The 72,089-nt window shown below is 37.3% G+C and overlaps 2 protein-coding genes across 2 annotated transcripts; both read right to left on the bottom strand.

Annotated features, from left to right (window-relative positions):
- Positions 1-41,896: 41,896 nt before the first annotated feature.
- On the bottom strand, positions 41,897-42,966 carry LOC127087750 (protein PPLZ02). The gene is made up of 2 exons (XM_051028689.1): positions 42,749-42,966; positions 41,897-42,590 (listed from the first exon to the last, which is right to left on the bottom strand). The coding sequence occupies exons 1-2, from the start codon at positions 42,829-42,831 to the stop codon at positions 42,089-42,091; spliced, it is 585 nt and encodes a 194-aa protein (XP_050884646.1). The 5' UTR covers positions 42,832-42,966; the 3' UTR covers positions 41,897-42,088.
- Positions 42,967-58,033: 15,067 nt separating this feature from the next.
- Positions 58,034-58,504, bottom strand: LOC127078894 (uncharacterized). Its single transcript, XM_051019308.1, has one exon. The coding sequence runs from the start codon at positions 58,502-58,504 to the stop codon at positions 58,034-58,036; it is 471 nt and encodes a 156-aa protein (XP_050875265.1).
- Between the last annotated feature and the right edge of the window lie 13,585 nt (positions 58,505-72,089).

The raw sequence follows: 72,089 nt of genomic DNA, 5'->3' as shown, positions 1-72,089 counted from the left end.
GAATGGGAGAAAATAGGATTTACAACTACCGGGTAGTAGGTAGAAGCCAACAACTCCCGCTGAGGATAAGATGAATGAGTGCCGGTTAGTGAGCAACTATTCATTTATACCACAGGGAGGCACAAGAGACGGCCAATAGGAAGCCAATTTAGGATCGATCCAAAAAGGCAAACTGAATCAAGACTCATCCTAATGAGGAAAGAACTCAATAGGGAAAACCCATCCCATTATGTGTGTAGGGAGGGAACGGAAACAACCGTCATCCACGAGGATATAACTCAGTGGGGAGTGCAGAAGGAAATGGTAGACACTTTCTGCTTAAGGGGCTGACTCTATATGGAGAGATCAGACACACCAACATCTGCTTGGGGAGATCTACTAGGGAGATCTGTACCACCAATTAGCAGGAGGCAACAATCAACAGATATATGGCAAAAGATGCAACATGAATATCTGAATGTTATGATTATGCGTATATGCATTATGCATGATGAATGCTGACAAACAGACATGTCTAACACACATAGGTCCAGGGATCAACCACCCGGTACTACCCTTCCAGAGGGAAAGCCAAAAGATCACCCGAGAGCAAAAGAGATCTGCCAGAGAATGGGATATCAGGGGACAACACCATCCTGCAAGGGAGGAAGGCCGCCCGGAGGGGTCATCAGTCACAACCGGAGAAAAAAGTTCATAGCACAGGCAGACACTGTCACAACAGCAACTCATGCTGGGGGTCAAAGATACCAAGAAGTAACCAGATCTCTGGTGGGGATAGATAGGCATTGATAAAGGTCATCATGCCAACAACTCCGCTGAGGATATATCTGAGGAAATGATGGAGTACTGGGATGTCAATCCACCAAATACCGAATCTTCAAAGAAAAGCACCCATGCTGGGGAGAGGAGAAGACTACTCTGCTGGAGAGAAGAAAGTTGAAGTCTTCAACAAATACTCTGCTTGGGAACTGGTCCACAAAAGTGTTCAAACAGTAACCTACTGGGGATATACCATAATAGGGCTAATAGGGTTTGGAAGAAGAATGCTGCACTGCCGGGGAAATGAAGATTAACAACTTCGAACAACACTGCACTGAGCACCCTCGCTGAGGAGAAACCATGAAAGGTTCTACAGGAAAAAGATACAATTGTCAGAGATATGAACAAAAGTCTTACCCTGTTGGGAATCATACCACCTTTGGGAGAGCACTGCAGATCTCCTAAGTATCCTTCCATCATCGTGAATGTTCACTTTGTTTAAGAACAATTTTGTGAAAGATTTGTTTATTTTGAAAACAATGATATTTTATCAATTAAGACATGCAAAACATTTGTTGAGGTGAAACAAATAAGAGTGCAAATAATTGGATAAAAGCTCAAATTGATTTGATGGAATGATAGTCTGCCAATGGCAAGACTCCATAGATCTGTACAAGTTTGAAATTGGTGATATATATTGGAAAGGGCTACATTGAACATAATGACCATTTCTCCACCAATTCCGAATTTCGATGTATTCGAAGCTTCAGTCGACGACGAATCAAGAATTTTCTGGCGGATGACAGATGTAGAACACAGTCTTGTCAGGATGCAGTTACTTGCCAAATCCCTAATTTTTGCCTAGATTGCCCCAATGTGAGGTACTCAATCTAGCGGGATGCAAACTCTTTTTTCAATGTCTCTAACTTTTGCCTGGATCGCCCTTTCGGGTTTTCAATCCACCGAGACGCTCCTTTTTGCCTAAGTCGCCCTTTCGAGGGTTCAACTTAGCGAGCTATTCTGCTTTTTAGGCGAAGTATTTCTTGACTGCATCTGAATTCACAGGACGAGTGAAATCCTCCCCGTCCATTGTTGTAAGTGTCAGAGCACCGCCTGAAAAGGCTCTCTTGACAACATATGGACCTTAATAGTTTGGAGTCCACTTGCCTCTGGAATCGGACGCGAAAGACAAGACTTTCTTAAGCACGAGGTCACATTCTCAGAATACACAAGGTTTGACCTTCTTATCGAATGCTTTCTTCATTCTCTGCTGATATAACTGACCATGACACATGGCAGTTAATCTCTTCTTTTCGATCAGATTCACTTGGTCGTAACGACTCTGAATCCATTCAGCATCAGTCAACTTGGGATTTGAGGATGCTATTATTCTTTTGTTTCTTTCTTTCTTTTTATTTTCTTTTGATTTTGATTTTGATGTTGATTTTGATTTTGATTTTGATTTTGATTTTTTTTCACCCTCCTCTTTCTTTTTTTTCTTTTTTTTTATTACATGTGTAATGCCCCAGTTGGACTGTTTTGCTGATTCTCGAGATGCAGCTGAGTGATCTTCTTTTTTTGCTCAAGAAGTCGGGAAATCTCGTCAAGAAACCCTTCAACATCATCTTCCTCTGCTTCGAATACAGGGAATTCAAAATTGGGAGATGGCGTTGGATCATTATGTTCAATGGGTTTAAGAATCAACCTGCATAATGATTTTGAATATAAAAGCTTTTTGGAAATCAAACAAGGCAATCATTATGCAGATGAAAAGATTGCTTTTATTCTTGTTTTTAGGGTTTTTTGTGATCACCAATTTCATGCAAAAAGCGAAAAGGGAAAACAAATGTTTTAACACGAATTTATTTGAATGAAAATATCATTGCACAAATGTTGCCAACAATGTCATCACTTCTCCTTTTGACCTGGGAGAAGGGTTTTTTAACAAAGTGATTATTACTCTGACTTATGAATGACTGTAGGAACATCCACAGTGACCCAAATGTTGCAGATCCCGCCAGGGATGACAAATGTCAGTATCTTCTGCATCTTCTTCCAGAATAGCAGCAGCTTCTTCACGCTGATCGGAGTGGATAAAACCTCCACTTCTGAACAACCCTTTTCGTTGAAGACCCCAAAAGAAAAGCCAACGCCGGCCCGGGACTTGCTATCTTCAAGCTCGATTAACATTGGGACCTACGTCCTCAAAGTTCAGAATACCTGATCTCATAAGGTCTTGAACCTTATTCTTCAACTGAAAGCAGCTGTCCACATCATGGCCAGGAGCACCTGAATGATACACACAATGCTGATCAGGCTTATACCACCACCGAGGGTTCACGGGTATAGTCGGCGGATCTTTGGGAGTAATCAAGTTCCGCTCTATCAAAGAGGGATACAGTTCTACGTAGGACATAGGAATCAGATCAAAAGTGATCTTCTTCCTCTCATTACTCATACTAGCTTGATTACCATTGCGAGGTTGGTTAGCCTGCTGTTGAGGACGATGTTGTTGATGTTGAGTTGCTGGAATAGTCACAGCAGCGGCTTGACGATATTGTCTTCTGTTCACATTCCTCCGATGGTGTACAACATTTGTTCCACCCTCTCCCCTTCCGGGTGCCCCAGAAAATGGCTTCTTAGAACTGGAAGAGCTTGAAGAGCCCGGATCTCGGATCTTTCCTGCTTTGATAAGACTCTCCGTTCTTTCTCCACAGATTACAACATCTGAAAAGCTACCAAACGGGCAACTTCCCATACGGTCCATGAACACACCCTGCAGGGTTCCAATGAACATGTCAGTCAGCTCTCTCTCCAACATCGGAGGTTGCACTCTTGCAGCTAATTCACGCCACCTCTGGGCGTACTCCTTGAAGCTTTCACCAGATTTCTGACACAAACTCTGCAGCTGAGTTCTGCTCGGAGCCATATCCATGTTGTGCTTATACTACCTCAAGAAGGCTTCACCCAAATCCCTCCAGCTTCTAACAGACTCTCTCTTCAGGTCCATGTACCAGTCCAAGGACGCTCCAGACAAGTTGTCTTGGAAAAAGTATATCCACATCTTCTCGTCGTCAGTGTACGCGGAGATCTTTCTGTAGTAAGCCTGCACATGGGTGCGAGGACAAGAAGTTCCATTATATTTGTCAAAGGATGGCGCTTTGAATTTGTAAGGGATCCTCAGCCCATCAACCAGACCCATATCGGTAACATCAAAGCCCAAAGAGTTCTGACACTCCATGGCACGAATTTTCTCAGCAAGGGCATCAACTTTCCTATCCCTCTCTTCAGTCCTTCCCACTTCCTCATCATCACTAAGGAGAGTGAACATGTCCTCTTGTCTGTCCATCAACGGAGCAGGATGACGAACTGGAGCACGGGTTGCTCTAACATTAGCAGTCTCTGCAGCAATAGGTTATCCGTTGATTCTGATACCCCTCAATTCATCACCCATAACATAGTTATTGACGGGGATGGTGGCAGCAACATTGTCATTAACAGGGACTCCCTCTGGTGAAGCACGGTTGACCGGTGGAATCACAGCTTCCTGTCTCTGGGCCAAGGCTCGCAGCTCCTCTTGCCCTTGAACGACCCCTTGCATCATGCTCATAAATTGGGCCATGTTAGCCCTCATCTCTGCCAACTCATCCTGAACTTGGTCCATACTTCTCTGCTGATTCAGTCTTGTAGCGTAGCGGTGCGGACGACGATCAGTAATCCTCCCTAAAATAGGAACCAGGATGAGAAGTCTTGTTCAAGAACACCTGTTATGCAAGAATGATATGTGTATGATGCGTATGATGCGTATGCTGTTTATCATGAATGATCCTAAAAAAGGATATGCGTATGCAGGTTAACTTTTTTCCTTTTTTATGCATTATTTTTTTCGAAAATAAACATGCTATGATGCAAATGATGCAACTATGACTGGTTGGCTGTGCATCCCAAGGCACAGGTTCAGAGCTTCGGCATGAATACGGAACCGGAAACCACAGATCAAAGTCATCTGGAACCCAAGGTCATCTGGAACCCATACTTCAGAACCAAGTCACCAACACGAACCCAGAGTCACCAACAGGATAAAGTCACCAACAGATCAAGTCACCAACAGTACCTGTAAATGATTCATTCCCTCCCCACTCACGGGTGTCATCTAGGCCAGGGTAAGGTCGAGAGAAACACAGGATAAACAACCCTTTCAAGAATATCATCATATACACACCAGATGTATGTAACGATAATACCCCATCAGAATCTGAATTGCTCGTGATACCATGTTCCGCTATGTGGCGCTATACCACCCGCTTCCCATGAATCACTCTATTCCTAGGTGCCCTAAAGTTCACTCATAGCCTGGGTATTGGGCCTTTTACCTCTGGTAACTCCCACCCAACAGAGAAACAGATACACAGCCAGCTCAATGACAATATGCATGCAAACATATATGCAAATATACAATTACAACATGATAATCATAAATGCAATAAATAAAGCAGTAAAAGCAACCACAACTATCCTAAAGAGCGCTAGGATTGACTCGCTTAGGGAAGATGGACCAACAAGAGGTCAACTTCTCTCTTATCCCCAGCAGAGTCTCCAGCTGTCGCATTACGTGAAAAATCGGCGGGAAAAAGACACAGAGGCGCCACCATGCATTATTTATCCCAAAGGCGGGAAAGGAAACGCTCGAAGTAAACCTGGAAAGGAATGGTCTCACGACCAGAGATCGATAGGATCGGGAGTCGGTTATGCGAAGGGAAGGTATTAGCACCCCTACGCATCCGTCGTACTCGACGGGATCCATGCTCAGAAAGAATAGAAGAAAGGTTGCTAGATAACTGCTCAAAACTGCACAAACACTGGAATGAAACACAGATGAAAGAAGATGGAAAAAGCGGACTCGGGGAACGTGCTCGCTAGGATATCGCATCCTATGCATACGTATCTTCTCTAACCAGAGAAGAATCAGAGCACTCGTAGCTCGACTAACGCACGCCGAAACAAAACGCTGAAAGAAGACGCTGAGACGTCAGAGCAAACACACAAACACGAACTGGAAACGGAATGCCAATCGCTGGGCTTACATCCAACTCCACGAAAGAAACGCAAACAGGAAACCGAATGCCAATCGCTGGGCTTACATCAGACTCCAAACAAACAAACACAACACAGGAAACCGACTGCCAATCGCTGGGCTTACGTCAGACTCCGAACAAACAAATACAACACAGGAAACCAACTGCCAATCGCTGGACTTACGTCAAACTCCAAGCACACACACAAGAAGAAGGAGGGTCTCGATTGCAACTAGGGCAAGAGAAAGGGAAAGTCTCAATCACAACGGGAGCGAGAGAAAAGGATCACAGTTAGTTGTTAGTCAAACTCGACAAGACATCGCATCTCGTGCCTACGTATCTCATCTGGACATGAGAATCAGAGTTGTCGTAGTTCGGCTAAACTATTTCTGTTTGTTTTTGTGTTTTTTAAGTGGACGACGTCACTACGCGATCTACCGGATGCTCGACCTTTGGAGACTTACTCACCTGTAGTAGAAGGAGTTAATGTGTCCTTAAGAGGGGATAAAGTTGGTTTGTGCTTTAGGAAAGCTCACGCAAGAAAGGAAGTCCTAGACGAAGGAACCGTGCTACCTTAATTGACATGCAAACGAGACTACGCGGAGTCTAGCAAACCTAGGGGATACAATCACACCACACAAACATATACAGCATTAAGTAAACACACCAACAAGGGGCTCAAACATCAAGGTTGGGCTTTAGTCAAGGGGTCATATCAACCTCGACATACAAGCCAACTGGAAAGGTATCTGAGGGCTCTTAACCACTGACATTGACCGTCAGGGTGAGCAGATGAAAGGTAATGAGGACTGGTCCTCATAGCTCTTAACCCGGGCCTGGGTGAGCTTGACTCAATGAAAGTGTGGGGATCCAGAATGAGGGACCCTACTCCACATGACTGACTCTAGACAATGATCTTGGGTGTTTATTCAAAATGCATCAGCACGTAGTGCGAGCAAGATGAATGACTCAAATGAATAGCAGGGGATGGATTGTACATCCCTTCTATCTGCCAATTGCCTCTTCACTTAGGAGGACTTGAAGTGAAAGGCACAAAGATAAACAAGCACAAACATTGCCTCTTAAGGAGGGCTTCAGACAGGTGCCTGCCAAAGATAGCAGGTCTTCCAGACTACATGAAGTCAGAGACGTTACCTAGGTGGTATGCCAACCACAAGTAAAGCCAAGCAACTCAAGCAATGAGTTAGAGCTACTAAAGTACCTGTGTAAACAACCAAACAATCAGTATAGTATTCAGACAAATCAAACAGAAAGTCCAACAGTGAGACAACCAATCATCAGACAACATCAATGCAAGGCATAAGATGCAAGCAAACTAAATTGATTCATCATCCACAAGACCTACAAAACAGCAAGGTTAGTCAACCAAAATAACTTGTATCTCAAGTGATGAAATCATATCAACCAATGTGGCTAATTGCTTGAAACCTGAAACACAAAGTCCAAAGGATGAGAACAAAACACTAGCTCAAACGCTAGGGTCAAAGGTGAGGTAAAAAGTCAAAACAGAAGCTAAAACTCAACATGAATCACATTTAATCAAGTAAGAACAAGTCCTAAAAAGGACCAAATCAAAATCATCAAGCAAAGTCATATGGTGAACAAAATATGGCAAAGACACACAACATGATCATCAATTGGACATACAAGTGAGAAAATGCACATTAAATCAGAAACACATCCAGTGATCATGAAATTTTATACACAAGCTCAACATATTGAATACAAGCATCATGCCAAAAATTAGAAACAGATGAGCTCATTTGTCAAGGCAATAAAAATGAATAAGATCAACATCCAAATGTGTGACACACATTGTCACACCTTAAGTCCATGTGTCCCAAACAGAGAAGGAAATTGCAAAAAAAATCCAAATAAAATCTCACAAATCATGTATCATGTTGTGAATCATCAAGTAAAATTTCATGGCATTTGGACAAGTATTGAGCATTTCACATCAATTTGAATGGGGCATGGTACAATTGTGTACATGTTCAAATAATTCCACACAATCAAAAATCCAAAAGAGATAAAATCATGCAATCACTCCACAAAAATACTAGACATCCACATGATCATTTAGCAAAAAGAATGGATTTAATTGGATCAAATTTCAATTTTATATGATTTTTCAAAGTTTGGAAAAAAATATTTGAATTAATGTGGCATGGCATATGATATTTGGAGGGAAAGGCAAAAAGAGAAATTAATTTGAAAAAACATGGCATAGGCAGGAATCGAAGTGAGTAAGCGCTGGAAACAAATAATGTCCAAAACAAATACCTCTGGGAATCGAACTGTTGGCGTATCAAAGCGCTGCAGTTTCACTTATCCTACGTTGGCATCCAGTCACCAAGTCAAGCATATGTGGCGCTAGTCAAAAGAAACTAGGCCAATCAAATCGCCACGAAGCATGCACACATGGCAAGAACCCTAACCACCTTATCCAGAACCAGACGGCGGCGCCTATGGAGGAAACAACCGTCTTCTTCGTGAAGACGGTGAGTGAACAGTGCTCGCTCAAATTTTTTTTTGCAGAAACAGGTAAAATTCATATCATTCGAAAGGTCATGGCAAGTACAATCCAAATCCAGGCTTAATTCAACATAATTCCTCCTAATCAATGCGAATCGAAGAAAAAACATTTGGATCTAACAAACTTCTATCAAGCATAACTCATGCAAAACTTAACCAAATTTCATGAAATTTATACCAGATTAATCAACAAGCAAGGATCTACAAGACTATGGCCATAAAATGGAGAAAAATGAAAGTCGAAACTCACCTTGTTTGAAGAGCAGTTGGCTAAAACAGTGTATCCAAGGCTTGGCAATGTCCAGTTCCACTTGCTTTGAGCTCCAAGGAAGTTTGATGCAAGAAATGGCTTGTGAAATGACTTGAATCCAGCTCAATTTAGAGTTTCCATTAACACCTTCAAGCTTGTGGTATGCACGAATTTGAGATAAAATCCACCAAACACACGTTGAATCATGCTCAGTAACACTCCATGTTCATGATTATGCAAGAAAATTAGGGTGTTGTGTGTGGAATTTTGGAAAATCAATGAAGAGAAAATTGAGAGTGAAGAGGGATTTCTAGATCTGAAACTTTGTGTAATGACCAAGACAGTTGCAATTAGGCTTTTATATGCTCTCCTAATCACTCTAAAATTATCATTAGGCCAAGGTTAATGGAGATTAGGAAGATACAAGGTGTATGCACAAATTACCATTTCACCTCATGCATGGAAATCCTACGTGAACAGTAACAAAAGAGGGCCCAAATTCACACAAAATCAGCCCATGCACACATTGGAATTGGAATTATATTCATGTGATCAACCAATTTTGAATTTGGCAATTTCCCTTCAAAATTAGCATGCATGAGCAAATGGTTGTATGAGATAATTTCATGCAATGTCATGATGTATCTGGAAAATATGAGTCATACGGAGAACAATGCAAAAAGAGGCACTCAAATTGGAGTCTTGGTTCAAAAGATATGGCACTTTGAAGTTTCAAGCACACTTGGCAATGATTTGATCATAACTCCTTAACCATTCATCATAAATTCATGATCTTGGACTTTTTGGAAATGGGAGAGGAAGATATTCAACTTTCATGTTGAACAAAATTTCATTTGAAGCTTCTTTGATGTTGGAAAGTTGAGTTGAAGTTGGTCCAAAAACTTGCCATTTTTGGAAACTTGAAATTACAGGTCATTTTCCATTTTTGGAAACTTTTGATCTGGCTTCAAATCCTTCAAGATAAGTGTTTGACATGATGAATAAACCTATTTTGGACATGAATGAAGTGTCTCAAATCATTTCTCCACCTCCTAGCCCTCAGTTGACTTTCAGTTGACTTTTATGGGCCTCTGATGACTTGGACATGTACTGATGACCTTGAGCCTCCAACACTTGGTCAAGTTACTCCAAAATGAACCTTGGTTCATATAAGATCTCTAGCATACTCATATGGCTTCTTTTCAAAGAAGAACCTTGCTCTTGCACAGATGAATCCTCTTGATGCCAGTCTTGACTGATGAGATGCAATGTACTATGCAATGTTAATGTAATGTCAATGTAATGTTAATGTAATGTTAATGACCTAAAAATGAAATGAATGCATGAATGGGAGGTGCAAATTTGAGGTGTTAGACTCGTTAGAAGGGTCAAGTGAAGAAGTAGAATTTGCTAATTTTCAGAAGAATAACCCGTATTCCAACACATATAATTCCGGTTAGAAAGATCACCCAAATTTCCTTTGGAGAAATAATCAAAATGAAAGTGCTAACCAACGTATACAACAAGTCTAACAAGCTCTGTTTCAAAGGAAATTGTCGCAGTTGGAAGAAAACTTGCAGAATTTCATTAAGGTCACTTAAATTAGCCTTGATCAGGTAAATAAGAACCATGAAATAAAGAGTAGAAACCATGATGTGTTAATCAAGAATTTGGAGTTACATATTGGTTAATTATCTAGACAAATAACTACTTTTCCAAGCTCAAGTGGAAGATTTACAGATAACACTGTAGATAATCCTAAGAATGAATAATGCAAGGCTATGGACATATGTTTTAGGGAAATTTATGAAAATGGTGAAGATGAGATACTTAAAGAATATGTGATTGAAAAATAGGAGAGCAACGATCAAGGTGACCAAGAGGAAATAGGGGTCACCGTTGATCAAATCATTGATAAAAAAACTTGCATTGGAGAAGAACAAAGAAGTATATCTTGACTAAACCAGATCCTCCTTTACCAGATTACATAAAACCACCAAACCCGATAATTAAAAAGAATTCGGTTCAAGACGATGAGGCATGGATGTTCACAAAGTTCAAGAAAATGCTAGCTACTCCCCATATAAGTATTTCGTTCCATGAAATTTTAGAACTAATGCCTAAAGTTGCTAAATTTATGAAGGCATTAATAAAGGGCATGAAAGAAAAAGTGGTCAAGGAACATATAAACATGACCGAAAAGGATAATATGGTAATACCTTAATCCTTTCCACCAAAGTTAAAAGACCCAGGTAAGTTTGTTATTTATTATAATATTGGTGGAGTGAATATTTTGCATGCTCTATGTGATCTTGAATCTAACATAAATGTCATGCCACTGAAAATGGTTAAAGAATTGAAAGTGGGTGAGGTCACACCGAGTAACATGACTTTCACTCCAGCTGACTCATTCGTTACTTAACCGCTTGGTATTTTACGTGACGTGTTGGTACATGTAGATGAATTAATGTGTCATGTAGATTTTGTAGTGCTTGATACAAAAGGAGATTCAGGAGGATCTATTATTCTCGGGCGCCCATTCTTGGCAACCAGGAAGGCAAAAATAGATGTGGGAACAAGTGAGCTTGTTTTGAATTTCAATAAGGAAAAGGTGGTGTTTAATTCATATAAGTGGACACCATATTTTGAGGATCTAGAGACAAGATACCAATTGGAATAAAAAGTGTAGAAAAGTTCAAAAAGGAATGACAAAGGGAGTTTTCACCGGTGTGAGGGTATCCCTTGAGCCTGATGTGTTTTAAGCTTGGGTCGTCAAGCTAATGACGGAAAAGAAGCGCTGAATGGGAGGAAAGCTATCGATTATAACCAGTTTTTGTTTTGCAGAATTTACTTTATTTTTGTTCAAGATTGTCAAAAAGAGGAATTAGATACTTAAGCATCACCCTTACATGACGATCTTTGCTTTATTTAATAAACGAGTTTGTAGCTATTTTTTTCTTAGATTTGCAAGTTTGGCACTTTAGCATTGAACAGGTGATCCAAAAGATACTTGATCATCATAATAACAACTAGTAACTTGAAGGAGAAGGATGTGAAAAGAATCAACAGACTTGTACTCAACCTACAGATACCTCATCTAGTAAGTTTTGAGCCAAATAAATTCAATTGTTCAATTTTATTTCTTTATGAATGTACCCATGCATTATATTTTTATCTGGTTTGATCTATTTCCAATTAAGTTCATATGGTTTGACTGATACACACTGAGGCAGTTATTTCTATATAACTTTGAGTCTTTTTAAACCACCATGTAGTAATACGTATATCCATTGCTAACCGCTTTGAGCTTTAGCATTTCTTTTGATGATGTAGCCTAAAATTCTTAATCATATGACTTGAAAGATCTTTTCTTTCCACCCTTTATTTGGAGTTAGGTAGAAGTACAGTTCCTAAAGTGTATAAAAAATATTAAGTTTGGGGTTGCTCTTGGAAGTGAGCAAAGTTTTAAGTTTGAGGTTTCTCTTGGAAGTGAGCAAAGTTTTAAGTTTGGGGTTGGGGTGCTAGAGAATATTGGCCAAATTTTCAAAAAATTTGAGAAAAAGAAGTGGAAAAAGACACTTTTTCAACAACAAAAAAAAGAAAAACAAAAGAATGAAAGAATAAAAAGGACTAAAAATCTCTAGTATCATCAAAAAGGAACAAAGAGGTATGATGATAGAAGGAGAACTAGGCACCTAACTCTAAAGGTTTAAACCTACTCTCCTAAAAATATCTTATCCAAACATAAGCCAAGTTACAACCTTAAAAGTCCTTTAATGTGTCTTTTATGATTTTTATGATGAACTATATTAGAACATGATCAAGTTAAGCATAATTGATTTTTCATTTTGATTGAGAGACAACACAATCCATTGAGTGAGTCAAAGTGAGCTGAGAGACACCTTCAGTACTCATTAATGTTGAGGATATTTTCCGAATTTTCCGGATAAAAGTTAGAAGCCAGAATAATTGTCAAGTAAAAGAAATATTTAGTTAGGTGATATTCGATTATTATTGTGCGACTTATTTTCTATTGAAATGTGCAGTGGCATGCGAGTTACATGAAGATAAGAAACGATTCAAGTTTGAGGTTGTGATGACAGTCTGTCATTGCATGAATTTATTCAAAGAATCAGATCAAAACAAGTGAAATATGAGCCAAAATGAAGAAGGAAGATCAAAGAATGAGGAAAAAATAGCTAAGTCTAAATATTGTGGACTTAGTGAAAATTTGAGTAAAAAAGGAGAAAAAAAGAGTGCAACTTCGAAAATAATGACATGCTCGCGCGCGATACGACCATAAAAGTTGCACCCCGCAAGCGATGCAAGTCATCATGCACACGATGGTCCCTTTTTTTGGGCTTTTTATTATGCGTTTGGTCCATTCTGAGCTTTTTTTAAGGGGAATTTTTGCATTTTGATAAGTGTAAGCACAATTTTAAGAGAATCAATGGTGATTTTTAGGGAACTTGAAGCCATTAGAGGCCATGACTTCAAGGGAAATCTTATGTTATTTTCATTTATCAATTGTGGTATTGTTATCTGAATTATGAGTAGCTAAACTCCTCTAGGTTAGGTTGTGTTATGATGAACCTATTTCAATATTGTTGGATTCTATGTTGATTTGACTTTGTAGGAACCTTTTGATCTATAATGCCATTTAATTGCTCATTGTTCTTAATGCTTTTTATGTGAGATACTCTTTTAAACTATTTTTAGGCACATAGGGAATATTGACCATTATTCTATGTGTTAGACCTAGGGAAATTGGTGTACTTATGCCAGTTGAATATGAACAGGAGACCCCGAGTAGTGGCATATGGAATTAATGTTATGTATATCGCCTAATCTTTCTTACGCTGGCAGACTAGGGATAGAAAGCTTGGAATAATGGTTAGCGACTTATTTTGTGAGGGATCGACTATAATGATTTTGTTAATACGTTGCGGGGTTATAGTGATAAGATCTTTCATACAATGCATCAAACATCAAAAATATAGAAATACAAGATTCTAAAACAAAACATGACCACTTTCGTAATTCTATTTAATCTCTTATTTAATTTTCACATTGAAATTTGAAACCCCCCATTTTTACTAGTTTTTATACATTGCACATATTTTGTCTTGTTAGAAGCAGACCCTATGAATTCGATCTTTTTATTACTTCGACATTATCGGTACACTTGCCGAGAAGTCACCAAGATGCAACAAAAGGAATTAGCAGTTGTATGCTAGAAGACTATATAAATAACCTAGAGCTTTAGGTCATCATGTGATAAAGTGTGTTCAGAGATGAAGAGTGACCCATCAATGTCACCTTGGTCCTTGCGGTTTGACTAACTCAGGTTCTGATCACCAGAAGTAGACTTCTCCAAAGGCTATTTTTCAGAGGCTGATACCTTTAGACTTATGTCTGAATGCTGGATTCTTTTAGAGATGACTTCTTCAGAGTCATTTCTTCAGCTTATGATACATCAGAATGAAGCTAGCTGAAATATGCCCACTGAATACATCGCACACTCGAAGGTACAACAGAGTCTCCACCGAACTTTATTTATTCCAAAAGAAGGAAGGGAAAATATCGATAAAACCCAAGGGAAAATAGAGAAACGGGTAAGGAAGTTGGTTATGCAAGGGGAAGGTATTAGCACCGCTCACATCCATGGTACTCCATGGGAACCATTTTGAATGGTCTTGCTTGGATGTGTGTTGTTATTTTCATGTACCTGAAAAACAAAAAAAGGTTAAAAAAAGGTGCTCAATGAGGATTGTGGCTCTCATGCCTACGTATTCTCATGGTGCAATGAGAAATTCAGAGCCTCGTAGTTCAAAGAACAAATAGTGAAAATGGGGGAGAGGAAGGAAGGATGGAGAAAGGTGCTCTCCAAGGACTCACATCCTCGTGCCTATGTATCCTCATAATGCAATAAGTAAGTCAGAGCTTCATAGTTTGGGGGTGGTGTTTAAACCGGAAAGAAAAGGCTTACTAAATCACGGGGACTGACATGGTAAGTAAGGAAAGTAGGAACATGTCAAAGCACTGGGTCTAACATGACAGGGGTCTTACCAAAGCATTAGGTCCCACATGATAAGGAAGAAAAATAGGAACTTGTCAAGGCACATGGGCTGACATGATAAGGGTCTTACCAAGGCACAGGGACTGATATGGTAAGGAAGAAAATTAGGAACTTGTCAAAGCGTAGGGACTGACATGACAGTGGTCTTACCAAGGTACAAGGACTGATATGGTAAGGAAGAAAAGCATGAACTTGTCAAAGCACAGGGACTGACATGACAAGGATCTTACCGAGGCACATTGACTGATATGGTAAGGAAGAGGGAGTAACCATGAAGGTGTCATCCCAGGGAATAACCATGAAGGTGTCAACCCTAAAAGAAAGGATAGGGGTTAACCATGAAAGGTAATGTCCCTATAAAGGTAATTACATTATGTTTAAACCAAAAGAAGAGAAAAAGGATCCATAAGGCCAGTTGCAGACTTGACAGTGAATTGACTGGAATTGTACTAAAGTCTGTAAATAGTAATGAATACTCTGAGCAACTATGATCTACATCTTATGCATAGAGGTACTCTATATAAGGGTAGGGAAGATCCATTCTCATCATTTTATACTACTTAAGGCTCATGGCATGTAAATCTAGTCAAAGAATGGCATGTTATTGATGCAGGTTCCCGAAGATGCTTGTAGGGATGAGTTAGACTGACTATTGAGGAAAGTTGTAGTCCACTAGGGGTCATGAACTTGTTGAGAGACTAATGCTCCAAAGTAACAGACACAAGTCCCATCAAGTAACCAAGGGACTTATGATCACTTGACAAAGACAAAGAAGAAGTGTAACAAATGGAAGGATCTAGTTGATCAAATGGGAATTTGATCAAGCCAAATCAAAGGAAAGGGATTGATGAAAAAACAAAGATCCATGATCATACCAAACTAGCCTAATGTCTCATTGTTAGGTAGCCCAAGAGAAAGCCATGAGTGTGCACAGTGTATTATCCTATGTCTCATTGTTAGGTAGCCTAAGAGAAATCCACGTGTGTGTAAAAAAGTGTGCTAAACCTAAGTAGATGAATGCAAGAGGCATAAAGCAGATGAGTAAAACAAATGAATAAAACCACAAGCTCAAAAGTTCAACAGGAGCAAAGCAATTTAAACTGTCCACAAGGTCCATGGGTCTAAGGTCACTCTAAGTCAAGCAAAGGTTCTAAACCTAAGTCAAAGTCCAAAGTCCAACAGGTGTTCATCACTCCAAGTCAAGCATAGGGTTAAGATTAAGTCCAAGTTGCTTTATCATGTTTTGATTCATTAAGATTAACAAGCAGATCAATCAAACAAGATAAGAAGCAACAGATGAACAAGGCAATATAAATAGAGTATGAAGTGATATGATGATTAATGAGACCTGAAATTAAAGTGCATTAAGTAAATGACATAAACTAAATGACTTTAATTAAATGGAAATAATTAAATGGCAATAATGTAAAGAGAAATAAGTAATGTTAGGAATTAATAGTTAATGAATTGTGTCAGGACAATTTAGCATTATGTTAAGCAATTGTAAGTAGGCTTATGTAGAAGCCCTACCTATCTGAGGCCGATCAATAACAATGTATGTGTCAGACAAGTTAGAGAATTAACATAAAGTTAATCTCAAGCAACATGTCACACAATGATAAAAGATAAGAGAAGAGATAAAAGTAGAAAAAGTGAAAAGGAGATTCAAGGAAACCATATATAGATCATTTTATCCACAAATCAAATGACTCAAAATATGGCGCAGCGAGGGTTAACCTATCATTGATGCAAAGTATTGAAGATGACTCATGATCATCAATCAAAAAATTTGATTCAAAGAAGGTTGAATCAACCTCAAGTCCATCTATCAATGATTTAAGATGTGGAAGAAATCATCAAACAAGCAAACAACTCAATTCAAAACATGAAGTGAATATCAAAAATAAAAATAAAAATGATTTAATAATGATTAATAAAAGAAAATACAAGAGAAAATGTCAAAGAGGGATCAAACCACAAAATAAAAGTCCAAGAAAAATGTGAGAGGTCAACAAAAATAGGAGACTTGACCTCAAAAGTTGGGATAAAAAATGTTTTAAAATGATTAAAATAAAAAAGTTAGAAGAAAATTAATTGGAAAATAAGAGAAAATATGAATTAAATTCAAAAATTATTTAAGAAAATATGGAAAATTATATACGGTAGAAAATATTTTTATGAAATTATTGAAAAAAGTTGGACTAAAAAATAATAAAGGAGTTATTTAAAATTAATTTTGGAAGAAAAAGGAATTAAATAAAATAAAAAAGAAATTAAAAATATTTGAATCCAATGGCTAGGTCATGTGGCGCGCTCTGATTGGCTGAGAAGTTTGAATTTCCCTTTGAAGCGTGTGAAGAACTTCATCTTCAACCTCTTGATTTTCAATTTTGCAATTTCATGAACTCGTGTTTTTAACATGAATCAAGCATGGATTCAGTTGCTAAACACCTCATCGTTCATGTCTCCCTGCATCAGACCAATTAATTTGCTCTGAGCAGGTAGAATTTTCTCAAACTCATGAAGAACCATAGTTCTTCAAAGTAAAATTAAATGACTAAAACAATAGATAAATCCCAGTTAGAAGACGGCTTTTGATCAGTGGAGTAAGGCGAAGAGTGTGGTAATTTGTTTGCTTGAAATGGTAACTCATATCTACCTTCTCGATTGGAGCTTCAGAAGTCAACAATGGTGGATCCGGAAGAAAGGTTGTAGAAGGATTCATACCACGGCAATGCTTCAGAAATCTTCAGATGATGTCCATGAAGGATTTTGGGCAAAGAAATGGAAGCAGAAGGACTTGAATAAAAAAAAGTGACTGACTATTTGAGGTATCGAGCTTCAATGGTTTCATAGTTTCTTTGGCTTTTAAAGCTTACAAGTGAAGGAAAAAACTTCCTATATTTATAGGGAACATGTTGGGATTCAAATACGTATGAATCAACTTGGAAAATTTCAAATCCAAACCGTGTGAAATTTTGGTGCCAAACTTGTGATTTTGGAGCTTTGTAAGTTGTTTCATGTTGTGGTCAGATGCGTTTGGCCATGGGAAACAAGTTTGCACGCATGAGAAGTGGTCCCAAGTTAATTTTGGCATCTTTCCATATTACAGGTCATGGTGCAAAACAGATTTCAGGTCACCATGTTCATGCTTAGGCCAAATTCAATTCACTTGTGCGTTTTCGGATTTTCTTTGAGCCAAATGATCACTTCATGGAGTAGAACAAGATGCAAAAAGAATTAAGTCAGGAGGAGATTTGAGGTGAAAGTTACATGCTTGTGAAGTTGAGGTCGTGACCTGGTTTTTAGGTTAGGCAATTGGTCAAGCACTTTGCAGCATGTTTGGTCATTTTGAGGCCATATGTTCATGACGCAATAACTTTTGATTCCCTCGTGCATTTTGAGCCAAACTTGGGTCAAATGATCTTTGACATAATATTAACAAAATGCAAAAGGAATGGGGTCAGAAGAGTACTTGAGCTGGAAATGGAAAGGGTGGAAAGTAGGGGTCATGGCAAGGTTTTGGCCCATTTTGGCAACTTGGTCCTTTGCACAAATGAGGTCCTTAATGAATGAATTGATGTTTTACCCTTGAATAAAAGTTATAGAGGATCTCAAAAGTCACATTTGGCTCAAAGAAGCTTGTAATCTAGATAAAAATTGAAAGAGTTATGGAGTTTGGGCCAAAGGCATGGCATACTTGCAAATTAGGCCAAACCAACTAATACCCCTTTGTGCAATTTTGGTGTTTCCTTGCATTTCAAGCCATGATGATGATATAATGAGCATCCCTTGATGAAAACTTGATTAGGGCTTGAGTGATCTGGAAGATGTCTTGAAGATTGGTTTATGTGGCATGAAAATAAACACATGAACCACCTTTGAATCACATGGAGCAATCTTGCATTTCCTTTGACCAAAAGATCTTGTTCTTGCCTTGATTTGGAACATGATCGCCTACATGAGTAATAAGAACAAACGAGTACCATGTCTCATTGAAGTTAGGGTAAATTGATAAGCAAAACAAGGTAAAACCCTAATGTTAGATACAAACCAACAATGTGGCCAAGCTTGTGATCGCAAGACCAAATGCAATGGTCATGCATAATATGATTTGATGTATGCATATGGGATATGTAAAAAAAGGAAAAGGGGAGGGTAAATTTTGGGGTATGACACAAAATATGATCTTCACGCTTCTCTTTGAATGTTCAGAGCAGAACCATTACTTAGATTTAATATGAATTTTAGTTTATGGTCCTGCACACTTGAATAAACATTAGTATACCCTATTGTTCTCTAAATACTTTGTTATCATAAAAACCCAAGGTATATGGGACACATTAATTTTGTTCCAACAGTCTTATGGTGGTGATGCTCCTGCGATTAAGTGTTACGATTGTAAGAAGGAAGATCGTATAAGAAAGGTGTGTCTTGATAGGCTGAATAGTTATGGTGATAGCAAGGATAATGGCAATGAAACCATTGTTCAAGATGATTATGAATCATATGATGTCCTGGTGGTTTCGAGAAGCTATTCTATCAAGGAATGAATTATGGTTAGGGTTGCACTTGGCACATGACTCCAAACAAAGATGTGTTTGAAGAATTATGTGATCAAAAAGGTGGCTTAGTGTTGCTGGGAAACAATAAAGCCAACAAAATTGTAGGGATTAAATATGTGAGGTTCAAGCTCCATGACAAAACCATAAGGTTTCTGACATGTGCCACGTATGTACCTGATCTGAAGAGAAGATTAATTTCTCTTGGTGAATTTGACAAGAAAGTATATGTTTTCAAAGGAGAGTCCGGTATCCTGATAATCATGAAGGGGTCAAAGGATGTCTTGTGAGGCATCAAGAAGAAAGGCTTGTATTCCCCTAAAGTTGATGTAATAAGTGGCTTAGACGATATTGTATCACCAAAGCATCTAACAAAGACTGAGTTATAGAACATGAGATTTGACCATGTTAGTGAAAAAGGCATGGTCTAATTAGGAAGGAAAAATTATTAGGTGTTGATAAGGTCAAAAATCTGGAGTTTTGTGAACCATGTGTATTTACTAAAGCCTGTAGAGTAAAGTTCAACAAAGGCCAACAAAGAACAAATAGATCTCTGAATTATATACATGCTAATATTTAGGGACCTGCGAGAAATCCACCACACTCATGTGCAATGTATTTTCTATCCATAGTTGATGGTTATTCAAAAAAGTTTTGGATATTCATTCAAAAAACTAAGGATGAAACTTTTGGAAACTTCAAAAGTTGGAAAACTTTGATGGAAACTCATACTGGAAGAAAGGTCAAGAGGTTAAAGATACAAAATCGCCTTGAGTTTTGAAATGATGCATTTAATAGTTATTTTGCTATGTCTAGGATTTCAAGGCATAAAACCATTGCAGGTACACCCCAAAAAAATAGTCTGGATGAAAGGTTCAATCGAACTATCTTGAAAAGGGTGAGGTGCATGTTAGTTAATATTGTGTTGAATAAGGTGTTTTGGGTTGAGGTTGTTGTGAATGCAGCCTACCTAATAAAAAGGTGTACCTTAACTGCTTTTGGGATGAAGACACCTTAAGAAGTCTGGTTAGATCATCCACTAAATCTCGATAGACTTAGACTATTTGATTGTGTAGCCTATGCTCACATTAGGAAAGACAAAGTAAAACCAAGTGTTGTGAGATGCACATTCCTTGGGTATCCTGAGGGAGTCAAGGATTATAGGTTATGATGCTTAGAAATCAATCATAAGACATGCATCACTTGGTAAATGAAGTGCACAGTCATGGTGAAAACCCATATGAAGTTCCTGAAGAAGCACAAGATGATGAAGAAAATGAGGAAAATATTAATGAATACCTGCTGACAGGAGACATGTAAAGAAGAGTTATCAAGCCACCTTAGAGGTTTGGTTATGCAAACCTCATAGCTTTTTCCTTGATTTCATCTAGTGAAGTTCTCGATGAAGAGCCCAAAGATTAAAAATAAGCTATGAGGAGTCAAAATAAAAAGGAATGGTTGAAAACCATGGATGATGATATAAAATCTCTTCATGATAATCACACATGGAAGCTGGTCGAAAAACCTGTCGGGGCCAGGTTAGTCAGCTATAAATGGATTTTCAAAGTAAATGAAGGAATTAAAGGAGTTATGTCGAAAAGGTACAAGGAGAGATTGGTTTCAAGGGGATTCACTAAGAAGGAAGGATTGAACTTCACTAATATATTCTCTTCTATTGTGAAGCATAAATCCATTAGAATGCTTATTCCTAAGATGGCTAGGTTTGACCTAGAATTGGAGCAGATGGATGTGAATATTGCCTTCCTATATGGCGATCTTGATGAAAGGATCTTGATGAAGAAACTTGGAGGGTATGAAGAAAAAGGTAAGGATGATTATATTTGCAAGCTGAACATGTCACCATATGGCCTGAAACAATCTCCTAGGCAATGGAATAGGCGATTCGACAAGTTCATGGTACACATAGGTGTAACACCTCAAAATTTGCCCTCCTCTCTTGGGACTAGCATTAACATATGTGCATATCATTTTAGGTCATTAAGCATTGCATATTGCATATCATGTGGTTACATTGTGCAAGTCATCCTCACAAGTCTTGATCAGAAGATGAAGAGGTCATGGTGCAAGCTAGGGTTTCATTGGACTGGTCATTGATCATCTGAGGATGTGGAGGTCCAAATTAGGGTTTCATGGTTCTCAAAGGATTTGGTCTTCATCTTGATTGCAATGATTCATCATCATCATCATGGTTTGTCATCATCAAGTGGTTGAAGCAGATTCCTTGAGATTAGGGTTTTGACCACTGGTCAACCCTAATCAGTTGCATTGGGCCAATCAGGGCATGATCAGGAGATGGGGTCTATGATGGCTATGGGGTTCATAATATGATTATATTGTGCTTATTGAGGCTAGGGTTTCACCCTTGAGCCATTTCATCAGAAAATTGGGGCTCAGTTGGATCAGTGCATTGCCAAATTCATCTATCAGTTGAAAAAGTCAACTGTGGTCAACTGTGCATGATTTTATGGATTTGGAGGTGGGAGAGAGTTGGATACACTTCATTCATGTTGGAACAAGTGTTATTTGACTTTTCAAAGCTTAAGAATGGAGAAAATCAAGTCAGGACAAAAATTGCCAAAAATAGAAAGTGACTTGTAATGGAAGTTTCCAAAAATGGAAAGCTTTTGACCTCAAGACCACGTGTCCAAGAATGCTTCAAATGAAAATTTGTTCAACATGAAAGTTGTAGATCTTGTTCTCACCTTTCTAAAAAGTCCAAGAACTTGAAAATCCCATGTATGGTTGGCAAATTATGGCTCAGTGAATTTCAAAAATGACCCATAATCAGGAGGCCATAACTTCCACATGGATTGTCCAAATTGGAAGTTCTTTATATGCACAAACTCCATTTGACATGTACTTTCATGGTGCATAATTGGATTTTCTCAAAAATTGTCAATGCAAAAAGTCAAATTTCAACTGGACAGTTAAATGACCAGGGGCAAAATTGTCCAACTTGAGAAATAATTGGAATTTTTGAGTGGGGATTTTTGCAACACTTCATAAATGGAATTTGAAAGTTGTTGGAATCATCACAACATGCCAAGGCTTCATGGTTTGAAAAATGGCTTTTGAAATGAACTTGAATAATTGAATACATAGCCATCACATGTGGAATTTCCAAAATACACATCCAATGAGCATAAGCCAAGTTGTAACAGCTCACACATGTCATTTTGAGAGTGTGTGAGCTGTCCATGAGGTGGCAATGAGCTGGCATATGTAGTTACAATTTTGCCCTTGCTTGAAATTAACACATTTCACTAACACATTCCAAATGATTAATTAGTGTGGTTAAACGTGGATTAAGCAAGCATATATAATCCTAATCACAACTAAATCATAACAGAATGCACCAATCCCAAAATCAGATCTCAAATTCCCTCCAAATTCTCAAGAATTCTCAAGAACACCAAAACCAAAAATTGACAAGAACTCTCTCATTTCTTGATCAATCTTCGAAATTCTTTGTGCTGCAAACTCCTCTCATCATCATCTCCATCTGTTTTTGGACATTGGATCAAAAGGAGCTGCCATTCTCGACTGTACCTACAAGCTCCATCAATGGTGAATTCAAGTTTCATGCACTAGGAGCAAAAGCAAGTGAACCTGAACGCATCAATCACCTTCCACAAGCCTCTACTGCATCTGTTTGAGGAGAAATTGCTCGAAGAACATCAAGAACATCACTGCAATTTCCAGGTGTGCAAAATTCGAATATCACGATTCTTCAATTGCTTGTATGCGTTTTGTAGAGTGAAGAACATAGATCATAGTGATGTGTTTAGTTTTGCAAATGGATAACTGTAGGCTGAGATATCTGGATTTGAAAGTATGATGTGAAACCCTAATTTCATCGATCCGTAGGATTTAGAAACTTGTAGGTTAAATCATTGACATATTTGGACTCCTTGTTCTTAGACGGTTCCATTGACTATTCATTTGTTCATTTTGGTGATGATTCGTGGATCTTCATGTTCATGCGTGTTCTTGTTAATTCTGAGCGAAAACGATGATGAAATGGTGTTTGATCCGAAATTGTGTTTGAATTTTCAAATAAGAAGTTTCCCGCGCCTGTTTGAAGTATTTACAACTTTGCCATTAATGAAAACCAATTTAATTTATATAATTCAAAAAAAATTGTTAAAAATCATAAAACACTTTAAAAAATTCATAAAAAATGTTTTAAAAATCAGAAAAATACGTGGATTTTTTTTGTTGACTTCCTAATTGACTGTAGAATTTTATTGACCTATTGATTGAAGTTTTGCATGGTGAATTTTTAGATTGACTTAGGGTTGATTAACATGTGTGCCATTTTGATACATTGTGCCATTTTGATTGTGAAATCCTCATGTTTACAAAGAAATGCTTGAAAATTTTTGTGATGATTGTGGACTGGCTAATGGTGATTTACATGTAAATTTCATGAATTTTGGATTCCTGGTGTTTGAGTTATGAATTTTGGAACCTAGGTGTGACAATTTGTGTCACACCTCATTATGTCAACTTGCTGGATTTATTTGAATGGCTTAGGCTTGTTAGAATGATGTGAAATTTTGCAGGGATGTTCATTAACATGTTAAGATGCTATGTGTATTTTTCTGGATTTTTCCATTGCATTTTCAATTTGATTGCTATTTTTCATTTCTGTTGGTCAAATATGCAAGCTTGTGTGACATAGGTTGGTATTATCATTGTGAAATGCTCATATGGTATTGAATGAACATGAAATTTGGTGTGCTGGTTATAGACATATGATAGGACATGATGCTTTTGGTCCCACTCATTTCTTTACTGTTTTCATTGACTTGTGAATTTTTGAAGTGAATGCATGTGTTGATGTTGTGATTTGGCTCATATAATTGTGTCTGTTTTTGTTGATTTTCATTGACATGGTTCCCTTTGCCCAATTGAGCTAAAATTTGACATGCCATACCTTGAATATGTCCTGTTTAGGTGTAAATTATTTGAGGATTTTTGGAATTGTTTTGATATGGAATTTAATGCAATAGTTCTGTTTGGATGTTTGGTGTTCCATTTGAACTAGTTTGATTTGTTTTGTGCATAAAAGGAACATGATGAATGATATGGACATGGGACTAATTGTGTTGGCTTTTGTTTGACATTAATTTGACTTTGGTTGGATATCCCTTGCTGTTTAGGAATTTTTCTTGCCTTTGGACCCTAGGCTTGGCCTAGTGGTCTAGTTTCTAACATTTGATTGAGTTTTCAGGATGAAAAGGTGCAATGCTTATGGAGAATGATCCAAGTCAATTCAATTGATGTTGTTTGATGTTTGTACACTAACTATAACTTTGTTTTGTAGGTTGTGAAGTTTGGGCTTGAGCTCATAGCTTGCCTTTGTTGTGCATTAGTTTGTATAGTCTGACTGATTAATACTTGCTGTTTATTTTTGTCTGTCTGAGTACTAACTGTGTTTGACTGTTTCCAGGTACTTTTAGTTGCTCAGTTCCTTGTGAACTTTTGCTTTGCTTTGCTTAAGCAACTTGCATTGAGGTATAACTTCCTAACTTCATGTAGTCTGGAGACCCGGTCTGTTATTTGAACGGGCAAACTGTCTGAAGTCCTCCTTAAGAGGCGATGCTTGTGGTTGTTTACATTTGTGCCAAGCAGGTGAAGTCCTTAATCAAGGCAATTGGTGGAAGGTAGGGATATGCAATCTATCCCCCACTATTCTGTGAGTCGTCCCTCTGCTCACACGGCTGTGTGTTGATGCATTGGGACACAAACCCAAGATCTGTGCTGTTGCACAATCGAGTCAGAGTCTTCGAGCGTAGAAGGGTCCCTCCATTCTTGACCCACGCTCCCTTGTCTAAAAGCTCTCCCTGGTCAGGGATAAGAGCTGTGAGGTCTGATCCTCACTTCACCTTTCATCTGCTTCACCTTAGCCTCGTAATGGCAAGGTTAAGAGCAAACACAGCCCGTACAGATGACTTGCTGAGGCAGTCAAACCTATTGTGTGAGCCCACTTGTTTGGTTATAGTGCGTGCTATGTGGATATCTGTTTGAGATGCTTGTTCTCATTTGATGTATGCTTGAATTATTTTGTATGCTTGTATGCTTGCTTCTTTCCTAGATAGGAGTAGTTTGCTTATGCAAGTAGGATAGAAAACTGAACTTAGGGTAACGATGCATGACAACACTAGGCTCGAGTCCAGCTCCCTAGTAGTGTGTCTTCCCCTGGTTTCTGGCTAGTAATTCAGTCCCTTTCAGGGGAACTACATCGCCCTGATCCTTGTTCCAGACGAGGTATGTAGGCAGGTGGTCGTGCGAGACCACTCCGGGTAACCTTTTTCTTTTTTGCGTGTGTTTACCTGTTATCTGATTGTGTTTGGCTCGGATGCCGACGTAAGTCCAGTAATTGTCTGTCGGGCTCCACGTTTGCCGTTTTTGTGTTTTGGTTCGGATGCTGACGTAATTCCCTCGAGTGGTTGTCGGGCTCCCTGTTTGCCATCTGTTTGTGCGTTTTGTGTTGTTTGGCGTGCGTGAGCCGAACTACAGTGGCTCTGATTCTCGTTCCAGACGAGATATGTAGGCATAGGACGCGATGTCCTATCGAGCTCCCTTCTCTTAACCCCACCTGCGTTCCCTGTGTGTGTGTGTGATGTTTTAGCAACCTTTTCTTTTCTTAGAACGTGGATCCCGTCGAGTACGACGGACGTGAGGGGTGCTAATATCTTCCCCTTGCGTAACCGACTCCCTTACCCTTTCTCTTTGGTCGCAAGACCATTTCCTTTCCAGGTTTCTCTGAGCGTTTCCTTTCCCTATCTTGGGATAAATAACGCGCAGTGGCGGCTCTGTGTTGTGTTTTTATTTGAGTCCCGCCGGTTGTTTTTTCGCGGATGCGACAGCTGGCGACTCTGCTGGGGACTATCGGATGTAGACCTGTGCTGGTCCATCTTCCCTAAGCGAGTCCTTCCTAGCGTTCTAGGATAGTTTAGGTTGCTTGTGTTGTGTGATTTATTGCATTTATTATTCTGACTGTGTATATATTTGCATAAATATTTGCATGCATCATACTATCATGTTGCTATCCTCTGTGCAGGTGGTTCCTCTGTTTTGGGGTGGGTGTTCTGAGTGGGGCTAAAACCCAGGCCCGAGTATACACCTAGGATTAGTGTGGTCTCATGTTGCCTCCTTCATGTTAGGTCAATATGTGCCTGGCAGCATGATGTACCACAAGCCGGACGAGGTTCATTTGATAGTGCTTGCCTCTGTGGGTATTCCACTTTGGTTGAGTTACTTCATTTGAGCTGTTGACTCTGGTGACCGATCATTTCCCGGATCTTTGGTTTAGACGATCTCAGGAGAGCTACAATGGCACACCCGAAAGGGCAAACCCATTGAGTATCTCTGCCCGATTGTCGAAACTATGATCCGCCTTAGGATGACCTGTTTAGAATTTACCTGTGAGGGGAGGGTGATTCTTTCAGATGCATGTTCAGATGGTGACTCAGATGGTGACTTTTTGTTCCGTGGATCAGAATCCTATTTATGAGTCGGATTTATGGCCGTTTATTTCAGAGACGCCGGAGTGCTGTCCGTGATTTATTAGTGGGGATCCGTTTATTTCAGGAATTCCCCGGGCCGAGTTGTTTATCAGTGGGGATCCGTTTATTTCAGGATTCCCTGGGCCGATTCAGATGATTATGGGTATCTGTTCAGAGATTGTCAGATGATGATGATGTATCTGTCTTCCGTTTCTTTCAGAACCCTTGAGATGGATTGGTGGTTACATTCTCCCTCAGATGGTTGTGATCGGTTCGGAAATCAGGGTTGTGATTCAGAGCAACAGATGATCAGATGACTTGGAAGATGGCCCAGTGCATTGCATACATCTGCATCATTCTCATTTTGCATTCATCTGCACCAAACCTACGTCTAGCCATATGGGGAGTATTATGGATTGAGAATCTGGTTGAGAGACATCCGGATGTCAGAATGTATTGGTGAAATATTATCCGTCTCGATGAAACCAGAATCAAAGGACGGAATCTTCCTCATATGGATAGACGTTGCATTCATGCATACTAACCCATTTGCTGTTTTGTAGGTGTCAACCGGTGCGCGTAGCTCGTTTGCTCAGATATCCTGCTAGGGGCAACAAATCCAAACTGATGGATCTTCCCAACGCCGACATCCTCGAACTGAAAGAGATGGTGAGGGATTTGTTCAGTGTTGTGCAAGGGCTTGCCTTGGGGCAGAAAGCCATGGCCGAGAGATTGGAAAGGATTGAGGGCTGGATGATCAAGGAGAAAGTTCAGGGAAAGGCTCTGTCATCCGAAGTAACAAATCCCTCTGGCTCTGTAGTGAAGAAATCCCTTGACAGTGGTCAGCCCAAGAAGAAGGTTGAATCAGGTGGTGCGCAGACTAAAAGAGAACGCGGTAAGGATCGTTACCACCCTTATGCTGCCACCGTAACCATTCCTGTTGGTGATTCATCTGCACAACAGCGGCAACCACCACCTCAACAAAGGACACAAAGAGCAGTGGGCCAATTGAGAAGGAGGACGACAGATCGTCATTTCAATAAGCCGCCCGTGACTTACGCCTCTCTGTTTAAAAGGTTGAAAGATCTTGGGTTGGTGCAGCCGAGGATATTGGTTCCAGGGAAACCGGATCAGAGGGTTGCCAGTTATGATGAGAATGTCAGGTGTGAGTTCCATGCTGGGGCACCCGGACATCATGTTGAGGATTGCAAAGCTTTTAAGCATGTGGTCCAGGACTTGGTGGATTCTAAGACAATCAGCTTTGCACCAATGGCAGATGATAGTGTTAACCCCGTGCCAAGGCATGGTCCTGTAAAAGCGAAAATGATGTCAAGGGACAAGAAAGGGATAGAGGTGACTGAGAAGGATCAGTTGAAAATGCCAATGTCCGTGGTCTCAAAACGCCCGACGAAAAAGTGGAGCTTTCCCTCGTGTTGATGATTGTTGTGCAGCCATCGCTACAAAAGGGTGTGTGGTAATTGGGGGATCGGTCCAGAGAATAATGAAAGCAGAAATGAACGATGTAAGATGTAAAGCACTCAGTCTGGCAGCTGAAACCGTCAAGGTGGAAAATGCCATTGGTGTTGAGAAAGAGAAAAAGCCGTCCATTTCTTCTTACAAGCAGGCATTGGAAGTGGTGAGAAATGGAGGGATCCCAGGCTGGGGACAGATCATAGGCATTGTGGTAAAGGCGGATATGTTTGGGATTGGTTATCATCCAGGTCAAGACTCGTCTGAGCAGAACAGAGGACGTCGTCCGTCGTTCACCTTTGTCAGTGCCGGAATGCTAGATTCGGATTACGCCTATACGGTGGGTGAAGAGGTTGACAGTGATTGCGAGCTAGAATCGTGGATAAAATCGTGCGTACCAGGAAGCTGGAAGGCCTAACAAGATCAGCACTGACGCTCGTCTGGAAGAGTAATATTTCTTGTTTTCAATTTTATTTGCATGAAAGTCATACGTGTTGCCCGACACGTAATGGTTCATTGTAAGGGCCACCTCATGTTTAAATTTGCATTTTCTGCATCATTAATAAAGGGATGTTTTTCAGTCAAAAAGCGGTGTTCCCTGTTTTTCATTTATTTTTGCAGTTTAAAAACAGATAAAAATGGCAATGTTTATTTTCATTTTTCTCTTTTTTTGATTTGTCTCGTTCCGAATGCAAAAAAAAATAATTTTCCGGATCTCATTGATAACAATTTGGTTACACCTCATATGACTTCGGCAAACCGATCTATCATGCCGAAGAAGAAGGCGAAGAAGATTGTGATCTGCTGGAAGATTAACCAGGTTGTTGAAACAAGAGGAGAGGGTGATTCAGCCGCATGCGGAGCGGATTGAGATTGTTATTCCAAGCACCGCCGAGGTCAGGAAGGAAGTGAAATTAGGGCCGCTTCAGAGGCAAGTCGAGAGCAGAATGGTAGCCTTGTTGAAGGAGTATGTGGATACTTTCTCCTGGTCATGTCAGGATATGCCAGGGTCGGATACCAATGTCGTTGTGCACAAGCTACCATGGAGAGAAGATTGTCCTCTAAAGAAGTAGAACGCCAGTGCCTGTATCAGAGGGCCATGGTGACTTTGTTTCATGATATGATTCATCATGAAGTCAAATGCTATGATTGATGACATGATAGCAAAGTCCCAAACCGGAGAGGGGCATCTGATATGACCGGGGCAAGTCGGTTGACTGGTGGAGATAATTCAAACTGAGGTTGAATTCGAGTAAGTGCACTATCAGAGTGCGGTCCGGTAAGATGTTGGGGTTCATTGTAAGAGAGGAATCGAGGTTGATCCTGCTAAAAAAAAAAAAAAAAAAGTAAAGTAAAAGAAAATATGAGAAGAATGCCTGAACCGAGAAAAAGTAAAAAAGAGGTTTGTGGTTTTTTAGAAAGATGGAACTACCTGTCATGGTTCACATCTCATCTAACAGTCACGTGTGAACCTATATTCAAGATGTAAGAAAAAAGATCAAACGGTCAGGTAAAGTAATGATTGCCAAGGGGCATTGAAAGAAAATAAAAGATATAAGTTGCAGGAACCTCCGATTCTTTTGCCTCCTAAGGAGCGATTGGTAATCTGTGCTTGACGGCCTTCGAGGGGTCTACGAGGTGTATTGGGTCAGCATGACGCGTCTTGTCGAAAAGAGCATGCAATTTACCTTAGCAAAAAGTTTACCGACTATGAAACAATACATTCACTGTTCGAGAAAACTTGATGTACTTTGGCATAGGCTGCTCGCCGACTGAGACAGTATATGCTGATTCATACCACTTTGTGGATTTCGAGATGGATCTGATCAGGTAGATTTCTGAAAGAGCCAGCAATGACCGGACGGGTTGCGAAAGGGCCAATGATTTTGATCGAATACGATATTCGATATCCTCTCAGAAAGCAATCAAAGGGAGTGTATTGTCTGATTACATAGCCCAGCAACCCGTGGAGGATTATCAACCGATGAAGTTTGAGTTCCCTGATGAGGACATCTCGAGGTGCTCCAATCGAAAGATTGAGAGTAACCGATCCCGGAGGAGGGGCCTGACCCTGAATCCGAACGGATTCTGATGTCTGATGGGGAGGTTAAGGTGAATAAGCTTTTGTTGCCCGGATAACGTTTGAAGGCACCGACGGTGTGATTGAGTAGGAAGCTGGTATCCTGGGTATCGAACCTCGGTGTGCGCCTACGGAGCAACGCCGTTCTCACTCATATATGGAATGGAGGTTGTATTACCTGTTGAGGTTCATATTCCCTCTTTGAGAGTCCCGAGGGACGTGAAATTGCAAGAGGCGGAATGGGTAAGGACCCGGTATGAAGAGTTGAGCCTGATTGAGGAAAAGAGGCTGGCGGCCATCTGTCATGGGCAGTTATACCAGCAACGGATGAAGCGTGCTTTTGACAAGAAAGTGCGACCTCAGGTGTGTCACGTAGGTGATATGGTGCTGAAAAGGATCCTTCCTCCTCAAAACGATCGAAGGGGCAAATGGACACCGAATTATGAAGGTCCATTCGTGGTCAAGAAGGTTTTCTCTGGTGGAGCCTTGTTGTTAACGACCATGGATGGCGAAGATTTTCCATCCCTTGTGAATGCGGACGCAGTTAAAAAATACTTCGTGTAAAAAGACCCGCTGGACGAAAAGAATAAAATAGTCCAGGCAAAAATGGGCATCCCGGCGAACCGAAAACAGAAAGAAAAGGTTCGGGCAAAAATTAGGGATAAAAATGAAAAAATGTACACCCGGCAAGTCGAAAACCTGAAAAGGCGACTTGGGCAAAAATGGGTATCCCGGTGGACTGAAAACCCGAGAGGGCGGTCCAGGCAAAAGAGGGATTGAAACGAACAACTGCGTCCAGCATGATCGTTTGCACTCTAGTTAAGGCATTATGGATAATACCCGGTAGGGATCAATCAGAAGCGTCTTGTTCAGAAGGCAGAAAGCACGGAGAGTCTGAGGACATATGGGGTGTAACCGAGTTGGAACTCGATGAGATCACGGGTTTCACATTGCCATTAGGATAGATTTTTCCTTTTGTGCAATTACCTCTTTTCAGGAATTGCTTCCTTTGTATTGCTCAATTTGAGCCACACACTTTTCAATCAATAAAATGCATATTCAGTCAAATAATTTTGTTTTTCATTACCGCTTTGATTGCAAAAACATCCAGATATTTTTGATAAAGAATCTTGCATTTTAAGACATACAGGTCCCTTCCAATGCATGTTTATAAGATTGAAAGCTTGAAATCTTATTTGGAAGGTTGAGTGACCCAAGTGTTGAAATCTTGACACGCCTGGGGCACGGTTTTATCTGACGATCTGTTTTGCAGGAACTGTTATGTATGTTCACTCACTTGCAGGTGGTGATGTGGAAGCTGTTGTAAACAAATCCCCATGGAGTCCAATCGGGGACGAATGAATATGAAGGGATGACGGAGAAGACGTTGAGACGTACGACGATCCTTGAATGATATCAAGAAGACTCTTCAAAGTCGGAAAATTGAAGTCTGTATAATCCCAGGAGTACGCTCTTCGTAGGGTGTGGAGCGATTGGGGGGTACAAGATGATGGAGCAGAAAAGGTCCAGACGAGTCTGGGAATTCTCAAAAGTGGAAAACTGATGCGAGATTGGGAGGTGGATACCAGGGTTCGACGAGTCGACGGGTGTTCTATACCAACTTTTCTCATTTCCCAACTAAGTCCCCAAACAGAATTAAAGGACCAACTCCCCAGCAGATCCAAGGTCTGTGACTTCCCCAACCGAGTCAAGATGGTTCCCCGGCAGGTTTAAAACGGTGTTTCCTCAGCAGCCAAACCTGAAGGTTGCTATTCCCCGAGTGGAGCGGGTTTCAATGAAATATATCTCCAGCAGTGTTCATCCTACTAGTGGATTGGACGAGTTTCCGTAGCGGACGGATTTTTGCATCCCCAGCTGAGTGTATCCTACGTGTGGATTGCATGGGTTGTCCCCAGCGGAGTAGTATTCGCTTCCCTAGCAGGGTCAGGATGGTTATCCCCAGCAGGTGTCAAATCAATGCTTCCCTAGTCACCAGGTTGCTGTTTTCTCAGCAGAGTATCTGTGAGCATTTCCCCAGTAAAGTCGTCAGGTATCTGTGAGGGTTTCCCAAAGCAGAGTCGGGATTGATATCCCCAGCAAGTCAAAGATTGTTGTATCCCCACAGAGTGTTGGTGGTTCGTATCCCCAGCAGTTTCCCGAGCGGATTGGGTGCAAAGGAGGTTCTTCCCCAGCAAGGGTTACCTTTTCCAGCAGCAGCAGTGCTATTCCCCAGCAGGGTGGAGTTAGAGCAATGTCGAGTTCCTCAGCAGAGTGTCTCGTGCTCCCCAGAAGAATCCCTTGAGGGGGATATTTTTTATGCATTCATCATGTAGATAAGCATAGCATATCGCATAGAAAAAATAATAAATCGCGTAGCATTTCCATGAGTATGGAGCATTACGCAGAAAAAGATCATGCATCATTGTTGCAAGCATAGAGCTAGTCTCAAGCCGTGGTTACCGTTTGAGAGGTGGTTGTGCCAGAAAGCGAAGATGTTACTCCGAGGAGTTTAGCATCACGACGTCAGATCAGCAATGTTCCCCAGTAGTGCGATATTGGAGGAAATGTTTCTGTCGGACAGAGATGGAAATAACATCAAAGGACGTTACGCGATCAGCGCGATTCAAGCCGTGGTTACCGCTTGAGGATTGGTTTTGCCGGACAGTGAAGACGATACTCCGAGGAGTTCAGCATTGTGAGTTTGTGAGCAGCAGTATTTCCCAGTCATCAGTAAGTGTCTGGTCGAGTTTTCTTTGATGTCCTGTAAAACATCATCGTCCGATGCCAGTAAACGTCGAGTTTCTTCCCAGTCATCAGTTAGTGTCTGGTCGATCATTGTTTGATGTCCTGTCAACATCCTTATTCGATGTCCTGTCAACATCCTTGTTTGATGCCTGTCAACATCATTGTTTGATGCCTGTCAACATCATTGTTTGATGTCCTGTCAACATCATTGTTCGATGTCCTGTCAACATCATTGTTTGATGTCCTGTCAACATCCTTGTTTGATGTCCTGTCAACATCATTATTCGATGTCCTGTAAACATCATTATTCGATGTCCTGTAAACATCATTGTTTGGTGTCAGGTAAACATCATTGTTCGATGTCCAGTAAACGTCGAGTTTCTTCCCAGTCATTAGTCAGTATCTGGTTGAGAGTGTTACTCTGAGGAGTTCAGCATCACGACGTCAGATCCGCAGTGTTCCCCAGTAGTGCGATGTTGGAGGAAATGTTTCCGTCGGACAGAGATGGAAATGATATCAGAAGACGTTACGCGATCAGCGCGATTTCGGGGTTCAAATGGAGAAAAGAAATGCTGAGGCATGTTCTGGGGTTCAAATGGAGAAAAGAAATGCTGAGGCATGTTCTGGGGTTCAAATGGAGAAAAGAAATGCTGAGGCATGTTCTGGGGTTCAAATGGAGAAAAGAAATGCTGAGGCATGTTCTGGGGTTCAAACGGAGAAAAGGGGATACTGAGGTATTTTCTGGGGTTCAAACGGAGAAAAGGGGATACTGAGGTATTTTCTGGGGTTCAAATGGAGATTGGAGTTGAAGATTATATCCGGGATGAGGTCCGCAGGATTGTCTTCTGTTCATGTGTCACCTTAGACTCTGGCTGAGGCCAATGGAGGTCGTTATAGGTGTCTTCTGAGGAAGAGATGCACATGCTACCTTCCTTTTGTGAAGGTATACCCTCTGACATGTCGCCCTCAGAGTGGTTTGGTGTTATTTCCGTCATTGTCAGCGGAATTATCACGAGAGATTGGAGATCGGGGTTCAAATGGAGAAAAGAAGATGTTGAGGCATTTTCTGGAGACGGGGTTCAAATGGAGAAAAGAAGATGTTGAGGCATTTTCTGGAGATGGGGTTCAAATGGAGAAAGGGAGATGTTGCGGCATTTTCTGGAGAACAGGGTTCACATTGACGATTGCGAGTCATCGTCAGGCGACTGGGGTTCAAATCGGAGAATGGGGTTCATTATTTGGCAAACAGAAGAACGGGATTCAAATGCGGTGATCTGAGGATCATTGGCGCAAAAGAAAATTTCGGGGTTCAAATGCAGAGATCCGAGGATCGTTTGCGCAGAGAAGAATTTTTGGGGTTCAAGAATGCGGTGATCCGAGGATCATTTGCGCAAGAGAAAATTTTGGGGTTCAAGAAAATGGAAAAAAATAAAGAAAATCTCGGGGTTCAAGAAAAGCATAAAAAAGAAGAGAGATGATAATCCCGAGCGGACGTGTGGTGATCAGACCATGGTTATCCCTGTGTTACCATTTATTTTGGTATCCAGGTCGACGTTTTTGAGTTTGTTTCTTCGCCGATTCTGACAGGCGTTGCTGATTTTCCCGATCAGAGTGCAAATTGTTCGTCTGTTCTTGGTATTCAATCACTCTTCATCCTGATCATCTGAAAGCCGAGGCTATTCATATCGACAGGTTCACAGTGGATTGAATAGGGGCAGCTGTAACACCTCAAAATTTGCCCTCCTCTCTTGGGACTAGCATTAACATATGTGCATATCATTTTAGGTCATTAAGCATTGCATATTGCATATCATGTGGTTACATTGTGCAAGTCATCCTCACAAGTCTTGATCAGAAGATGAAGAGGTCATGGTGCAAGCTAGGGTTTCATTGGACTGGTCATTGATCATCTGAGGATGTGGAGGTCCAAATTAGGGTTTCATGGTTCTCAAAGGATTTGGTCTTCATCTTGATTGCAATGATTCATCATCATCATCATGGTTTGTCATCATCAAGTGGTTGAAGCAGATTCCTTGAGATTAGGGTTTTGACCACTGGTCAACCCTAATCAGTTGCATTGGGCCAATCAGGGCATGATCAGGAGATGGGGTCTATGATGGCTATGGGGTTCATAATATGATTATATTGTGCTTATTGAGGCTAGGGTTTCACCCTTGAGCCATTTCATCAGAAATTGGGGCTCAGTTGGATCAGTGCATTGCCAAATTCATCTATCAGTTGAAAAAGTCAACTGTGGTCAACTGTGCATGATTTTATGGATTTGGAGGTGGGAGAGAGTTGGATACACTTCATTCATGTTGGAACAAGTGTTATTTGACTTTTCAAAGCTTAAGAATGGAGAAAATCAAGTCAGGACAAAAATTGCCAAAAATAGAAAGTGACTTGTAATGGAAGTTTCCAAAAATGGAAAGCTTTTGACCTCAAGACCACGTGTCCAAGAATGCTTCAAATGAAAATTTGTTCAACATGAAAGTTGTAGATCTTGTTCTCACCTTTCTAAAAAGTCCAAGAACTTAAAAATCCCATGTATGGTTGGCAAATTATAGCTCAGTGAATTTCAAAAATGACCCATAATCAGGAGGCCATAACTTCCACATGGATTGTCCAAATTGGAAGTTCTTTATATGCACAAACTCCATTTGACATGTACTTTCATGGTGCATAATTGGATTTTCTCAAAAATGGTCAATGCAAAAAGTCAAATTTCAATTGGACAGTTAAATGAACCAGGGGCAAAATTGTCCAACTTGAGAAATAATTGGAATTTTTGAGTGGGGATTTTTGCAACACTTCATAAATGGAATTTGAAAGTTGTTGGAATCATCACAACATGCCAAGGCTTCATGGTTTGAAAAATGGCTTTTGAAATGAACTTGAATAATTGAATACATAGCCATCACATGTGGAATTTCCAAAATACACATCCAATGAGCATAAGCCAAGTTGTAACAGCTCACACATGTCATTTTGAGAGTGTGTGAGCTGTCCATGAGGTGGCAATGAGCTGGCATATGTAGTTACAATTTTGCCCTTGCTTGAAATTAACACATTTCACTAACACATTCCAAATGATTAATTAGTGTGGTTAAACGTGGATTAAGCAAGCATATATAATCCTAATCACAACTAAATCATAACAGAATGCACCAATCCCAAAATCAGATCTCAAATTCCCTCCAAATTCTCAAGAATTCTCAAGAACACCAAAACCAAAAATTGACAAGAACTCTCTCATTTCTTGATCAATCTTCGAAATTCTTTGTGCTGCAAACTCCTCTCATCATCATCTCCATCTGTTTTTGGACATTGGATCAAAAGGAGCTGCCATTCTCGACTGTACCTACAAGCTCCATCAATGGTGAATTCAAGTTTCATGCACTAGGAGCAAAAGCAAGTGAACCTGAACGCATCAATCACCTTCCACAAGCCTCTACTGCATCTGTTTGAGGAGAAATTGCTCGAAGAACATCAAGAACATCACTGCAATTTCCAGGTGTGCAAAATTCGAATATCACGATTCTTCAATTGCTTGTATGCGTTTTGTAGAGTGAAGAACATAGATCGTAGTGATGTGTTTAGTTTTGCAAATGGATAACTGTAGGCTGAGATATCTGGATTTGAAAGTATGATGTGAAACCCTAATTTCATCGATCCGTAGGATTTAGAAACTTGTAGGTTAAATCATTGACATATTTGGACTCCTTGTTCTTAGACGGTTCCATTGACTATTCATTTGTTCATTTTGGTGATGATTCGTGGATCTTCATGTTCATGCGTGTTCTTGTTAATTCTGAGCGAAAACGATGATGAAATGGTGTTTGATCCGAAATTGTGTTTGAATTTTCAAATAAGAAGTTTCCCGCGCCTGTTTGAAGTATTTACAACTTTGCCATTAATGAAAACCAATTTAATTTATATAATTCAAAAAAAATTGTTAAAAATCATAAAACACTTTAAAAAATTCATAAAAAATGTTTTAAAAATCAGAAAAATATGTGGATTTTTTTTGTTGACTTCCTAATTGACTGTAGAATTTTATTGACCTATTGATTGAAGTTTTGCATGGTGAATTTTTAGATTGACTTAGGGTTGATTAACATGTGTGCCATTTTGATACATTGTGCCATTTTGATTGTGAAATCCTCATGTTTACAAAGAAATGCTTGAAAATTTTTGTGATGATTGTGGACTGGCTAATGGTGATTTACATGTAAATTTCATGAATTTTGGATTCCTGGTGTTTGAGTTATGAATTTTGGAACCTAGGTGTGACAATTTGTGTCACACCTCATTATGTCAACTTGCTGGATTTATTTGAATGGCTTAGGCTTGTTAGAATGATGTGAAATTTTGCAGGGATGTTCATTAACATGTTAAGATGCTATGTGTATTTTTCTGGATTTTTCCATTGCATTTTCAATTTGATTGCTATTTTTCATTTCTGTTGGTCAAATATGCAAGCTTGTGTGACATAGGTTGGTATTATCTTTGTGAAATGCTCATATGGTATTGAATGAACATGAAATTTGGTGTGCTGGTTATAGACATATGATAGGACATGATGCTTTTGGTCCCACTCATTTCTTTACTGTTTTCATTGACTTGTGAATTTTTGAAGTGAATGCATGTGTTGATGTTGTGATTTGGCTCATATAATTGTGTCTGTTTTTGTTGATTTTCATTGACATGGTTCCCTTTGCCCAATTGAGCTAAAATTTGACATGCCATACCTTGAATATGTCCTGTTTAGGTGTAAATTATTTGAGGATTTTTGGAATTGTTTTGATATGGAATTTAATGCAATAGTTCTGTTTGGATGTTTGGTGTTCCATTTGAACTAGTTTGATTTGTTTTGTGCATAAAAGGAACATGATGAATGATATGGACATGGGACTAATTGTGTTGGCTTTTGTTTGACATTAATTTGACTTTGGTTGGATATCCCTTGCTGTTTAGGAATTTTTCTTGCCTTTGGACCCTAGGCTTGGCCTAGTGGTCTAGTTTCTAACATTTGATTGAGTTTTCAGGATGAAAAGGTGCAATGCTTATGGAGAATGATCCAAGTCAATTCAATTGATGTTGTTTGATGTTTGTACACTAACATAACTTTGTTTTGTAGGTTGTGAAGTTTGGGCTTGAGCTCATAGCTTGCCTTTGTTGTGCATTAGTTTGTATAGTCTGACTGATTAATACTTGCTGTTTATTTTTGTCTGTCTGAGTACTAACTGTGTTTGACTGTTTCCAGGTACTTTTAGTTGCTCAGTTCCTTGTGAACTTTTGCTTTGCTTTGCTTAAGCAACTTGCATTGAGGTATAACTTCCTAACTTCATGTAGTCTGGAGACCCGGTCTGTTATTTGACCGGGCAAACTGTCTGAAGTCCTCCTTAAGAGGCGATGCTTGTGGTTGTTTACATTTGTGCCAAGCAGGTGAAGTCCTTAATCAAGGCAATTGGTGGAAGGTAGGGATATGCAATCTATCCCCCACTATTCTGTGAGTCGTCCCTCTGCTCACACGGCTGTGTGTTGATGCATTGGGACACAAACCCAAGATCTGTGCTGTTGCACAATCGAGTCAGAGTCTTCGAGCGTAGAAGGGTCCCTCCATTCTGGACCCACGCTCCCTTGTCTAAAAGCTCTCCCTGGTCAGGGATAAGAGCTGTGAGGTTTGATCCTCACTTCACCTTTCATCTGCTTCACCTTAGCCTCGTAATGGCAAGGTTAAGAGCAAACACAGCCCGTACAGATGACTTGCTGAGGCAGTCAAACCTATTGTGTGAGCCCACTTGTTTGGTTATAGTGCGTGCTATGTGGATATCTGTTTGAGATGCTTGTTCTCATTTCATGTATGCTTGAATTATTTTGTATGCTTGTATGCTTGCTTCTTTCCTGGATAGGAGTAGTTTGCTTATGCAAGTAGGATAGAAAACTGAACTTAGGGTAACGATGCATGACAACACTAGGCTCGAGTCCAGCTCCCTAGTAGTGTGTCTTCCCCTGGTTTCTGGCTAGTAATTCAGTCCCTTTCAGGGGAACTACATCGCCCTGATCCTTGTTCCAGACGAGGTATGTAGGCAGGTGGTCGTGCGAGACCACTCCGGGCAACCTTTTTCTTTTTTGCGTGTGTTTACCTGTTATCTGATTGTGTTTGGCTCGGATGCCGACGTAAGTCCAGTAATTGGCTGTCGGGCTCCACGTTTGCCGTTTTTGTGTTTTGGTTCGGATGCTGACGTAATTCCCTCGAGTGGTTGTCGGGCTCCCTGTTTGCCATCTGTTTGTGCGTTTTGTGTTGTTTGGCGTGCGTGAGCCGAACTACAGTGGCTCTGATTCTCGTTCCAGACGAGATATGTAGGCATAGGACGCGATGTCCTATCGAGCTCCCTTCTCTTAACCCCACCTGCGTTCCCTGTGTGTGTGTGTGATGTTTTAGCAACCTTTTCTTTTCTTAGAACGTGGATCCCGTCGAGTACGACGGACGTGAGGGGTGCTAATACCTTCCCCTTGCGTAACCGACTCCCTTACCCTTTCTCTTTGGTCGCAAGACCATTTCCTTTCCAGGTTTCTCTGAGCGTTTCCTTTCCCTATCTTGGGATAAATAACGCGCAGTGGCGGCTCTGTGTTGTGTTTTTATTTGAGTCCCGCCGGTTGTTTTTTCGCGGATGCGACAATAGGTTTCACAAAGAGTAACTTCGATCATTGTGTCTATTTTAGGTTCTCACCAGAAAATTCACTTGTCATCTTATTTCTATATGTATATGACATCCTCATAGCATGAAACCTCGTCGAAGAAGTAATGAACATGAAGGCTGAACTCAACCACGAATTCGATATGAAGGACCTTGGAGCTGCAACCAGGATTCTGGGTATTAACATCAAGAGAGATAGAAAGTAGTTGACATTATTCTTATCTCAATAGTCATATCTAAGTAAGATTCTCAACGGGTTTGGTATGTCGAACATAAAACCTATTATAACACTAACAAATCAATAATTCAAGCTGAGTATAACTTAAGTTCTTAATACTGAAGTAGAAAGGGCCTATATGGATAGCATTACATATGCTAGTATAATGGGTCCTTTGATGTATGTTATGATGTGTACCATGCCAGAAATAGCTTATGCGGTAAGCTTTATAAGTAAGTACATGGCTAACCCTGGAAAATCTCATTGGAAAGCTTTGAAATGTATCCTAAGATACATAAAAGGATCCTTGAGCAGAGTCCTGATTTATGGTGGAGCCAGAGGTCAAGATGACCAAAGGGAAATCGAAGGATTTATGGACTCTAACTATGCAGGATGTATGGACACCAGAAAATCTCTTACTGGATATATTTTCACTATGTTTGACACATCAACTAGTTAGAAAGAAACACTTCAGAACGTTGTATCTTTATCAACTACTGAAGTGGAATACATTGCCCTCACTAAAGTTGTAAAAGAAGCATTGTGGCTTGAAGGTTTTGCCAAGGAGCTGAAACTTCAAGGTCAAGCAATCATGTTAAATGTGATAGCCAAAGTGTCATACATGTGTCGAAGAATTCAACTTATCATGAAAGGACAAAACATATTGATGTTAGGCTTCATTTTGTCAAAGAGAAAATTGAAAGGGAAGAAGTGACGATGATGAAGGTTTTGATCGATCACAGTGTCGTTTATATGATCACCAAGTCATTGACAAGTTACAAGTTCTTCCATTATATGCAATTGATAAAATTGTATGATGATATCTAGTATGTTTCATGGTTTGTAGTTAGTTCCAAGGTGGAGATTTGTAGCTTTGTTGTTAGAAGCTAGTTAGATCTAACTCAAATGCAATAGATGTAGTTGTACTTCTTCGACAGAGTCGAAAATTGGAAATTATTGTAATTGAAGTATGTGCATGTGTATTGTAGCATTTATCATGTATGTAATAGTTGTGTATGTCATAAAATTGTTTAATCTCCATATATTAGATACATATGTTAGCAGTGCTCTCTCACTTTGTAAGGAGAGATGGTTGGTGATTCACTTGTAAACAAATATCTCTCTTTTTGAAAGTGAATGCAACTCTTGTTTAAACCATCTTTGCTATCTTTTCTTTTAAATGTATCTATGTAGCATATTCCAAAATGAACCATACTCTCATAAACTAATTTATAAACTTCACTCCATTCACAAAAATGTGAAATTCTTGTTTGTTTTTCTCTACGTTCCAATAGTGATGCAAAGAAAAAAATATTAAAGATATGTGTCAAAAAACCTAAAATAAAAACTTCTTGATAAGAATCATGCACTCAATTTAGAACACGGGTTAACATGACCCGTACATTTTTATTTTACTATTAATATATTTTTATTTAAGTTTTACTCGGTGTTATGAAAGATAAAAAATGATTTTAAACTAATTTTTATATAAAAATGTACTTTGTGAACATTTACTTACAAAATAGACACAATAAATAAATGTCCATTATATACTTTTTCAAATATCTAAGAAAATTACAAATGGAGGTTATAAAAATGGGAGGGATGTAATTTATATATAGTAGTAATATTTTTTTGTTAAAGACTATACCAATGAAATTCAAAGGAAAATATTTATCTTTTCAAACACTTGTGTCAGAATGAAGAGCTATGTCAGTGCATAAAACTCCCCAACCTTTGAAAAAAAAAAGTGTTGTAGCCGTTTCTTTTGACAAAACTCTCTTACATTACAGAAAACAACTTGACAAGAGACTGATTCTGCAACTAGGAATGCAAATTGCATGTTCATAATCTTAGAACAAAGAGCCAAGAAACATAATCTCATAAACATGACAACATAATTGAATGTACATAACCATAATAATAATAACAACATTGTCCAATAGGTCACTTAGATAAATAATCTAGGACCAAACATGAACACTAGCTAAGCATTAATAATATTAATTTAGTTAAAATTAGCTTAACAAGAATGTGAAATAGTAGTACTCAAAAGTCAATGAGACTGTGGTGGAATAACAGAACAAAGCTCAATTGATCCATAATGAAGCAACTCCTCAATCATTTGTTCAATGTGATCTTCTTCAAGAGGCTTGAAAAATTGCTGAGAATTTTCAACTTTAACTTTCTTGAAAACCCAATTTCCCTCTGAGTTTTTCTCCTCTTCATCATGTCTCATAGTAGTGTGAGTGTCAGATTCCTCACTGTTTTTCACAGGAACATTGTTTGTGGAAATGGTGAGAGATTCTGCAGATTCTCTCTGAGGTTGTTGTTGATGAGATACTGGTCGAGTGATTTGCAATGAAGCAATGTAGCATCTGTGGAGTTTAGCAGTTAAAGTTGCTGAGAGAAGCTTGGAAGATGATGATTGAGACACGTTTGGATTGTAAGGGAAATTTGTTCTTGCTCTTGTTCCGCACATTAGTCTCGCTGCTTCGTCGTAGGCTCGTGCGGCATCCTCGGCTGTTTCGAAAGTTCCGAGCCAGATTCTTGTTTTTCTAAACATAATAAGAAAATGAAACATGTTTCATCAGGTATTTTACAAGGAAATGTGAAATGTGTGTAAACTTAAAGAGTGCGAAAGTAAATTAAGTATATTTTGATCTGCAGTGAGTTTGACAGAATCACGACTATTATGAATGACTTGTAGACTTACAGAATGGGGTGGCGGATTTCGGAGACCCAAGAGCCCCAATGCCTTTGTCGGACGCCGCGGTAACGCTGTTGTGGTCTGGCCATGTTAGGGAAACAAATGTTTTGTTTTTCTGAGAAAGTGTTTTTGAGTGATGTTAGAGAGTTTTGAAATCAAGAGGAGGTGATGGAGAAGGAGGAAGGATGGGTTTTTGTAGTTGGTTTTTTTCAATTGTGGCACTTTTTCTAATGGATCTGCCAACAATTTATTAAGGGAGGAGGATGGTCCCACATGGGATTTTTTGTGGTCTTTGTTATTTTTCTTTAGTATTATAATTTTGACGCTATCGTAATTTATTCGATTAAATCAGCTCAGTTGATATCCGTATATGGATCAGAACATCTATATACAAAAATGCGAATGGATCAGAACATCCATTCATCCGCGACTTTCTATTTAGTAACATAAACTGAACTCTGGACTAACAAATATACTAGTTGAATTATCGCATTCACTCGATTAAAATTAAGATGGATGATAGATTCTTCTCATGTGAAAACTGATCCTTAGGAAGCAATTTATGGATAATGACTGGTTTGTAGCTTTCTTTTTGTATATATGTGTCATGTGTGAAAGATCTTTGAACAAATCCATCTCAAATAGTATAAATTATAAATTTTCTTGATGAAATTATTTTTATAGATCAAGTTGATTTTGAGGTTCTCTGTTACTTTTTACCAGACAATATCATGTTTTAGACTTTGGTTGAGACCAAGATCCCATGTTGCAATAATTCTCTGTTTAAACATACTGTTTACGGTTGGATTTGCTTAACCAATATGTTTTGTATGTCACTGTTTCAATTTGAATTTTATAACTGAGTCAATTGCAAGTTGGGGCACATTGATTTAAGATCAAAGATTCTTGGACCATCATATATAATTACCCTAGCCTATTAAATGATTTGATCAAAGTTTCTTCATTATTATCAATATATATATACTCAACAAACATATGAGAGAAACAAAACACTCTTCTATGTGGGTCATGGAGGCATCAAATGCAGACTTTCTTCACTTTCAGTCATCTTGTTGAAGTAAAACACATAGAGGTTATTATGCGATGGTGTTGATCTAGAAAATTCAAATTCCTAATAATTCTGGTAGCCACTATACATCCATGTGCCAGAAGTTCATCATCATAAATGCTAAACGATAAAAAGTTATTCAAGATTTATAAAATCCTAAAACCATTCAAAGAGAAAAAAAAAATACTAGGCAACAAAAATAAAACACCAACTATTTTATCAGCTTAAAATGAAGCAGTTAATTATGAGAATTACTATATTACATGATCCTCGTTCTATGTGATTAAATTAAAATACTATTAATACCTTCTTATTTGTTTGAATAGAAACAATGATAGGGTCAATGTTATGCTGTTATTTTCTTCATGACTTATCACTAGTGTTCAACAACCTTTTAGCACAGTTTTTGTTGGCTTACATAACTGTCTATAAAGAATTGGAAGGTAAAACTGTTCAGCACTTACTTTTTGTTTCTTTCTAAACCTAATTAGGAAAAAATGAGAGAGGGAAAAAGAATAGAAAGGAGACAAAAAAAAGAACAAGTAACATGTAAGCCAAGGATTAAAAAAGATTAGGAACTTTATTTATTCTTTTAGTAAAGTGATAATAACCATAATCATCTCAAAATTTTGAAATTAATGATAAGATACAGTCATTTAATAGAAGTACTATTATGTAATGATAAGATACGGTGTCACCGCGATTTAATTTTAATATAGTCTGTTTTATACGTCCTCAAAATATTTAAAGTTTTTAAAATATATATCTTAATATCAGAATTAGAATTATGGTAATATTATTTAACCTAACAATTTTATTTTATGTCCATTGAACAAAGATTTTGTAGAAAATTAAGAACTTAATACATTATATTATCTATGATTTTTTTATAACTTTTTTCCTAAAATGGAGATTTAATTTGGTTTCCAGCTAACATCAAATTGTATGCACAAAAGGTCAAGAAAGTGAAATAAATATATAAACTTGTTTAGGACTCATACGCGTGAAATGGGTCCCATTATATAACATGGGTGATGGGAGCAAAAGTTATGTTTATCTAATTGATTAATTTAACTAATTAATTTGTATTATAAACTTATATTAATTTTCTCTTTAGGATTGCTTTGTTTGAGAGAAAAAAAATCTAAACTTCCCATGGTTTCGACACCCATCATGTCTTTGTCATCATGTGTGGACTATATTTCCCTTCACATGCAAACAATGTTCTTAATCCATTGAATCTAACAAAGTATATATGACAAAGGTGTGGCTTGTGGATATACTAACATGGGATTTCCTTTATAAAAAACTAATAATAAATTAAGTATATTTATGTCTTTTTTTATGAGTCCTAAATTGAACCAACACATGCATGTACATATACGACATTCCTCTATGTTGTTTTGTCTTTTTATTTGATTTGTTTGATATCTTCTCTAAGGTATTGTTAAATGAATATGTTAACATTTACATGTAAACTGCCCTTGAATATCCCTCACCCGATGAAGAAGAAGAATAAAAGTAAAACTTAAAATGAAGGTAGAGGTAATGTAAACTAGTTTTGATTGAATGTAAATGAACTCATTACAAGGACCCATTTTGCAGCTTATATATGAGTCAATGTTTAATGTCTAACCAACTTTATCTAACTTACATAAAAACATAACAACACTCTAATCAACTTTAACAAACTTACATAAAAACATAACAACATTCTAATCAACTTTAACAAACTTACATAAAAATAACAACCTTCACATAATAATAATAATAATAAATAATAATAATAATTATTATTATTATTATTATTATATATATATATATATATATATATATATATATATAACCCAAACACAACAGACTTTAAAGTCTTATGTCTATCAAGAAAATAAAAGAAATACAATCCGGTCAAATGAGAAAAACAAATATAAACACAAAAATAACAATCAAAAGCTAGTTGCTAGGAAACTACATAAAAGAACTCACTCTATGAAGCACCACCCAACAAAAAAATCAACTCACCACCAATAGACTAAAGGAGTCGTAGCAACATTGAAACAATTGAACATCTTTTGATCATGTCAGAACTCTTGATCAGCTAGAAGTTTAGACACGGGATAAGGTTTTGAAGGTAGTCAGAGAAAGAGAATGAGTTTAATGTTGATCGACTAAGAAATCAATGTCAAACAAAAAACTATTCTTATCTTCCATCTATTTCACGTTTGTTGACGAATCGGAAAAATTATTATCATTACACACAAATCAAATGGTCCAAACCACTGCATGTCAAGTCATATCAAAACCTCATTTTGACTTAACCTTAACTTCTAAAGATAAGAAAAGCTCAAAAAAAAAATCCTAGGCTACTTAGAAAGAGCCAACTACACTCATAATCACTTAAAGATCATATACCAAACACTAGAAGACAACTACTTAGGTACCACACACTTAAAGATCATTTAAAAATTTCAGGAGAAGAACACCACCTTAGAGGGAGCCTATCTACCCCAATTAATAGGGAGAGTAGGACTCACCTTAATAATTTGGCCTCAAAGAAATGAGTGAGGTCTACTTGGGCTTGATAAGTAGATGCCACCGAAAAGATTATATCTTTAAAGTGTCTTCAAACCCACCTATCACTCTCCTCACTAAACTAAACCTCTTCGAGAGCTAAAAAGAAATCAGAGACCAAAGATTCTTCATGGATGAAAAACGATCTCATCCATCTATGGTCCCAATAGATCCTCATTTCATCCCACTTCCATATCTCACCCGCAGTTATCTCTTGAATTTGGGAGATGGTGAAGAGTCTATGAAACCTAATCTTAAGAGGTATAGACCATATCCAAGGATCCTTCTAAAAGGATGTTTGAAGACGTGATCATACCTTCTTATCAAGCCTTCTCTCAAACCAGTTCAGAGGATCATCCTTTTTTGAGCTAAGAAGGTTCACTCCTTTTCACTTAGAGCAAGCAGTGCGAAGCCCCAAAGACCTGCCCTCACACAAATAAGAGACAAAAGAGGCACAATATCGGCCATAAAGGATATCAAACCAAATACCAGACTTACCGGTTAAAAGTTTTTACCTCTATTTGGCTAATAAAGCTAAATTAACTAGTCCAATATCTCTAACACCTAGACTTCTCAACTTATTAGGTTTGCACACATCATGCCACCTCATATAGGAAATCTTGGAATCCCTTTTCACGCCACCCCAAAGAAACCTCTAACGAACCCGACCTAACTTCTTCCACACTTTCACAAACATTTTTAAAAAAGATAGGAAGAAAACATGAAGAGCATTGAGAACATAATTGGGAAGAATAACTCTCCCTCTAGGCTAACATACTTATGATCCCAGGAATGAAGTATTTTCCATATGAGGTTAACTAAATATTCCCAGGTAGCTTCTACTCAAGGGTTGGCTCCTACCGACAACCCTATATACCTAAAAGGGAGAGTATCAATCTTGCAATAGAGGAAATGCCCATCTAACTCTAAAAAGGAAAGATCAATATTAATCTTAATTAAGCTACTCTTATGAAAATTAAACCTAATATCAAAATCTAGTTCGAACCCCCTCAAAATCGCTTTGATAGTCCACAAATTCCCAACCAAATGATCAACTAATACTAAGGTATCATTGTCATACTAAAGATGGAAGACCTCTAAATCAAATGAACCAACTTTAAACCCAGAAAAATTGCTAAGCTCCGAAGTCCTCCTAATTATAACATTAAGACCTTAAGCCACTAGAGCTAAGAGCAAAGAAGCTAGAGGATCATCGGTACCAGTTTCTTTTCTAGAAATTTAGCAGCCAACTTATAAAGAGATCCAATCAGGGAAATATGCCAAAAGTCTCCCAAAGAAAAAGGATTCTTAATTTTAGGAATAAGAGTCACAAAGTATGATTCAAAGTTATGGGGTAACGATGCAAAACGATGAAATTCAGAAATTAAAATACCCATATCTTCCGTCAACAAAATCCATAACTTTTTGAAAAATGAGAAATTAGACCCATTAGGACATGGATTGTTATTCTCATCACGCTAATACACAATCTCATCAACCTACCGAAGAAGGAAAAGGGATGTCAAGGCCAAATTATCTCCCATATCAATGGACCGAAAGGTCGCCCCGTCAAGTCTGGGATAATCTACATTAGGCTCTTTAAATCACTTATAGAAATGATTAAATGCCTCATGTCTAATTCCATCTACCCCTTTAATCCAACCATTTCCCACCTTGAGGGATAAGATCGAATTTCTTGTACTTCTACACTTAATTGAAGCATGGAAGAAACCCGAGTTGGAATATCCTTCCTTGATCCACTTAGCCTTCTCTCTTTGGGACAACTGAGAGTCCTTAGTCATAAGAAAATCCTAAAAGTCAACAATGGCTTTGACCTTGTGCCCACCTCCTTAATAGAAAGGACCTTATGATTGGCCAGCAAATCTAGATTCCCAACCGCAAGTCTGAAAGATTCAATTTGGGTATCCATATTAGAAAACAACTCGTTATTCCAAACTTTAAGATCTCATTTTGGAGATACAAGTTTTACCATAAGAACAAATGTCTTCCATTCCTCATTCGAATAACTAAACTAGGAATTAAGAACCAACTTAGGTAATCGGGGTGAGATAGTTGGTGGTTGTTGAACTAGAAAATCTTGGGACCCCCAAAATTGATTATCATACTTCAGAATGATCTGACAATGATCATAAACATCTCTAAGGAGTTCCCTCTATGTTTTATACCTCCTAGAGACAGGACGATTGTGATCTCACCTGACTCGCCTCAGAGAGATTGTCCAAATAGTGTTTATCAGGAACATTTGGCGCCCACCGATGGGCCTCGGTAAAACTTTCCCAGGCCTCACAAAATAATACATTTTCACCATAGAAATAGAATGTTTTGGTCATTTCCTAGAAATAGTGAATCTCGCAACCCACTAGACATGGCATAACTCCTTACAATTATGGAGAACTTGCGCCAGCAGAATGAATATTTATAGGAAAGTGTCCACACATTCCAGCTGTCACAAAACACAAAGGAGGATGAAGAGGGGAAGAAGCTCATTGATCCTTAGCATCTCTCAGAGATAATTTAGGGCGATCAAGTCCTAGAAAACTTCAAACCACCACCTTTGACGTCCTTCGATGGCAAGAGTGATCATCAGGAGCATATAATATAAATTATCAATCATATGGCAATAGTCGGGGGCTTCCGACTCCCTAAAATGCAAAATTATGGTGGGAACATTCAAAGATATGGCATTGCGTTGGTATATGAGTCTTCCTAGACTATCAATTACCGACTACCAATACCTGACTAGGAAGATGGTGCAACATTTTTTCGCCAGCAAACATAGAAAGGTGATTACCACCAGCTTGTTCAACGTCCTTTAGGGACCCTCCGAGTCCCCCAGAGAGCATATGGCACGGTTCAATTAAGAGACTATTAAGGTCTCATATCCAAATCAAGAGATGTTCGTATGAGCCTTCCAAAACGGCCTAAAAGCCAACCATTTTAATGAATCATTGGCGCAGAAGCTGACCACTAGCATGGATGAAGTCATTAACATAACAGAATATTATATCAAGGAGGAAGAAAGTAGTATGGAGAAAAGATCTTGGGATGTTAAAGAAAATATAAAATTTAGGCATGAAGGATTTGGCCCCAGTAAGGAACACCACAAGCATGGGCCGAGGGAAAGGTCAACAATAAAACCTTCCTAGAGGCCATATGATAACTTCACCAATAAATTTACTCCTCTCAATGCAAAACATGTTGACATTTTGCGAGAGGTGTATCATCTCAAGCTAATACCAGAACCTACTCGTCTCAATAGGTTCAATGATGTGCTAGGAAATGACGAAGAAGAATGGTGCACCTATCATTGTTTGAGAAGCCTCCATATTGAAGATTGCCACCATTTAAAAAGAGAAATCGAGATCCTGATCCAAAGAGGTCGGTTTACTTTGTCAGCAAAGTTCTCAAAGGAGCAAAAATTTGTTATCAAAAGATCGAACGATTATCTTTGGCAGTAGTCAGGAAACTCATATAGTACTTTTAGGGCCACCCCATCATAGTAAAGACAAACTATCCCATAAAAAAAATCCTGGAGAAGCCAAATCTAGCAGGCAGGATGACAGCCTGGGTGGTGGAACTGTCTAAATATAACATCATGTATGCACCAAGTAACAACATCAGGTCACGAGTATTGGTAGATTTTTGAATAGAGATGAGTGTGCCCACCATAGAAGAAATGCCCGAGTAGTGGGTCCTATCGGTGGACGGCCCGTCCAACCTAAAGGGCAGTGGAGCGGGGATATTATTAGAGGGACCAGGGGAGATGATATTGGAGCAAACTCTTTTTTTCAACTTTCAGGCCAGTAATAATCAAGCAGAATACAAAGTTGTGATTTCCGGTTTGAAGCTAGCCAGAGAAGTCGGGGTTTCACATTTACTGGTTCCCAATGACTTATAGTTAATCGCCAGTCAAATCATAGGAGATTATCAGACAAAGGATGCATTACTATTCAAGTATCTATAATGAGCTTTGCAATTAGCCAAGGGATTCATGAAATTTGAAGTATCACAAATTCCTCGGGAAGAAAACGCTGGAGCTGATTTGCTAGCCTGATTAGCCAACACCAAGGGCCATGGGTTAAATAGAATGGTAATCCAGAAAACTTTGGAAGCACCAAGCATAAAAATGGATAAATTCATGGTATTAGAAAATGCAAGGGGATGGATGACACCCTCCATCTAATACATAACCCAAGAGAAGCTTTCGGATGAGGAGATTGAAGCCCAACGCATCAAGAGGATATCTTCCTTATACCTCATGGTAGATGACCATCTATATAAGATGGGCAGATCTTTTTCGATGTTGAGATGCATCGCTGAAGAAGAAGTAGGGCTCATAATGAAGAAAGTGCATGAAGGAGTGTGCGGAAGTCATATTGGGGGGAGAGCTTTATTTGGAAAGATACTTATGGTCGGGTACTATTGGCTGAGTATGCTACAACACTGTGCATGGTTTGTAAATTCTTGTGAGAAATGTCAGATATATACTCCCTTCATACATTCTCCTGCTGAGTTATTGCATTCGTTAATATCCCTGTGGCCTTTTTACCAGTGGGGATCAAATATTCTCGGTCCCTGCCCTTTGACCGCCAGGCAATTAAAATTTCTTATAGTAGCAGTGGACTATTTCATCAAGTGGTTGGAAGTCGAGGTCGTATCTTGAATCATTGTAGAGAGGGTAAGACATTTTTATTGGATAAATATCATATGTCATTTTTGCTTACCAGGGATCATTGTATCCAATAAAGGCAGACAATTCACGAGCTCGTCTGTTATAGAATTTTTAAGGCACCTCGGCATTTAGAACCAGTTTGTTTCGGTCGAGCATCCCCGGGATAATGGACAAGAAGAAGCAACAAATAGGATCATCCTATCAGGAATGAATAAGAAGTTGGATGAAGAAAATGCGCTTTGGGCCAAGTACTTGTATGAGATCTTATGGTTTTATCATACTATTCCTTATTCAACCACTAAGGAAACACCCTTTTGAAAAGTGTATGAATCTGGTACTAGTAGAAGTCAATTCTCCAACCTGGTATAGATTAAAATTTAATGACGTCTTAACAAGGAAGGGTTGGACAACTTGGCCGACCTCATAGAAGAAATCATAAGAATGGCTCATGTGAGAGAATGTATAGCAAAATAAAGGATAGCCAAAAGGTTCAACACTAGAGTCCGGCCGAGAATTTTTCAAGAGGGTGACTTGGTTTTGAAGAAGATTTTCGACACATAAAAGAAGGGAAAACTTTCCCTAAACTGGGAGGGACCTTACCGGATCAAACAAAAGCTTAATAATGGAGCCTACAAACTTGAAAATTTGGAAGGAATAGAAATTTCAAGGGCTTGAAATGTTTCCAACCTTAAGTTTCATTATAGTTAATATTATATAGTGACATTATTAAATAAAGGTTGTGGGTAGCACTCTTTTCCCTTGCAAGGGCAAGGGTTTTTAATGAGGTACCCTCAATTTATATGTTCGTGTGTCGTTTTTAGTCTCTTACAGTAAAGTCAAGCTCGTCCCATAAGTGATAATGATAGTAGGCATTGCCGATGACATAAGAAATCGGCCACATAAATAAGAACCTCTTGTCGGGTTATGTTAATAAAACCTTTGTCCTAACGAAATTGGCCACGTAAATAAGAACCTTTGGTCGGGTTATATTAATAAAACCTCTTACCTAACAAAATCGGCCACGTAAATAAGAACCTTTTACGATCATGGTATTATTTATAAAAATTCAAAGGAGGATAACCATATTTACTTTCATTACTTTTATTTATGAAACAAAATGGAGCAACATGACCACTTTTATTACCATAACTAAATTTGAGAGTTTTATAAATCATTATAAGAGAAGTGTGAAGTTACCTCGTCTTCTTCGTGATTCATCGTGAGACAGATGTTTGCTTTTTTCTCAATTGAGGATTCCATGTCATTGTCATCCCAGACAATGTAAGCTTTCTTGAACTTTTTTTTATTTTTTTTTATTTTGGTTTCTTCTTTGGTTCTGGTTCCGAGGATAATTTGGTTTCATGTGTTCTTTCTTTCCATATAGTTCACATGTATGAATAAAATAATATCTTTCTTTATTTTTGTTTTTATCCTCTTGTTGTTTTTCATGATTCGTAAATCTTATGAAGTTTCAAAAAGTCTGCCGCATTTCTTCATCATAGTGATAATATTTTTCTTCTTCGACCTTAAGAGCTAAGCTTTTTTTCTTCTTGTCACATTCCTCATCATCTTCTAGTCTTTTTGCTTCAACTCCTATTCTTGCAATTTACCAAACAAAATAGCTAAATCCATGGATGACAAGTCCCTAGATTCATAAATCACGGTAACTTTAGGGTTCCAACTACGATTTAAGCATTTAAGAACTTTTATAACCAAATCCTCATTTTAAAATACTTTCTCTTGAGTTCTCATGTGATTCACAATTTGAATGAATCATTTTTGCATATCATAAATGTTTCCTTTAAATTTTATTATTAAAAGGTTATACTCATGGGTTAATGTGTTCATTCTAGCATTTTGTCCCTCATATGTTCCTTCATGGGTATTTTGAAGGGTGTCCCGCATTTCTTTTGTGGTTTCGCAGTGAGAAACACTAAAAAAACTCATCAAAACTAAGAGTGGTAATAATGATGTTTTAGCTTTCAGATTGTGCTGCATTTTTTCTTTTTCTTCTTTGGTTGAATCATCCATATCTTTGTTTACCATTACACCAATAACTTGATGTGCAGGAATAAACAGACCTTTTTCACAACTTTCAAAATATCATAATTCATCCCTTATATGAAGATTCTCATATTCTCTTTCCAAAAAATATATTATTCTTCATTAAAGGATATGGGCATGTCTAGTGCATCTTTTAAAGTCATTCCTACTCTTGGGACTATTAGTCTTATAACAAGAGCTAGGCTCTAATGCTACTTGTTGACTAAGTGACTCCAAATACAATAGTTGGTGAATTGTGATATTCAAAATTCATGATTAATTTATAATATTTTTACTCTTAAAATATTTATGCTAGAGGTTAAAAATAAGATAGAAGGATGAAGGAGGTGAAGAAAAATAAATGCAACATGAATAAGATAATTAACAAAAATTAAAGAGAGAAGAGTTTAGAGAGAGTGAACTAAGGATTTATAGATGTTAGGACTAACCATTTGGCAAAATCTTGTCCTTATGATTTTCCTCTTTAGAGTTCTAAAAAAAATCATATTTAAGGTTTTGTAGGATCAATCCACGAACCTTCAACAATCAAGCAGAGAGTTTAATATAGGTCGAGCTCAAGAACCTTCAACCAAATTTTTTTCAAGTTTATTTTGCAACCTATAAGTCTTAAAAATTATAGTTCTCAACAGAATCTCACTATTGAATAAAGCTAACAAGTCACAACATTGATTACAACAAATATCTCACAAGAGTCTTCGGTCTTTTGGCACTACGATAATCTTCACGAATAGCCTCAATGAAAATGGAGAGATAGAAGAATACTAGAAGGTTTCTCATCCAAATTTCGGTGTAAAATAAAATGAGGAGAAACCTTCTTTATATAGGAGAAATTTTGACTCAAAATGAAAATAATCCATAGGCCATTTTAATATTTTAATTGATTAACTCGAGTTGGTAATCGATTAAAACCTCTTCAAAAATGGTAACCTAATCCCAAAAAGGAAACCCTAAAGTGACTATATGCACTAATCGATTAAAATTTTTTCTAATTGATGAAGACGTCATTTACCGTGCTCTAACTGATTGGACCAAGCCCTTAATCGATTAGGCAGTATAAAAACTTTCCTAATTTGTTAAAATTACTCGTTAATCATATATACATAAGAATATATAGATTTTAAAGACATTTTATAAAATAGAAGTTTTTAAAAGCTTTTATGTGTGTGTGTATGTGAGCGTGGGCGCATGCGCGCGCGTGTGTGTGTGTGTGTGTGTGTGTGTGTGTGTGTGCATGTGTAAATGTGTGTGTGTGCATGTGTGAATGTGTATGTGTGTGTGCATGTGTGAATGTATGTGTCTGTGTATGTGTGTCTATGTGATTAACATAGTACATCAAGACTTACTCTTGAGATTTCACATTTTAACTTATCACTCTAAGATGGGAAGCGCAAAATCATGTGAGGTTTCACATTTTCACAACTTCAGGTATTCAAGTTCCCTTACTTGACACATCAATGGCTTTATCACTTCAACTAGAACTTGAATCTTCTGACTGATGAGGCTTGAGATATATTCTTCATCAGATGTCATCATCATAAGCTTTACTTTGACAGTTGGAATTAACTCCCTTTGTCACAGAGAAACCTTAGCATCCATAATTTGTTTGACCTATGGAGTTGTTACCTTCAAAGTTGTTGCTTCATCATTTGACATCATCAAAATCTAAATGATGTAGTACCAGTGATAAGTGGTTTTCGCATCATTATTTATAGTACTTTTTTCTTAGTATTTCTTTGCATTTTGTTCGATTTACTTCCAATTACCATGTTTTATGCTTTGGTTTCTTGTTATTTTCAAGGCCTAATGAGCATCCAAGACAAAGAGGGATAAAAAACAAACAAAACAAGGGAAAAAGACAAAAGACGATTTTTCTCCATAGTAAAACTAGAGGGTTTTTAAGGGTTGTAGCAGCATAAGACCCTAGGTTCCCTTTGGTTGCTTTCCCCATAGTAAAAACAAAGACCTACCACGGCCACCCGTAGCAGCTGCTATGGGTCATAGCAGAAGGGTGAGGGAAATCTCTTTTGTTTCCTTATTTAGATTGATTCTCCTTTATTGTGGCTCTTCGGCATTATTTGATTTGATGCAAATCTGATGTAATAGACATTGAACCATGGATTTTATACAACTTTTACTTTTTCTATAAGACTCATAGACTATTATGAGTTTTAGGGGGATCCAATTTTTACTCCATAAAGTTTTTACGTGTTCTTGTTTTCTTTTCCTCTGTACTCAAGTCTCAAAGGGAGCAATATTAGATCAAAAATTAATCTAAAACCAAGTTTTCTTATTCATTCTTATTCAATTGTTCATCTATTATAATTGTTTGATATGAATTTGAAGTTGAATACTGATTTGATTATGTTTTTCCTCACCATGAATGCGTAGTCCATTAGGGACTAGGGGTTATGGGTATTATCTTATGACCTCTTGTATGATCTGTCACTATCGATTACAAGAATTTCATCTTAAACTTATTTTATAATCTGAGTTCATGCATTCTAACTCCGTTATGAAAGTAAGGTGTCCTTAGGTATTAATCGTAGTCTGAAAGGATATGTGTCGATACCAGATCGCAGATTTTTAAACAATCAAGTTCAATACAACGAAAGCACTTGGAAGAATTTGAGAAAACTATATAGCTGGGAAAAAGTAACGAATCATCGACAAATAATTCGACCGTGCGAAAGTAGACGAATTATTTGTCGTCGATAGGGCAATGTGCTGATGAAAGTAGGCATTGCCCATATTTATCTATTTTCTATAATTTGTGTGGAATTCTCATAATAGAAGTGACATGGATCGTATGATTGTGTTAGAGTAAGAGTCATAACCCTAAGTCATGTTTGCCTCAATTGGAATTTAAGTGCTTTTTCATTTAAGTTGTTTTTACCAAAATCCATATTTTCGATTTCTCTAGATGTACACCGATAGGACGGAATTCGGTACTTAAGTCATTGGTCTTTGTGGTTCGATATCTTTTACTACTTCACACATATGTGCACTTGCGGCTACATCAACCAACAAGCACATAATTCCACAACTCTAATAGGTTTCACTTATTCATATTAGGGATCTTTCCATAACACCGAACATTTTACGATAGGCTTCTATTTTTACTTTGGTAGCTCTCTCATTTGCTGGAAAAGTAAATATAAAAAATGCATGTTGTATCAAGATCATCTTCGGAGGCAGCATGTTGCGCTCTAGTCAACGTCACTTGTAAAGCCCAATGGTTACTTTATCTCCTTCAAGATCTTTGAATTACATACACCAACCCAATAACACTTTACTGTGACAACAAGTCGACTGCATATTGCCAACAACTCAGTATTCCACAAGAACAAAACACATTGAAATGGATTGTCATGTAGTCCGCGATAAGGTTGAAGCCAATCTGATCCACTTGATGTTAATATATACACTCCAACAAATCACATATATCTTTACCAAAGCGCTTCAGGATAGACTTTTTACCATTTTATTTATCAAACTAGGAATACACAACACAAATGGTACATTGTGTTTATTAAGAGCTTAATTATATTTTTCTGTATTTTTATGTCGGTTAGATAGTTAGTTTTATTAACTAACTCACTATTTTAATGACATTTAATTAGTTAATTTTAACCCTAATTTGTGTATATAAGGTCTAATACAATTGTATAATTAAGTTGGTTAATATCCATTTTTTTTAAATACCATCTTCAATTTTATCGTTTTTGCATTAATGTTCAAATTAATGAAAATATTGCATTCATTAGATTGTTAAATGGACATGTACTAACAAAGTCCATAATTTGTAAATTACTGGTATGAGGTTTTAACATGCCACATGTACTTCATATTTAGAGTTATTTTCCTGTTATATTCTTAATTAAATATAGGTATTTTTAAAATATGTCTGCTTGTACTAGAAATTTAGAGTATTTATCAATAATTTGTGAAATATATTTGTTACCAAAACAAAAGTAAAAGTATCAATAATTTGGAATTTTCAGTATAATATATATATATATATATATTATATATATATATTATATATATATAATAATATATATATATATATATTATATATATATATATATATATATATATATATATATATATATATATATATATATATATATATATATATATATATATATATATATATATATATATATATCGGAAATTCTAAATTTTTCGATAAAGACATATGCTCTCTTATCGGAAATCATGAAATTTTTGGTATTTACCACAAAATTCTGAAAACATGAAATTTCCGATATACAGTGAGGTAAAATTTTCATTTTTTTCGTGCATTACTTTTTCTCGAATAACTGACTCGACAAAAAAACAACCCGATAAAATATATACATATTATCAAAATTATGATACATATAAGAATACAAAACAAATTATGATGACTTTTTGACTTCGTATTTCCGGTGTCTAATGCATCCCGCATATGCTGATTATCGTGCTTTTACATCTTCAATACAGTATTGTCTCCAACAGTCAGTGACAGAAGGCAATGGACATTCGGGTTTCAAGTTTACCTGAATCCAATGATTGTTGTTGACAAAACCAACAACAATTATTTTATGTTTGCTCGTATACATAGGTGGAGCTAAGTCAAGAGAAAAATATGATGTTAAGTCTCTTGGACAGGGAGATAAATACAACACACTGTAGTCAACCAAAAATGTCAACTTTGTTGACGTAACACCAACAATCTCAAGCAGTGGTAGCCAGTACCTGTATGATCATGATGCATATAATAAAGAATCTACTAAATCAAAATCTGTATTTTTTTAATGAGTGGATGCCATTACCTATTTGTCTTGTATGTACAATCAAAAATCAACACAAAATGAAACATACTCAACAACTTCACTGAATTAGGATGTGTTCAAAAGATATCCACAATAACATTTAAGTCGTCCATATTTCTAGTCCAGCATATGTACTTCTCTCTATGAATAAGACTCAATAACATTTGCAATTCCGTCAATGAACCTCTATTTCTCATATTGTATGTAGATGTAGCTTTATAGACCTGAATAACACTGGTGAAGTTATCTGGGTCTTTGTCTTTTAAAGCAGTAACTATGTACTTTTGAGCCATGTTGTACTTCGTCATATCATTCACAAACTGTCTTTCATGATCTTTTAGAAGACCCAATATGTCATGGTCATCTAAATTCTTAGATAATTTATGATTGTGCAACCCACATCTAATCATCACCTTCCAACCGCTATCATTTGCCACATATCTCAGTCTAAAAGGACATTTAACTTTCATACTATAAATGTCTTTTGAAGAATTATTATTTTCTGATGCATTCTTCCTTTTGTAGTTTCCTCCTCTCTCACAATCCATAATCAATTTATCTTTCCTCTCTCGCTTCTTATTTGCAGTATGAGAACAAACAATGACAACAATAATATCATGTTGTTTACCAATAGTCTATGATCATGTTAATACTTCAGATCAGGACTCTAATATATGTCATTTACAACATATAAAGAGTAAACTATCAATATCATAGAGACAGAAAAACCTTTAAATTAAACTTGTTACATAAAAAACATAGAGCGTTGGTGATGAAGAATTGTGTAAAATCTATACAGGAATCTGTAAAAGACTCTGTCAGTTCTGGACCACACAAGTAAAATATTATTCTGCACTACTAAAATTATGAATATATGCAGAATTTCTGATATACCGAAAAATTTGAAATATCCGAATGTTTTAGTTGATAACCATAAATTTTGAAAATTGTCGGTATGTTTTGGTTTTTTTCGGATAAATACCAGAATTTTCAAAATTAATGGTATTTCTTCATCGGAAATTTCTAAAAAATCGGTAAAAATACTTATTTTTCAAAAAAAAGTAAAAATAATTGTACCAGAAATTTCCTTTAAACTATCGGAAATTTAGTTTTTTACATATAAGTAAATATGAAATTTTTTGAAAAAAAATAAATCTTAATTGATAAATAATAATATATATAGATGATTTCATCGATATAAAAATATGGAAGTATCAGATATAAAAAATGAGTGTCAGATTAAATCCTCTCTTAGCTTGAAGAATGTATCATCTCAAAGTTTGCTACAGAACTAAAAGTATGTTGGTTGGCCTGCAAAATTTCTTCATACATTACTCATTATGGAATTGGGCTTTGTCCCATGACTTGGGCGAAAATTTACTCTTATATTTTGAATATCTTGCATTGAATCTAGATGAGTTTCACAACTGTTTCCTACTATGAATTTCTTGGAACAATTTACATTCAGCAAACTTAACAGCTTGAAATGAAATATATAGAAATTGTATCCATTCTACTTGACAATTTATTAGTCAAAGATATAACTTGTCCAATTGTTCAAGTTGGTGTGCACAAACAAATGCATATGATATGATATTGGTATTGATATTCACCCGTGAATTAATGTTAACGCGCTTTTGTAACTAAGCAAGTTAGAAAATGAAGAATGAACCGTGAAGATTAATTAAGAGACGATGTGACCCTTTTCCAACCCTCACAATTGCATTGAATAATTAAATATTTAAAATATAATTAAAAAATATGTACATGTTGAACCAACAACAGTTAAAATTAAATCTTGGTTCAATCATGTTCTCTTCTAAGAGTAGTTCTATTGAGTTATTTTATCTTGTTTATGTAATGTATTTAAAGTTAATTAAATTATGATTATAAAAATTTAAGTTCGGTTTTATTTATTTAAAAAAATCATATTTTTTATATTAATTAAAATATTTAAATTATAATAAAATGAAATATTTAAATTAATATTTTTAATTATAATAAAATATAAATAAGATATTAATATTTGACCTAAATTTGTAATGGTCAATATAAATTCTTTAAAATTTGACCGATGGAACAAAAATATAACTCTGGAGTAGAAATCAATATAACAATCAATTCTGATTTTTAAAATGTTGATTCTAACTATTCAAATTTTAATATTATTCTTTTTGTCATTCAATAGTCATTTATTTTGTTGATGATGTTGATGATTCTATATTATTCGGTTGTGGAATCAGAAATTTGTAATGAAGTCTTAATGCAGTGGAGCAAATTTAGATATGGTGGAAATGAGGAGGAACTACAAGATTAACATTTCAACACCTAAGTTAGTTACTGAAAAGAAGAATAGTGTGTGGGTAAATTATGGTTATAGCATATGTCATGTCTTACAAGAGATCTCTTATATACGAAGAGTGGTTAAAGATTCTCTTACTTTCTAGAATGGTATTCCGGGGACCGTTGAATGATATCCAATAACGAATGGTCGTACGTGGTGTAGATCAATATGTGCCTAGAGGTTATGTGTGTAGTGTACCTCTAACACCTTGTGACTTTGGATCAATGATTTAGCCTTTCAGTTATTAGACTAGCAGCCGGGGCGGAACAGTTGTTCCCAAGGCTTGCAATAACATAGTAATGGGAAATCATCCAGAATACCAGGTGGACATCGCTCTAGGTTAGGATCATCAAGGCTGGTCTTTTGTTTGCAGAAGTGAAAAATAGAAAAATAGCTAGGTTGAGTTGCCTTGGGAATATGCACATTAAATGCTAATATCATCATTGCGATGTTTTGCAGGACTACCCTTTCACGTGACCCTGGATTTTTATGGTAAGGTGTAGCTTTCCCCTATATGATGCTCAAGTGTACTTGAGTAATATGATACTTTTGAGGTAAACTTATCCTTGTTTTTCATCTGTCAGATTTTCTTCAGTCTGAGTATTAGATCCTTCTAAACACACTAGCTAGGTGCTCATTCTGCAACTCCTCACCGTCGGACTTAACGATCATGCCATCCATCTAGACTTTTAATTTTTCACCTATCTCTTCCATGAATATTTTATTCATCATTATCTAATATGTTTCCCTCACACTCATTAGGCTAAAAGGCATGACGTTGTATCGATAGTTGGCTCCTTCGACCATGAAGGTTGTCTTGTCCCCTATTTATCTCATACATATGTATCTGGTTGTAGGAAGAGTATGCATCCATGAATGATAACTTGTAATCGATCAAATTGTCTACTAGCTTGTCTATGTTCGGGAGCGGGTAGGAATCTTTATGGCAAACCTAGTTGAGATCGGTGTAATTGGTACATATTTTCCACTTCCCTGAAGCTTTCTTGACCAACACAATATTAGATAACCATTCAATGTATCTTACTTTGGATATAAAATTGGCCTCTAGTTAGACCCTAGATTGTCTTCTTGTTGCTTCGGTTTTCTTAATAGATTGTTGCCTTCTTCGTTGCGCCACATACTAGATAAAGGGGTTAATATTCAAATGGTGGCAAGCCATGTTAGGATATATGTCGGACATCCTGTCAGGGGAAACTACAAAGAGTTCAACTTAAACTTTGAGGCATTCTATTAGCCTTTTCTTTACCATGTTTAGTAACTTTGTCCATGTGCAAATCAATTGTGCTGGATTATGGTCGAGTTGGACAATCTCTAAATTATCATCTAGAATTGGCCTTAAAGTTCTCCCTTTTATTTATGTTGATGAGTCAAGTTTGTCGTCTCACGGTGTGTAGTCTTCTCGCACTCCGAGGTCGACCATACTGACAGTTTGACGAGTCTTCTTTCTCTGTCTCTCGAAGGTGGCGCCTGTCACGAGGGAGTTCTTTAGTACGACCTCGTGTATAAGGTGGGCATGATGCATATTGACCAAAATAACAATCATATTGACTACACTATTATGATACTTTATATTCAAATGGATTGGGGATGCCACTGCGTTGAATGTTGGAAGAAATGACCTCCCAAGGATATCATTGTAGACGTTTTTATAGGGTATCACGAGGAAATTCACATTCACGGTTCTTTCGTCCTTTCTTTACGTGAAAGAGATCAACAACTCGATCGTTCCATATAGAAGTGTTAAGGATTCATTGAACGCCAAGAGACTCCCACCTTCATACGACTTCAGATCTTGATCATGTAACCCTAATTTCTTGAAGATCTCGATGTATAGCTGATCGTATGATTTGTCATCATCAATGAGTATTCCTGATACTAAATTATTTACTATGGTGGTGGTGACTACTAATGGAAGTGTCATATTAGTAATTCCATCTACATTATCACTATCTCAAAACCCTAAGATAAATTTGTCACTTTTCTACCTTTTATATGCCACCAGTGAGTTTCGCGATGAAGGTTCTTCCTCAATGGATGAATCGTCATCTATTAAATCAACAAAGGAATAGGGAAAGATATTAAGGCTGTGAAATCTGTTGTGTTTTTGGAAAATGAATATGTTGTCTTCTTCTTCTTCATCAAGTAAGCTAACTGTAGTAGTTCGTGATTTATGAATAAGAGGGATATGATCATGTATTTTATAGGAATCAAAGATTGATTCCCATAGACAACGTCATTGTTCCGTTGTGGAACAAAAAATGTGTGAAAGCAAGTTTCTCAAGTGATTATTTTGATGAAGAAAAACTACACGAATATGTTTGTGTTAAAAATAATGGATCAAGAATCATAACATGAGATAGTGCATTAAAGTAAAAACTTCAAGTGTTAAAGAATAAAACCTTGGAAGATATCTTGGATTGATCATGACATTATAAGGTACAAGTCTACATTCTCTCTATGTTGAATATAAGTACTCAAAAAATTCATACTTAATCATATTGCATATTGCATTATAATTTTTATTGCATTAAAATTGGTTAAAATATTTTTCAAGAATTCTTTCACTGCTAATAGCAGTGGTAACCGGTTACCAATTTTCCTGCAACCGGTTACCACACTAAAGCGCTATATTATATGACTTTTTTTCAAATGGTGTAACCGATTACCCAAAAACATGTAATCGGCTACATGTGCGCTAATTTCAAAAATTTTAAGGCACCAGTTCAGGTGTTACCGGTTACACCATATATGATAACCGGTTACCACTGAATCAGTGACAGTGTTTAACTTATTTTTCTGCTCCAACGACTTTTTAAAGGGACATATGAACCATAGCAATTATTCATGCATATGTACTTTTTCAGGGAGGTGTTAAGGCAGTATATAAACCATACTTTTCAGATTTTGAAAGTCACCTCTTTCATCTACAATTCAAATATTATTTTTCTCTCATTTTCAAAAACCAAGTGCTCTTAACATAATTTTTGGTTGAAACTTCTACATTAAACCTTCATTGCAATTTCACATAGTTTCAACCAAATACATCATTGAGCACTTGTGTTACATATTGAGAATTATTTTTCTTGAAGGAGAAGATCAATCCAAGTGATTGATACATTGTATACAACTTCAAAAACTCTTGTAAAATTAAAAATAGTATTGAAATCCTTGTAGTCCAAAATTGTTGGAAGCAAGAGAGTGATTAAGGGAGGATTGTTCTCTTAAATCACTTTGTGTTTATCATAAGAGAATTATCCATATTTATGTGTTTAGGATTTTGTGTATAGAGGCTATGATTACATGTACAAAGTTAAAACAAAATAGTAAAATCTCTTACTGCGTAAGGGGACTGCGTAAGGAGACTGGAGTATCCTCGGTTTGTGAGGGAAACATATCTTAAATCTTGGATGAGATTGTTTATATACGAGGATCCGTTAAAGATCTCTTATTTTTTTAAATGGTTTGCGGGAACCATTGGATGATATCCAATGGCGAATGACCGTCTTTGTGCGGATCAAATACGAGTTAGGAGAATTATTAAGGCAACCAATACTTTTCTACATACCGAGGAATTACTTTTTTAAATAGTGATAAACATGAAGTGAATATCATATGCAACTTACCACGTGCATGTTCTAACTGTTATCTTCTAAACAATTCGCTAACAATATTATTAAAATTTAAGTCCAACAACTCCAATATGTATCCTACAGAAACATATATAGAATTTCATTCTTAATTTATACGAGTATTGAAAACTTAGTGATTCTTTGATTTTTAAGTTCTATTGATTATTTTGTTTTATTATTGGAGTGTGATGATATGATAACATTGATTTTTTAAATTCAAAAGATGAAATTTGCTGAAGCAATTTCAAAAGGTGATAATTTCATATTTAATATTATTATTTTTGAATAAATTCAATTAATAATTAATTAATAAATTTTAGTATAAATGAAGTAATATAAATTGATAGTATCAAATATATATTATTTATTTATCATTATCATTTAAATAAAAATAATTAAAATTGTAAGACCCTCAAAATATGACACAATCAATAAATAAATTTCTCCCATTAAAGATGCACTAAAGAAACTCTAGTTTTTGTAGTTTTTGTCCCATTAAAGATGCACTAAGACCCTCGTTAGACATTGAATGCAGTTTTTGTCCCCACAGAAGTTAGTCAAAATTATGCACATGCAATACAGTACAAAACTGCAAATTGCCAAGACTTGTTTGTGGTTTGTTTTTTGTGTGTATTAAATAGTACATATATTTTGCTTTCACTATTGCATTTCTAACTCTTTCTCAATCCATGTCAAAGTCACTATAAAGCAGATTAATCGACAAGGGTTTGAATTGCATGAGAAAACGGTCTATTCAAATATCCTAAGTAGATTTTGGTAACAGAAACTATGAGACATAGTTTCAACTTACCTATTATTGTTGTGTTTGGAGACAGCTTCTGAAAATTTGGCTTTACATAACTGGCAAAAAAATTTAAGAGGTTTTGTGGCGATAATTTCGGAAGACTTGATATCTAGATGGATCTAAATTTCCTGCCATTTTTAATTGCTAGCCTAGTTGAGTCTTAATATATAGAAACATCCATATATTATAATTATTATTATTATTATTATTATTATTATTATTATTATTATTATTATTATTATTATTATTATTATTATTATTATTATTATTATTACGCATCCAATAATTTGTAACACCGAGTTGTTAAGGCCAAGTATGAAGGAGCAAATAGGCTGAGCCGTATAAATTTGAGCAAGTCGGATCCCGATCAATAGGAGTATCATTACATGACAAGTTGGTGTTGTTTCCATAATAACTCTAGTGGATGAGTAGGTTGGATCCGGTCCCTTTAAGGTGTTAGAAGATAACATGAACAATTACCTATGACGGTTATAAAACAACTTCATGATTGCATGGGAGTTAAAAAAAAATGATGGATGTGATGTTACATGGGAGTTAGAGAGGACGGAAAACGTTACCAAATGTCACCTGAATATAGGAATTGAAGGAACATTCCTTAAATAATCATCGATGGCATCCACATGTATAAAAGAGGCTTCCCGTCAAGGAAGAAGGACAGACAACGTATACCTTCTACAGATAGAACGATTGTGATCTTACCTGACTTACCTCACAGAGATTTATCCAAATAGTATTTATCAGGAACATTTGGGACCCGTCGTGGGGTCTCGGTAAAACTTTCTTAGGCCTCACAAAATAATACATTTTCGCCATAGCAATAGAATGTTTGGATCATCTCCTAGCCAGAGCGAATCTCACACCCCACCAAACATGGCACAACTCCTTACAATTATGGAGAACCTGCGCCAGCAGAATGAATCTTTATAGAAAAATATCCATACACTCCAACAGTCACAAAACACTAAAAAGGATGAAGAGGAGGAGGATCTCATTGATCCTCAACCTCTCTTAAAGATAATTTGGGGCGATCAAGTCTCAGAAAACTTCAAACCACCATATTTGTCGTCCTTCGATTGTAAAAGTGATCTTTGGGAGTACATAATATTAATTAATAATCAAATGATAATAGTCGGGCCTTCCGTCCCTGAAATGCAAACTTATGGCGGGAACGTTCAAAGATGTGGTATTGCGTTGGTACATGAGTCTTCCTAGACTATCAACTATCGGCTACCAAGACTTGACTACGAAGATGGTACAATATTTCTCCGCCGACAAACATGGAAAGATGATTACCACTAGCTTATTCAACGACTGTTAGGGACCCTCTGAGTCCCTCAAAGAATATATGGCACGGTTCAATGAAGAGACCGTAAAAGTCTCTCATCCAAATCAAGAGATGTTCGTATGAGCTTTCCAAAACGACCTAAAGGTCGACCATTTTAATGAACCATTAGCATAGAAGCTTGATACTAGCATGGAGAAGGTTATGAATAGAGTAGAATGTTATATCAAGGGGAAGGAAAGAAACATCGAAAAAAGGTTTTGAGACTAAAGAAAAGACACAATCTAGGCATGAAGCATTCGGTCCTAGGAAGGAACACCACAAGCACGGGTCGAGGGAAAGGTCAACACTAAAATATTCCGGAGGCCATGTGATAACTTCACCGAGAACTTTACTCCTCTCAATATAAAGCATGTTGACATTTTGTGATAGGTGTATCATTACAAGCTAATACCAGAACCTACTCGTCCCAAGAGGGTCAATATTGTGCTAGGAAAGGATGAAGAAGCATGATGTGTCTATCATCGTTTGAGAGACCACCATATTGAAGATTGTTACCACTTAAAAAGAGAAAAAGTGATCCTGATCCAAAGAGGATGCTTACTATCATATGTAAAGGAGGCAGAAGGATTAGTAGGAAATAGAAGTCCTTCTAGGAGAGAGCCAAACTTAGAGAATCTCTCTGCAATAAGGGAAAGAACGTTGATGAATTGCGTGAGACCCGGATGGCCTAATCCAAACTCAACACCATCTCTAGATATTTCACTGGTGGAGGAGAAACAAGCCCGGCCATAAAAAGATATGTCCGATCAGTAATGCGAGTGCCACATAATTTGTTGTCAGATAGGGAAGGAAGACTTGTTGTCATTGGTTTTTCAAGACAGGATTCAGAAGGGGTACTGGCGCATGAAAATTACTCGATGGTCATAAAAGTAAAAATTCATGATTTGAGTGTCAAGAGGGTGTTAATTAATCAGGGAAGCTCGACCAGCATACTATATTGGGATGCTTTCAAGGGCATGAACATGGATACGTTCGAGTTTCTACCCTTCAAAGGTACCCTAGCCGATTTCTCTAGGGAGCAAGTCCAGGTATCGGGACACCTAACCATCCTGGCCGTCTTTAAAAATGGAAGTAACGCCAAAGGCATCAGGGTGATATACCTGAGAGTGAATGTCTCATCACCATACAACATCATCATCGAAAGACTGTAGCGGTAAATTCATGACCATCAAGCTATGGATAAGCTAGACGTCAATTAAACCAGATTCGCCACCGCGCTTTTAATGTTTCCAAGGGAAAAAGGAAAAGTACGAACAAAACCCAAAAGATAAGAAATTTTCAAATCAAAACTAATAAAATTCCAGAGATTACAGGTAAGGGGGTTGGTTACACAGACGGAAGGTGTTAGCACCAAAAGTGTCATAGGTACTCCTAAGGAGCCCTTTCTTGTGTGCATATGTGTTTTTGTATAAAATGATGTTTGCAATAAATAGAGTGGAGGTATGAGAAAAGAATTCATTAATTATATTTTTGTTTTTGACAAGACCTTCGGACTTGTGCCTACGTACCAACATAAAAATGAGGGATCAAAACCTCGTAGTTCGTGGTATCAATTTCAAAATGAGTGCATTGCTTTTAACAAAATTTTAAGTTTGAACAAAGGCACCAAAGGCCTAAAATGGTTTGAATGAGTGTTAGTTCTTTTTGTCTTTTGAAAATTTTAAGTCAAGTATAGTTAAGTTCATTTACAAGTTTATTTAAGAAAAGAAATTTGAAAATGCAATGGCATAAGGCCAAAGTTTCTAATTTGCAATATGGTCTAAGTTTAGAAAACAAGCACAAGCAAAGAAGATTTTTAAAAGGAGGGAGAGATTTTGAAATTAAAGAAGTGGGAAGGAGATGAATAGACTAATCCTAAGCATAAATTTAAAAGTTGAGAGTTGAAAATATCTGACCAATGGGATGCAATCCAATAGACAAGAATGTCATATAGAAACCCAAATTTCCCTTGGACTTTATAGTCAAGCAACAATCAATATAAAAATAGCAAGTTGAAGAGCAAGGTATCAAATAAAGATAGCCACATCCAAGCTTAGCAACTCCATGATCTTCTTAAAAATTTCCCATGTATCAAATGACTTTTGTAAGACCCCAATTTTGACCCTAAGATCCCTCATGCATTTCATCACAAGCATTAGCATTGGGATCATACCTTGGCGTCCTCCTTACCCCTTTTCATTGGATTTGTTTTGGGAGAGATCACCAAGCACTTTGTGACTATATCATACTTGTATTTTATTATTTTATTAACCAAAATACAAAAAAATATATGTCTTTATAATTGTCTAACTCTTTTGTAGGTAAGGGACATGATTTCCTTAGTTCATTGATCACATCTAGGGTTTGAGACCCTCATGAACAAAGAGCATAATCAATAATTGATTCAAGAATGGTTATAAGCATCATGTATGACTCCCAATTGCTTCTACATGTCATATTGATCAAGTTTTCTTCAAGAGTTTGAGGGTGATTTGCCTTGGAAATCCTAGTTTGACTGGGTATCTTGAGTAACTTCTCCAACAAGCTATCTCACCAATTGATCAAATTTATCAAGGGATACTTTAAAATTCATCATCTTATGCATATATGATCTACCATGAGCCAATAAAGTCAAGAGAATTGGAAATTAGCAAGTTGGTTGATGGTGGTTGGCCAAATGAATTCATCTGATCAAAACTGGGTCTCCCTAGACCCTATCTCCTACAATTTTCACCATATGAAAGTGATTACAATTTAAAAATTACTCTAAATGACATTATAAACAACTTTAATGTTGAGACCTAGAGCTAGTTTTTCTTGGAAAATCATTTTCTATGTTGAAACATTATAGGTCATTTTGTCTGAACCCTAATTTGAAAGTCAACTTCCCAAGGCCATAACTTGCTCAATTTTTATGAGATGAAAGATTTCCAAGTTGCAAAATCAAATACAATGTGTCTACCTCAACTTTGATGTTTGGAGTGGGACAAAATTCAACTTCTTTGCACATGTGATATGAGGCTACATTATAGGTCACTTTTGACCTATACCATTGATCAAGTGATTTTTCCAAACTTCAAAAATGCATAACTCTATCATTTAAATCCAAATGACATGAAATTGGTGACCATTTTGAAGGTCTTTGAGAGATCTACAACTTTTATGAAGACACGTTTCTCATTTGAAGCTCCTATAAAAAGTTAAGCAAGGTGGAATATGGAGACATATGGCTTGACACTTAGAAAATTTTCAATATGTCAAATTTTTCCAAACTTCCACTTTAAATATCTCCAAGTTCCAAGATCCAAATGAAAAAGTGTTCAACATCAAAATTGTTCCTCTTGATCTCACCTTTCCAAAGAGATAAAATTCATGCATTTTGGATGAGAAATGCATAGGCTGCGCGTGGCTTAAACAGACAGGTATCATGTGTCATGGGTCAAACTTCAAACAACAATGCTTAATTGCCTTGCAATCCAATCCACCTCCAATGCATCTGAACTTCATTATGGACTTTTGAACAATCATTTGATGGTCCTATGCGCGCCCATGCAGCTGCTTACATCACTTTGCCAAAATTGGAAACTTCAAAGGAGTGTGCAATTAACACTTGAATTCTCAATTACTCAGAATCAAGACACACATTGTGCAAGCTTTGATTCCCCACAGAAAACCCTTCATACCAAGAGGATAAAGTTGAGAAATTTTGTTGTATTTGAGCTTGAATCTCCACTATTTTGGAATTCAATTCTCCAGGAGTCCTTTGATTCTAAGTCATTCCTTTCCTCTTCTGCAAGCAATTGAAGTGAAGCAAATCATGTTTCAGATCAAGATCTAGCAAGCTCAAACCTCCATTAAAGGTATTTTGCAGAAAATTTGATCTCTTCGATTCTCCTTGTTTCTTGCTAAATTCTCTTGATTATTGTGTTGGCTGAAGTCCTATTAATGTAGGCAAGGTGTTTGAGTTGTTTTGATGATGAATCGAAGCAACTCAGACCATGAACCTCATTTTTCAATTCCACATATCTCTCAATATAGTTGGAATTGGAAGAAATGGAGGTGATATTCGTGCTCAGTGATATTTTCTCTTTAAAATCATGTCCCTGTTTGAAATTTTGGTGATGGTTGATGATGACCAGTCCGGCGAAGCTCGTTGGAGAAGACAATCGGAGCTCTGGCTTCGGTGATCATGTGTTTGAGGTCTAGACTGTGTGATCCAATTCTTGTGTTCTAATCTTAGCCGTGCATTGTGATTACCAAGTTTACAGTGCAGTGGACTCGTGCATTGGTGGAACGCGCACTGTGGATCATCAGATCTGCCACCTCAATTAATGAGGGAGATCTGATGGTCCACGTATTTTTGCAATTTCTGATTTTCCTTTTTATTTCATTTTCTTCAATAATTCATATTAAATTCAATATTGATCCAAAAAAATGTGGGACTTTCACCAAAAAAATCAAATATTTTTCTCTTTCATATTCTGAATTAAAACTATTTTTTGGATCATTATTAATATTTTTCATGAATTAATTGATTTTTCATTGTTAAAAAATATTTTTAAGTGTCCAAAAATTATGAATTTTTTTATCCAAGGTCCTTTGACCTTGTTTGACCTATGATAAATCACATGACCATTTATTTGGTGTTTTGATATGATTTTAGGATTTGGACAAAACATATTTGAATTTAATGCATTATTTTAATACTTTTAATTGAATAAATGCCATTTTAATTATGTTGACCAAAATGGATTGACTTATTTGAGTTTCTCATTTGTTGTTGGGCCTTGGTCAATGTTGATTTGACTTTGTAAAATTAATATTATTGGATTTAGGGGATTGATGGAATGTACATTCCATCTCCCAAAATAAATGAATAATATTAATTTGGTAAAAGTCTTCCTTTGACCAATTTATGATCTCACTCATCCCTTTCCCTCTTCATCTAATTTCCCTTATTCATTCATTCATTTTCAATTGGCCAATGACATCTCAAAGTCCAAATGCTAGTTGATTGAAAGATTAACATGAGTATGGATGAGATTAGGCCACACTTTTGCATATTTTTTGTGTGTGGTATGTTTAATGAGCATAGTTCTTAATACTATATCACCAACATGCATTAACACCAAAAGTTTATTGCCCGATCTCAAATAGTTGTGACTTCTACATAAGTCCAATTACGATTGCTTAACATGGCGCTAAATTTGTGACATAAAAGGCATAAGCATTCTAGTTAGTGAGATTGTAAGTCTCCCCTCTTCCATGGTATTGTGTGGAAACTTGGCCTTCTTTCCTTCCTTTGGAAGATGTTTTGGTTCAAGGATCCATGCTTGTGGCAAGTGGGTTGAGTGTTCTCCAAAGAATGTCTTAACATCAAAAAGTAAAACAAAACTAACTATTAACCTACTAACCATTAACTTTTACTTTCAAGCTTTTACTTTTAATGCAATTTACTTTTATTGTTCTATTATCATTTGTCATTGTACATATCATTCTAATTGTTTATGTTTATGCAATTTTCACTTTGTCCACTTGGACCATATGGTGTGATATACTTTGTTGCTTTGTTTGTTTGATTGGGCTTTGACCATTAATGCACATAATAAATGATAAAAACCCTAAAAGACAATTTGAGTGGACTGTTGTTTTGATCTCCCCAATTGGACTTAGAATTTAGGCAACATTTCTTTGCTAATGGACTTGGCCAATGCCAATTTGTTGAAAGACCAAGAACTTGCAAATTTGGATTCATCTGATACATCATTCAAGATATCTCCAGATTCATCTGCAACATTGATCTTTGTTAAGCTGTTATGTTGAACATGCGACTTGTGGAATTCATCTGCTACATAGGCTATTTTGAAGAAGATCTTTGAAGTGGATAAACTTGGATGAGGCCATCTTTATTTGATGCCTTTGCTCTTAAAGATTGATATAATTCTGTATTTGTGTGTTGCTTGATTCTAAAAAGTCCAAGGGAATTCTG

The sequence above is a fragment of the Lathyrus oleraceus genome, chromosome 5 (assembly GCF_024323335.1).
Source record: "Lathyrus oleraceus cultivar Zhongwan6 chromosome 5, CAAS_Psat_ZW6_1.0, whole genome shotgun sequence".
NCBI lineage: Eukaryota > Viridiplantae > Streptophyta > Magnoliopsida > Fabales > Fabaceae > Lathyrus > Lathyrus oleraceus.
Note: the sequence above shows the minus strand (reverse complement) of the source record. Positions and strands in the feature narration are given on the sequence as shown.

Coding starts and splice junctions, on each gene's coding strand:
- LOC127087750 (XM_051028689.1), bottom strand. CDS start 42,831: ATGGCCAGACCACAACAGCGTTACCGCGGCGTCCGACAAAGGCATTGG. Junction 42,591..42,748: donor GAAATCCGCCACCCCATTCT/GTAAGTCTACAA, acceptor TATTATGTTTAG/AAAAACAAGAATCTGGCTCG.
- LOC127078894 (XM_051019308.1), bottom strand. CDS start 58,504: ATGGATTGTGAGAGAGGAGGAAACTACAAAAGGAAGAATGCATCAGAA.